Source organism: Balaenoptera borealis (assembly GCF_965194805.1).
Source record: "Balaenoptera borealis genome assembly, chromosome: 19".
NCBI classification, from domain to species: Eukaryota; Metazoa; Chordata; class Mammalia; order Artiodactyla; family Balaenopteridae; genus Balaenoptera; species Balaenoptera borealis.
In genome coordinates this window covers 21,306,553-21,378,641 of record NC_138878.1, presented here as the reverse complement: position 1 = coordinate 21,378,641, position 72,089 = coordinate 21,306,553, and the positions used below count along the sequence as shown (strand labels likewise).

The 72,089-nt window shown below is 36.3% G+C and overlaps 1 long non-coding RNA gene across 1 annotated transcript; it reads right to left on the bottom strand.

The window, feature by feature from the left end:
* Positions 1-37,774: 37,774 nt before the first annotated feature.
* LOC309617216 lies at positions 37,775-66,988 on the bottom strand. Its single transcript, XR_014237804.1, has 2 exons — positions 64,622-66,988; positions 37,775-64,476 (listed from the first exon to the last, which is right to left on the bottom strand). It is a non-coding gene; the product is annotated as an uncharacterized lncRNA (long non-coding RNA).
* Between the last annotated feature and the right edge of the window lie 5,101 nt (positions 66,989-72,089).

Here is a 72,089-nt window from a genome sequence, read left to right as displayed (position 1 = left end):
TGCAGATGTATAGGTTCTTATTTGGCGGTGTTTTCATTTTATTACTATGCTTATATAAATACATTACTAATATTATTTTATATAAAATATTATATAATGAATAAATACATGACTAAGTGATCTCCAAAATGAAGCCATTTGTGTACAATTTCCACAAAAATAAATTTACATTAGAAGCCTTTTTACTGTGTGCATATATGACAATTGTGCTCAAAGCTTCCTAGATCCACAGCTACACAAAATTTTCTTTAGTTAACCTAACAGGCAATTGCCCACTTAATTATCTTAATTTTCATTTGCTTTCTCCCCAGTCACTCTTACAGATCTCCATCTGTTATTTAGGCTCAGTAAGAGGGAGTACCAAAAATTGCTGTTAAATAACCAGCTCTAGATCCCTATTTTTACTTTGGTTTCAATTCTCAGTTATCTTAAGAGTAAAACAATTGCTCTATAAGTAAAAAGAACTTTATATTTTATTGGTTCTCCTTAAAAATCCAAATTCAATCTCTAACAAAAAAAGGTTCACTATATTTACTACAGAAATGACATATTAATCTAATCCATTTCCTCTACAAGTTGTCTTTGCCCAAGTTCAGGTCTTCTTCCTTTCACACTTGGGCAGCTGGCCATGAGAAAGTATCTACCATGGTTCACTCACTTATTTTTCGCTGCCAGAGTCATGAAAGGGGGCTCAAATCAACGGATAGAAAGGCACCCTATTACAAAGATAGAAGGCATTTTCAGTTTAACACATGAATTCAAAGAAATCCTAATAAAAATACCATAAAGATATTTCTCTAACAAATTTTAAAAGTCCATTTGGTAAAAATAAAATAGACAAATAGGCTATTGGGAGGCAGGACAAAAAGAAGGATAGTGTAGAAGGAAGAGCTTCACCGTATATAAGTAATAAAACTATAAAACATACACTTGAGAACACACATATTTACACACATATATAATTTGGTCTTGGTACAGAAACAGAATTAGCTGTTAATGTGACATACTGAATTCAGCATATGATAATGCCAACATTTTTAAGTCATCAAGAGAGGATGTGTTTTTTAATAAGTGCAACTGGAATAACTGGTTAGGATTTTAGGGAAATGGCGGCAGTAGAATACATTTCAGTAAACATAAGTTTGAAGGAAAATATTAAACCTTAAATGACTAAGAAAATGTGATATATTTATATCAAAGTCTTACTTTGAAGAAAGACTTTTTAATAATGACAGAAAACAACAATGATATATAATTTGATTTCATCAATATGTAACACTTTCATTTGTCAAAAATACTATTTATCAAGGTAAAAAAATGAAAAAAAGCTGAGTTTTAAAGAAATAGGTAATGAGTTAATTAATATCTATGCACCTCCACACGCACACATATACATAGCAATAAATTTTAAGTCGATGAAAGGTGTGTGTGTGTGTGTGTGTGTGTGTGTGTGTGTGTATGTGTGAGATATTCTCATTTGGATATTTAGGTTACCACTCACTACTCTGTCCAACTGATATTTCTTTCTCAAAACTATACCACTAATCTTGAGAATATCCCTATTAATTAATGGGAAGGAGAAGATACATTTTACATCTGTTGAGCCAACTTAAAAATGTCATAGAGAAATCCTCAGTAAATTTTTAAATTTAAAAACAAACCAGAAATGAGATTTAGGAAGTTTCTCTTGGAAAAATCTCTGACCTAATGTCTTAGTGTACTGATAATTCTAGAGTGAAGGACAATGAGGACGCATGAGAAAAATAGTAGCACCACACCTTAGACACAAACAAGAAAAATGTTAAAATGGCCCTCAGGGCTATTCAAAGAAGAATAAGAAGTCAAAATTTTAAGATAGGATGTATGCAAGAATACTAAAAGAACAAGAAGTTGGGGGTTAGGAAAAGGAGAGAAAAACCAATGACAGGCAGAGGAAAATGATGAATACATTTTTAATATTAAAGATTTTTAAATGACCAATGAAATTTTAATTTCAAAAATTAACCTGGACAGAAATTAAAATTTCAGAAAATACTTTTTGACACTTTTGAAAACTGTTGAGAATATGAAGTTTTTTATAATAGAACATAAAATGAGATGCAAAAATAGGCAACCATATAGCAACAGGAGAATAGTAAGGTAAGAGAACTAGAATAGAGAAGAGAAAAATTCAAAAAAGTAGACATTAAAATGACATTAGAAACTGCTAAAAACAGTGTAAACAGAGCTCAAAATGGAGAAAATACACAGAAAAAAGGCTAAGAACAAGAAGTACTAAGCCCTCCTGCTATTTCCAAATTCAAATACACCAGCTCCCTCTTTCTTTTTTTCCATTCAAGAAACACCATATCTAATAAATTCCATACAACTACTGAACAATGGTATTTCCAAATGCATTTTCTTTTCATAGGTCTTGCTTACCACTCTTCAATGAGCTAGCTTCTGTTCACCTCAGATCTCAGATTGAATATCAGATCATCAGAGGAGTATTCCCTTACTGCCCTGTCCGGGTTGCATTCACCTGTTTGGTACCTCACACTCTTCTAATACCATGCACTTACCAGTTAAAAAAAAAAAAAAAATATATATATATATATATATATATATATATACACACACGTGTGTGTGTGTGTGTGTGGTGCTTGTTGTCATTGAGATTTTACATGCATTTATTTTATTATTTGATTAATATCTGCTCCTCTCTACTACACTATGCATTGCTTGCCATATATCTGCAATGTGCCAGGACAAAAGTAGGAGCTCTTTAAATTCTATTAAAAACTTTCACCTGGTAATATATATATATATATATATATATATATATATATATATATATATTATGGATCTCCTAGAGCGGCCTAATGTATGTATTTTCTGAATCTACTTGATTCAGGAAATCTATTCTGTGTCCTTCTTTTTTGGTTACTTAGCCAAGTTCAGATATTTTCTATTATCCCTGATGCACACACGTGTGGGTTTGTGTTGTTTGTAAGTGCATCTGTGTATGCGTTTTTCAGTAATCTCACAAACAAATGATGATTTAAAGTAAAAATATCACTGGCCTTGGAGTCCAACAGTAAGAGTAAGGGCCATTATTTTAATTCACATCTCACATCATGTGCTTGGGCAGCAAACTCATCAGCTATCATTATGATTAACACCTTTATTATTACTACAAGAAAACAACAGTAATATAAAAATCCTCCACTTATTGAATGCCTGGCATGAGTTGAGCTCTGTACTGAGCACTATGAGCTCAGGATTTATAAGCCCAATAGCAGCCTCCTTATTGCCTCCATATTACAATTGGTTAAAACCCACCATCATAGATGTAAATAACAGCCTGGTCCACACATGAGTCAGGATTTGAACCAGGTTGGACAGAGTCAAAAGCCCTCTGCTTTTCACTGATCACTGCTGCCTCTCTGAACCTCTTTTCCCAGTGTAAAAAAGAGGTGAGAAAGCCTGCCAACAAGGATTCTCAACTGAGGGACATATCATTGAAGTGTTAACTATATGTATTTTCTGACCTTACCAGGTTGAAAACCCCTCAATGACAGGAATACTTAGAATTTCCAACAACATTCCAAATGGAATGGCAGAGAAGTCAATACTTGAAATCTAACTGAGGCAGCAGTTACACAGTCCAGTTGTTCAACAAATATTCACCAAGCACTATGTGCAAGGCAATCTTTTAGACCCTGGAGAAATCAAAAGTTATCTACAACTCATGAAGAGAAAGACTATTTCAAGGTTCAAAAACAATGTTGTAAGGACTAAAAAGGTGGGAGATAAATGACATATTGGCTACATCAACTTAGTTTTTTTTTTTAATAATAAAACTGCCAAGCTATAATTTAAAACATTATTTTAAAAAGTCTCTTATTGCATAATTGTTTTCCAAGAGAACAGTTATGTAAATAATATTTTTCAAATGGACTTCCACCTATTATGTAGATAGTCTGACTATTATACTTAGCTTTGTCAGGTAAACAGATGGTATTTGTTCTTGCCTCATTTGCTTTCCTCAATAGTTATTCAATGAAAATAAATAATTCACCTAAATTGTCACAGACTGAAATTCAGGATCTTTGCTCACTCCAGACATGAGTTTAAGTAGTAACAGTATAATTACTTGCTAATTGTTCTGTGATTACATTTACCTTTAGCTATCACAACTTTAAAAGGTACCCTAATTGTAACTCAAATAATAGCGTTCCTCCATCATGCTATCTTCAGCTTAACTGCAATGGAGAATAGAGGTATTTAATTGCTTTGAAACATGATCATCTCATTCTGGACATTAAAGAATTTTAAAGAGAATCAGTTATTAATGAGGAAAGCTTATGCTATTTGCTCTTGTCCAAAAGGGTTTTATCAGAAGACTCAAGTAATGTGTTAATGTAAAATGATGCTCTAAAATTACACATCTAATTGCAAGCTTGTTTTGATCTTTTCTTTGTGTAAAGCCCGACTGGTGACTGAAATCTTTTTAGAGTAATGGTAATTGGGACAACATGGATCACTGACAAGCACAACTAACATTGTTTTTAACTGTCAATACACCAATGCCTTCTTAATGAGACAATTTTTAGCCCGAGGGAGAAGGATTTAGTTAACCAAATGGAGGAACATAAACTGCCAAGTATTTTCTTAGCCTAGTTTATCTGACTCTCTCTCTTTTAATTTTAAGAAAAAGTTAGTAGATGGTTTATTCTGGTGGTCAGGCTGTTTATAAGCTATGTATATGCTTTAGTCCTATGCCCTGCTTAGCTGAGGTCATAGGTTCTGCTTGTCCCAGTCACAGAGATAACCCTGAACAGGAAAAAGGATACATTTGAAGTTATCCTCGTCCCCCTGGGTGGATATAAGACAACTTTGAGGCCTGAAATGAAATTTTACTTCTCACAAATCACCATGTCTCACTCCTTCCCTTAGCTCTAGTTTCTTGTAGGGGAACCTGAGTTAGCTAGTCTTTTTGAAAGATCTCAGCTTTTTTAAACAGAAGGTGGGTGGGAGATTGGTCTATTTTGACACCAGTGTGTTAAAGAAGTAATGGTAACACCTCAGGCAAAGCTTCTGTGGTGGTAGCTGATATTAGCAATGAATGCTTGAGAAATGTGAATACAGGATTAAAATTTGAGACTGTATGACTATTTTGTTGCCTCTCTTTTCCAGGAGGTCCAACTTCCTCTGATACCACCTAGTGGTGTGTGTGTGTGTGTATGCCATATTTAGTGGTATATATTATATATGCTGATTTACTACAGAAGGTGATAAGGCAATGAGTTGCATTGAGGTTATAGACAGGGACTTTGGAGTCAAACAGGTGTAGGTTCATATAATCGTAGACAATTACTTCTACCCTTTTGAAACTCAATTTCTGAAAATGTAACATTCAGAGAATAGAAGCACTAATGCATAGTGTTATTGTAAAGACTGATTGGGATAATGTACGTAAAGTACTTAAAATAGTGCCTGCCACACAGAATGCACATTATTATAATATTATAATTAAACTTGTGCCATGCTCTGAATGCCTAGTGTCAAGACTATTATTCTCTAAGTTCTGAATCCTATTTTTGGTACATCTGAATCTTTTGCTAAAATGTGAATAGATTTTACTACACTGTATACAATGTGTGTGTGTGTGTGTGTGTGTGTGTGATTTATTTAAAATGGTAAACTGCTCTGATTCCAGGTATTTCCCTTTTCCACAAGTATTCACAGCGCCTGTAGTCTTTAAATGATGATTTTTGTTTCTGTCTTCTTCACAGATGAACAATTTCTAAGCTTTATTTGCCAAAAAAAAATGTTAATACTGGTGAACCTGCAGCTTCGTAATCTGATTATTATATATAAGTGAGGCAATATATTCTAAAATTCTAGTTCTTATCTACCTTTTTAAATTAACTACTTGATTAAGATAAAATTTATATACCTAAAAGTAACCCATTGTATGTGTACATATACATAGTAAATTCATATTCAATAAATTTATACATAGCCAATATCCAGTTTTATAATAGTTCCATCACTCCAAAAAGTTACTTCACGTCTATTTGAAGGTCAATCCCCACTCTCACCCCAACCTCAAGCAACTGATATGCTTTCTATCTCTATAGTTTTGTCTCTTCTGAAATTGCATATAAATAGAACCAAATAGTAAGTAGTTTTTGTACCTTGATTTCTTTCATTTATCATGCTTTTGAGGTTTGTCCGTGTTGTTGTGTATATCTATAGTTTTTCTTCCCTTTGAATTCCCAAGTACATTACCTTGATGGATATACCTCATTTTGTTTATCCATTTAAGAATTGATGGATATTTGGATTATTTCCAATTTGAAATTATATAAATAATGTTGCTACAAACGTTTTTTCCTCTACCTTTTTTCTGTGAATAAATCTTTTGAAATCTAACAAATTTAGCTCCTGTTTTCAGAGAAACATAAATGCGTACCTTGCCAGAAATACATGGATTCAGTGTCAAGTTTCACAGGCTCCTAGAACCCCAGAAGTCATCTATGGTTCCCTGGATCCCAGACTAAAAGCTCATTCCTAAGAACATGCAGATCATCACTTTAAGATACAGAGAAAGTTTCTTGTTTCCTTGTATAAAATTATAATTATACTGTGTTTTAGAGAAAAAGGAGCAATTGGTTTCCAAAGAACTAAAGCCATTTATCAAACTAATCATGATAAACCACACATAAGCAGAGTGGCCGGGGGATAAGAAAGAGCTGTAAGCTGCTGTGACATCTGCTATGTTGGCAATGTACAAACAGACAAGGCACTAGAAATCTATACCCTAGAAAGCACATAATGTGGTAAAACAGCAAGACGTGTCAGCATAATGACTTGACCTCAAGTCCTGAATCCTAAAAAAAGAGGAAGAAGTGACACACATCATCAACAATCAATGATCACTGTTTGAGTGCATGTCCATGATGTATGTGAACAGCTGTGAAGGAGATAAAGAAGTGCCAAGTACGGTGCCTGCCCACAAGGAACTTGGAGTTCACTGTTGCTCAAAAAGTACACAGGAAAACTCTTCTTACTGAGCTTTCAAGAAATAGCGTCTAAGTGCCAATTTCAACATCACTGGAGTCATTTTAAATTTACTTCCTGTAAGATTTATGGAGCTGAGTTGCTTCTAAAAATATGACATAATTATGTGGATATGGTGCCTAACACAGATTAGGCATTTAATTCATTATGGCTGTTAGAACTTGTCCCATTCCATTATAATCCTGATGTAATAGCTGGGGAATCTAATGTATAAATAAATAACGGCAGATAATTGATTAATGTTATAGTGAAGGCATAAACAACACGCTTTCCCAGCAGAAAGGCGAAGCAGTTGTAATTCTGGCTGGGTAGGGTGGGACCAGATGAAGTACTGAAAGAGCAGCAAAGATGGACTGGGATTTGGAAGATAAGCAGAAGCTGACAGAGTGGATCAGCAGTAAAGGTTAAGCAAAGAATACGTAGGCAGAGGAAGAGCAAGTAAAAAGACATGGGCACCTGGAAGTGCATAAAATAGTCAAGGAGCAGAGAGTTTTCAAATGTGGCTAGAACGGATGCAGAAAAACAAATAGGGTGGAGTTTAGGTCTGCCTGAAAAAGCAGGCAGAGGGGACAGTCCAGTGAGGCTGATCCCTGGTCATGCCCTAGATTATTGTTTTTTAGGGAGATGTTATGGTAGCCTATATTTGCATGATATTTCATGCTGCAGAAAACTTCTCATTTAAAATTATCTCATTTGCTTCTCAACACTACCTGGAGATGAAGGTGACAAAGGAATCTTTGGCCTCATTTTTAATCAGGAAACCTTTCCGGAGAGGTTAATTGATTTTCCTAACTCATACAGGCAGGTAGTTGTCTGATTTAAAGTTAGTACTACTAACTGTAAATGTAATGGTGCTTTTCAATTGCCCTTGGTTTTTGAAGTCAGCCTGAGTATTACTATGGAAAAAAGGAAGATTTCAAACAATAGTGGTGATGATAACTATATTAATTCCCAAGATTATTATTGTGTTTATTCTCTGGGTTATTTATTCTCAAATATATTAGATTTTATACTGTATTAATCTCTATTCCAGGTTGAATAAATTACTTTTTGGTCTGAAATCAGAGTGGACCTCATGCCAGACACTTTACTAAACAATGAGAAAAAGAAGATGAGGCATCTTGAGCCTTTTTTCAGAAGCTTGCTGTCAGTTAGATGGTTCAGAATGACCATATTATTAAATAGGATTATTACGCAAATTGAATATACTTATTATACAACATTTCCCCAAACTTGAATTTGAATTGTTTCTCAACAATCAAGGGGTCATAGACAATCAAAACTATCAGTTAAAATCTTTCTCTCTCTCTCTCTCACATACACACACACACACACTATTCTAAAGATCACTAAAACAAATACATCATTTTTGCTCTGTAGCATCTCAAGGTATGTATCACATTGTAGTCGAGTAGCAATTACTATGGAAATGTTCAGTTCTAGTCTTCGTAGCACAGACGTCTTTTTACCAGAAATGGCTAATGCTGCCTGATGGGCTGCTTCCTGTGAAAGCTGCCCCCTGCCTCCCTTCAATCTTTCCATACAGATACACATGTTCTGGTGCATTTGTCAAACTGAAAGAAGACGGGGCATATCGACAAAAAGAACTTATGTTGCTTTTTTTTTTTCTTCCAAAGGATAGAAGTCATTGAAACATTTATGAGGAAGTAAGAAAATAAAATTATTTATAAACTAAAAAGTTTTTGCAAATTTAAGCAGCCACTTTTGTTACTACTCTCAGTAATATTAGAATTCAGAGAAGGAAGAATTCCAAATTTCTTGAGTGCTCTTACAGTAGTTTATGTCATTGTTTCATCCAATCATCATCTGAAGACAGGTTATATGAAAGGATGAAAGTAACTTTTAAGGCATTTGACAACAATTCCATCTTCTAACATTCATGTAGCTCTTCTTTTGGACCCAGGATAGTGCTAAGTGTTTAGAATATTGAATAATAAAGGACTCCCTATTCTCAAGGTTTTCATCCTGGAGGACAGTGTGGGGAGAGAAACAAATAAATGGGTAATTGCCTTAAAGTGTGTCAGATTATGGTAGAGTTATCGTTGGCTACTAAGACTACAGCCCTGCCGGATATTTAGGACAAATTCATGTAAACGGAGAAAGTCTGACCCTTTAAGAATCAGTTGGAATTAGAGACCTAGAAATTTTGAGCTGAAAAAAGAAATTTCCAGAGAGTGAATCAACTAGCAAAGAAATTGTTTTTTCCTCGGTTAAGTTAAATGGCTGAGCAAAAGGTCCTCAGAGATGGGACATAAGGAGTACTAAAGAGGAGGCAGCAAAAGGAGATTTTTTACAAGCTTATGCATTAGGAATTGTAATTCACCCAGTCATTCGATGCATTTTTCTTAAACTCCTTCTCCCCTAGTGGCTGGAAGTAGAGTGAGATTAAAATAGATACGGCCCACACCTCCTCAGAGGATATGGAACTGTCTAGTGGAGGAGGCATGTGATTCAAATAATCACACTAATAAATATGTAATTAATGCCATTTTATAAGGTGCATGAAAACAATTTTAGAGAGACATGTAAGACTTTTAGTCTTCAGGTCTTATGGAGTCATCAAAGCATGGGAGAATAATGGTCAAATGTTCTTCCAGACTATGTTTTTTAACACCACAGATGATAAAGTGGAGTCATCAGAATTGGACTTGGTTCAAGCCTCCTTCACCTTAGCTGATCTTTCAAAATCAGAGGGATGAAGAGACCCAAACCATTTTAGTAGAACTCTCAGAAGGAAATGCAGTTGATGGTACACAAGGGACAAGTGAGAAGGGATTTACTGAGCTTATACCAACACTGACAGAAGCAAAATTCATCCATGCCTACCTTGCAAAAAGCCCAAGAGAGGACAGTGGAATGTTGAAAGTAGAATTCAACTCAGCTTTCTCCCTCAGAGCGGAGAAATACAAAAGTACACCCTTGAATAACTAATATATTTTACAAGATTTAGTTCAGTTTTAAACATAGACTAGAAAGCTCTCAACAAAGTTAGCATTTTTCCAATTTAATATTTAATTTAATATTTTCTCACTTGGTTGATAAGTGAGTTGTTTACAATACTTCTGAAGACCTACTCTTCATTTGCTTATCAAAACATTCAATGAACAACTCCAATATATCAGGCACTGCAATAGGCATTTAGTAACAGTAGTGAAAAGAAGAGGAGTCCCTGTCCTTACCTGGTGGATATTGTCTAGTACAGAAGCCAGACATTGACTACATTGTGACAGTGGTGAGATAGGATTTCAGGTACTAAAGGATAAGGTAAGATAGAGGGAAAACACATAATCAATGAAAGTTTTCATCAGGAAAAAAAGCAAAGCTTGAAGCATCTGCAAAATTAAGCATAGGGTAGATATGCTGTCATGCAGAAGGGCAGGAATAGATTCAGACATTCTAATGTCTTCCGTATCCAGGAGAAAAAGATCTTCCCCGATGGCCATAGAAAGAACAATGATCATCATCAGAAAGTTATTATTAGATCATTAGATTATCTAAAGATCATTATTAGAAAGGTGGCAGATCCACATCAATATAAGGAATAATCTTCTAATAATTAAAACCACCTGATAATGAAGAAGTCTGAGTCTGGATGTAGAGAACTTGTTACTGGAAGCATTCACACTCAAGCTGGAAGAAGAATTCTTCAAAATGGGTTCTGAGTGTATAGATTCAAGCAGACAGGGGCCAGACAGTGCACATATATGAACTCAGATAGGTGAAAAAAATTAAGAAAGATGAACCAATTGGGGAAAACACACATTATATAAAGCATTCATTTTTATACTGTATTCGTTCTACATTTATAAAGTGTTTATGCAGAAAGCAGAACAACTTTAAGGTGTTAGAAGACTTTAGTCTGGTGTACTGTCCCAACAGCAGGAGGTTAGTAACCCTTACTAGGTTATATGAAATGTGAAAAGACAGCTAAAATAGAGCATCAGAAGTCATATCTCCTTCACACCCTGATATCAAACAGTTTTATAATTCTCTGATAAAATTCCAGGATTCTGAGAAGTACATTGCTAAGCACAAACAATTTCCTGAAGTCCTTCAAATTATACCTTGTGTGTAACCACTGATGTGGAAAAAAGGTCCCAGAATACTCACTAGTTGTGATGCCCCAAGTGTCCGAGCTCATTACTGAATCTTAGTTTCCCCACCTGCAATTCGGAAAACCGCTTTTTAGCAGAGAGAAATGGCCAAAGTCCTGAAAGTTAGCAGTCTTGCTGAAGGAGCCAGAGCTCTGTCTGGGCACAGAGCAGGTGTGGGGAAGATAAGGCATTTTGTGTTTTTGCCCCAGTGATCTGTGCACTGTCATTGCCATCGTGCTCCTATTGTCAGATACCACTCTTGTGACTTCTCACCACCTTGCCCATATAGTTTTCAGATAGGACTAGATAAGAACTTGCATGACCCCATCCCCTACTTGTTTAGATCATAAATGATCACCTGATACAAATTAGGTCAGTCATAATATCCAGACTCCCACTGACCACTTTGCTCTAGAACTGGACATGGGCTGGGTGGATAGCTCCTTTCCTTGGGCTGACTGGACACAGGAAAAAGAGACTAAAGTTATACTAATAAAGAATTGCCAGGGGCTGTGCTTTCCATCATATTAAAAAAGAAAAAAAAAATACCCTGCCATGTACAGAAAGATGTGTAAAACTGCCCTGCAGACAGAATCCAAGGCATAAAACTGAGAGCTCCCAAAATGCCAATGTCTCCACAACAGTTGCCCCAGTGGCCGAGCCCACCCACTCCGATATGGGTTGGTGGTTTTATGAGATTATTCAGTATCCTCTCCATGAAACTCCCTTTTTCATGTAAAGTCCCTAATTTTATTATCTATTTTACAAAGTCCTAATAAGCACATCAGTATTATCTTCTTCAGAATGTGCTTTTTGGTGAATAAAACAAAAAATGACCTGGTTTTCTTTTTTCTTCTTCCTTTTTTTAATGGAGACCTCAAACCAAAAAGAAAAATAGAATGTCCCCAATAACTACATGACATACTGCAATTAGCTCATTTTATTAGAAGCATTCTATTAACTGATATGTTTTGCCCATTCTCATTCCAGTCCCTGTGAAGCCACTGGCTGCACATGAGTCATCCACTCGGATGGCTCCTTAGGAGCTGAAGGACTAAAGTCTGTGTTTCTCTAAAGGTCATCACCTGGATGAGTCAAAGCCTTGGCAGGATACCTAAGAGATATGGAAAATGTAATTAACAAAGAAATCCAGGACCTCTTGCCCTTATATTCCTTGTACCATGTGGACAATTGACACTTAGTAATACCTGGGCAGATGTTATGGGAACAGATGGCAAACTCAGGGGAAGTGTGGCATACTGGAGAGAGCAAGCACTTCAAAGAAAGAGAGACCAAGGTTCAAATCTTGACTTGGCCATTCTCATTTGAGCCAATGATTTAGCTTCTTTGAACCTAAACTACTAACTATTAAGTATAGTCATTAATTGAATAATACATAAAGCACCTTGACATTTAAGTGAGATTATGTATGGGAAGTGCCTTGCACACGTAAAGATGTGATTAAAATGTTACTTACTTCCCCACTGGATCCCTCTAAGACCTCCTCTGCGACAGGCTAACCAGAAGATTAGACGAGATGGAAAGGAGGAAAGATATGAAGGAAAGGGTTATATAAACTCATGTTATCATTAGTCCCAAGTTATCTGGCTAAAAGCCTAGGCAAGGATAATTGCGTTTCAAATGCATACATGTTCTCAGCTGTAGCTATTATCTTTTACCTTTCTGTTTGCAAGATAACTTTCCATAGGGTGTTTTAAGAATATATGACAGCTTTCCTGCAATATTTTCCTCACTCAAACTAGAGACCTATCCTCAAGCCACTTTAGGGCTGAAGAATGGACAATCAAATAAGTACCTGGTACCAATTATCCATTTTAATAACATAAGAAAATGGTACACTAGAGGGAAAGGATTAAGGATAATACTTACAAATCATATTTATTGAGCACTTACCATATGCCCATCACTTTCCAAGCCATTTCTATCAATATTATATTTTTAAAACCTTTCTAAGAAAAATACCTGGGGATTTCATCTTACATTTGTTATAAATGGCACATATGAGACATAGAAAGATTTTTAAAGGTCATCAGGAATTGCGATAGGCATAGGAAATAGAGACTTGAATAAAGCAGTGTTCTTGATGTCAAGAGGCCCAAAATGAAGAGTAAAAACATAATCATAAAATAATAATAGTAGCTGCTGCTTATTATGCAAATGCATGTCATAACCTATTTGGAATGTTTTTCATATTTCCCTGTTTTACTGAAGAATAAACAGAGAAGTAGAGAGTAGATTATATGGACCAACTCACTGTTTTAGAATCCTGTATGCATAAGTAATACCACTAGATATAAATACCATTTAGATATAAATATAGATATATGGCTACAATGCTAGGCATAGGTATACAATTAAGGATTTAAATATCCTATTCTATGTTATCCCTGTCTACCGGGCAGTTAGTTCTTCAAGCCCTGATAATTCTTTGTTAGTTTCTTAATAAATATTTGCTGAATTCCCAATAGAATCTGAGAAAACTAAGACAAATAAAATCTTGACAAAGTTTCTGAAGAATTTACCCAAGAATGCTCATGGAGCAATCAAACTATTGGAATGAGGATACCTGGAAAAGTGCAAAGAATTACACTAAAGTCATAAAAAATGGCACAGGTCCATACTAATATCCTAAATTATACTAGGGCCTATATCTCTCAAAAATGTTACTTCTATCTTGTAGGTGAACTGTCCTTCTGGATTTGGTTTCTTTATGGGTTAAGCTAGATGATAGAGTTCTGTATTTGTTTCATATGTTGAAAAAATATTTTACAATGCATTATTTTATTTTGTGTTATTCCTCTATGATTGTTCTGTTAGCCAGTAATATTGGGTTTTGCTGGCATTGTTGGAACTGTGGGGAACGGGATATACTCTCATTTAGTTTGGAGCAGCAGCTCCACAGAGCCTGCAGAGCCCTGATCCAAGCGAGGTTTTGCTGGACACATTTGGAGTGGTGATGGTGGAAGATGACAAGGCACAAGATTTTAAAGCAATCACCAAATATAGGTCGAATAAGAATAGTTAAAACAAAAAAATAATAGTGCTGAGATAGCTCATTTACCAATGTGAGGCAACTTGAGAATTACCTATGTTGCCTACGAAATGGACATTTTTTTCTTCTCTCAAAGAGGGACTTGCTTATTGTCAATGTCAGAATTACCTGAGCTGTTGGTTAAAATACAGATTCAGAGGATTGGAGGCTATGAAGGTGTAACATACGATAGATATCCATGTTAGTGAAATGTTTAGGAGATAAGGCAATCCCAGTAGTTATTTCCTTTGTTTAATATTGTATTACAATTCCTAGCACAATACCTAGCACATTACAGATGAAGGAGGAAAGGAAGGAAGGAAAGAAGGAAGGGAGGCAGGGAGGGAGGAAGGAAGGAAGAGAGGCAGAGGAAGGCAGAGTGCAGAGGAGGGTTAGGGATGGGGAGAGGAGGGAAAGTGAGGGGAATGGGAGAATCTTCCACATACCAAGAAGCCATATTATTTTTGTCATTTTTTTCTTTTTATATTTCAAGTTTGCAGGTTCAGTTTTTCAACTGGACACGTGTGTATGCGGATGGGTGTGTGTATGAGGGTGTATTGGAGAGGATGTGGGAAGGGATTCCTCTGATTAGATATAAATAATATATAGTTATTAATAATTAATAATAAACGATAGGAGAAAATGATTCTCTATCCCACTCCAGCTTGCCTGTGTTTTAACATTTTTTTTTTTTTGATGTGGACAGTGGGAAATCATTTGGACCTTTACATTCAAGAGCCCAGGCCCAAGATGTTTGTGCCAAAAGTCAAGCTTCCATAGCACCCTCTACAACCTCTTTTGCAAAATCCATCATGCTATTGATTATTTGGGTCATTTTAATATTTATTGCTATACCATTACATGAATAAGGACCTAGTAGCTTACTTGGTGATAATATAGGCACTAGATAAATAAGTGTTATGTGTTTGTGTGAAAAACTAATGATTTAAGGATCACTACTGTAAGGCAGTGACTTCATATCTACTCTCTATTTTTGAATATTATTATCTTGTGCACCATTCATTCCTCCCTGAAGTTCAGAGTGAGCTAGAAGGACTATCATGACAGAATGTTTGTGGATTCAAATGTAGAAGGCATATGGTTCAACAAAGAAAGAAACAACTTCATGGGGGGAAAAATGATAGATGAGAGGAAAGAATTAAAATATGCTCCAGGGTATTAAAAATAAAATTGAAAAATGAGATAACAAAGAAACTGGGGGAAACCTTACTTCCCAGACACTACTTGAAAGTAGAAGGTTTTTCAGTGGTTATTTTGGGTCTGCCTCTCCGTTGGTGATACTTTTGCTATTGTTGCTTTTGTTACTGTTGGTATTTTTTGTTGTTGTTGTTAAGTTAATTGTGGTAAAATTATGTTGTGGTTTTCCCTCTACAGTCCTCTCCCTTATATGGTGCTTCTTTATGCCTTAATTTTTTTTTTTTTTTTTGGCTAAGCATGTCTTGAATTCATACTTAGAACTACTTTGTGCTTTATGCCATCTTGCAGACGCTTCTGTTATCACATGGATACTGTATAATCTTCCTTGTAATTAGGATACAGTTAAATTTGCAGCTTGGTTTTACAGCCAATTGTTATCTAGGTTCTGTGTAGTCTTGGCAACCTTATCATTGATGACTCAGGTTGTGCATTGGGAAGGACAGTGGTGCCAGAATTCCCCAAACATTCTCATACTAGTAAGAGGTTTCAAACTCATTACCAGTGTGCACACCAAAACACAATATTCACAGGAGAAAGGTTAAACCACAGCTGAGGTTGAGCCCCTTCCAGTTAGTACAATGGTGCTGCATTAGAGCACATGCCAGGATATCTTCTTGTGATTCTCCTGAAAACTGTGCCTTTTTAAAATTTTAGCCTGAAGCAGATTTAAATAAAGTGAAGGGAGAAGAGGAGAAAACCAAAAGCAACGCAATTATAAGATCAATTTATATGTTGTAATCGCAGGTTAAGAGAAGTGTGCTTTAATGGTGATGCGGAAAGGATTGGGATGTTCCAATACTGAGACAAAATCTAGCTGATTCACTTTGTTATAAAGTAGAAACTAACACACCATTGTAAAGCAATTATACTCCAATAAAGATGTTAAAAATAAAATAAAATAAAATAAAAACTGCAATAAGGTACTAAAAAAAAAAATTTAACAACATTTGCAGAATTCTATTCCTGTGAATTGACCTTCAGTATGATTTTATCTATTTAGTTTTTGGCCAAACTTTCAATAAATCATTTATTTGTTCAACACAGATTTATATGTCACATTTCTTACTTGGCATCTCTGAGTGTGTAGACAAAAAGAAGACTTAACATGGACAAATACTATTCCTGACCCTTAATCCCTCTAACCCATTCCGAACCTCTCTTTTCTCAATCTTTCCCATCAAACAAAAACTACTTGTTAGCTGTTTACCTGGATAATAAATGATTTTCCTTTGCATCTTTTCTTTTCTTCATACCTCACATCCAAGATATCCACAAGTCCTGCCCACATTTCTATTACTATCTCCTGATTCCAAGATACTATACTCTCTCTTTTGGACCTTGAAAGCCTCCTAAATACCCTCTTGCATCCATTCTCATTACTACTATATTCCATTCTTCATGTAGCAAAAATATGCTTCTTTTTAAAGAAATCATAATTCTCTTTTGCTTAAATTTTCAATGGTTTTCCAGCAAACTAGAATAAAATCCAGATTCCTTTTCTTGGTTTGTATATATGGCCTCTGTCTACTTTTTCTCCTTAATATCATACCCCCTGCTTTTGCCATTACTCTTAAGCTATACTCACATTATTCTCTTTATTAAACACGTCAAGCTTATTTTTAACCTAGGGCCTTTGCAACAGTCCTTCCCTTTGCTGGAATTCTCTTTATGTAAACTTGGCATGATTGAGCTCCCTTTAAAGATCCATGCTTAGATGTTACTTTTTAGAGAGATTCTCCTGGCTATTCAAATTAGAATAGCAACTTGGTAATCCTTGTTGCTTTACTTACTGCATAGCATATTTTTACACTAGTGAACAAAGAAGAAAATGACACATACTCATTTATTGCCAGTCTACCCTTTCTAGGTTGTAACCTCCCTGGGAGTAGAAACTGTGTTTATCTTATTCCTGCTAAATTTATAGGATCTAGAATATTTCCTGTCATCTAATAGGGGTCATGAAATATATGTTGAAAAATATGTATTCAAGAGATATTTAATTGAGGGAAGCAGGAAAAACTTTCTCAAGAAACCAGTAGTGGCACTGGGGTCCAATAGCTGAATATAAGTTAACTAGAAAAAAGTTTGGGCATGGGAGAAGGTTGGTCATTTTCCTAGGCATCCAGGGGGAGATAACAGCATGTATAAAAAACACGAAGCAAAGGAGATGATGGTCCAGTTGGGGAACTAAATGAAGGACTGTGGGGTGTGAACACAGAGGAGAATGAGAAGAGAGAAGTTCTAGGTGAGAGCAGAGACATGGCTAGGGTACTGGGAGCTGGAGAAGAACTTGATGCTTACCTTGAAAGCATTAGCAATATGGGGATTACTGGCATCTGTCTTTACTACCCATCTGGTTCTTGGGAAGCAAAGCACTTATATGAACATAAAATGTCAATAAAAAAGTGTGCAGAGTATAAGATGGTCATAATGTTTTCATAGAGATGGAAGCGAATTAATTATACTTGGAGTTTTCAGGCAAGATTTAAGAGGGAAGATGATTCTCAGCTAATGGAGAAGGATGGACACATAGGAATGTATTTGGAAGAACAGGATGAGAGGGAGACATTCTAAGTGAGTAAAACAGTTTTCATGAAAGCAAAGTACTTTACTACTAGTAGTTTGAAATTGGTGGAGAATAAATTGTGAACAAGAGGTACCAAAAGGTAACAGTGCAAGAACAACCAATGTTGGATAATGCAGGGTTTAGTGTTATTTGCTGAAGAATTTGGATCTTACCCTGGCCAATGTTTCTCAAATTCTTTCATTCAAATATTGCAAATAGAAGATGAGCTAGAATGCATATCCTCTGGGGTCTAGAGATACAGCCCAAAATGCCACCAATAAGGTCATTTGTTTTACACAATGTTCTACTTCAGCTTAAAAAGTGTGTGAATGTTATATTCCAAACATGATTAGTTGTTTTTATTATAAAAATAAACACTGTGTCCAAATATTTGAAAAAATAAATCCTGAATCAATTCCTTATCCTATACTATGGATATCCTTGGCAGACCACTTTGTACCCCTAGTGTTTGGGCCCTCAAGTTAAAGCGACAGCTAACAAACAGCCTGTCACTGGGGGTCTTTAAACTATAAGAGTGGTGTGATCAAATTTGTTATTTCAAAAGATCACTCTAGCTGAGAATGTGGAGGTTGGATTACAGGAAAAAGTAAATAAGTACTCAATAAATATTTGTTGAATTGCTCTAACTCTCACCAAATCAAAGTTTATACAATCATATGCAATCACATTTGTATGGCTTATCTAGGTTCAAGTACTTCCTCTTGAGAAATAAACATAGGGTTTTGACCTAAGTCATCTGGGATCACAGTCTGTGCTAATCAAATGCACCAAAGACTTGCTTATTTCCCCCTCTACAATCTCAGGATGAGTAAAAAATGATTATCCACCACATCTTTGACCTAGTAAACAACAGGAGCTTATCACAGAGTAAATGTTGTCTAATTAAGTCATTTCTTCAAGCATTCATTTGGGAATAGAGTCATGAAATTATTTTGAAAATGGGGACAATTTTTCCAATACACAAGAATTTTCCCAGTGTGTAAGATCTCACCTAAGCTAAAGACCAAGACTCTGATAACATTAGGAGTGACTACGGAAGGGAGATGTCAGCTCAAAGAAGAACTGAATTTTCTCTTCCCTGATCTTATTCTCACCAACCCAAAGGCCTCGTCACTTGTAGCTTGTTTTTTTGTTTGTTTATTTTTGTTCTTGTTTTTGTTTTTTAACCTCAGGACTCTTTTCTCCAAAGTGATTTCCTTGATGATCACTTAAAAAGAATTCTGCTGGATCTGAAGTGAGTTGCTATTTTAGAAAAAACTGCTTGATGCAAACCACCTGGAGTTGGAAGGGGATAATCTTTCCCAGGTGGGGAAGAAGCAATGGGAGGCTCAAGCCTTAGAGGGGAGTGGTCTGGGATTATTTGAGGTGATCCTGGAGAGATTTGGAAGCGTTTCTATTCTGCAGGAAGTATTGTGGATAGTGTGGTCTGGCTGACAGAGGACAGGCGGTATGAGGAGCTCTTTGTGGCTTCCCCAAGAATTTTATGAAATACTGAGAAATGAAGAGGTAACTTGGACAGTGACGGGTAAGGAGACCAGACTTTCTTAGAGCATCTTGATAGAATCCACCCCTCCCCTTTTTCTCTATTAGGCTGGCAACTTAACACGTTGAGTGTGTTTTCCATTATATATAATGTATATTATAGTCCCTACTGTTCAGGAATGTTATAAGGTTATTCAAAAAAAAGTGCCTACTGTACAAGAACTTTTATGTGACCTAGATATTCTTAATGTTCCCCTAAAATTAAGTGAACTTTAGACACGATTCTTCCCTGACTATAGGCCCCTACCTCCACTTTCTTAGAGCTGTACTTTAAAAAACTTGCAATTGTAAAGTCTTTCTCTTTCCCTGTGAGATGTAAATCTTCTCCCTGCCTCTTGCCTGTTTTAAAACCCAGGAATGTCATTCTGAAGGACCTGGGAGTCATTTCTTGAAATGCAATCATCAAGAAAACTAGTGTCCCTATCCCCCATCTCTCTATGGGAGGAAGGGGCCTAAATTTCACAAGTGACAATTAGCAAACACGATTGACCTGAGCACATTGGCCAACCTCCCTTCCAACATTCTCCAGTACTTTTCCATTAGATCACCCCAGCCCTTGAAAACCCTTCACCTTTCATTTCAGCAGCGTAGGGTTCAGTCTCCCTTCCCTACTGCAAAAGTCTTGAATGAAGTCTTCCTTACTTAACTGTATCTGGTGCAATTTTTCTTTGACAAATGCACATTCATTCCTTCTATTTCAAAAATGTTTACAGTTCTATGGAATGCTTCCTTTAATAGTGCTACTTGAAGGGTTCATGGATTTTTATTCATTCCTTAACTATGTACAAAGTTGCTGGCAATATTAAAGTAAAAGTATTAATCAGAATCAGACATAATGTCAGTAAAAGCAAAGTGGGTATTAGAGACATTTGGGCAGTTAGGCAGGTGGCAATTTCATGGGCAATATTTCCTATTGTTTATCTACTGTGAGTTTGTTCAGTGATAATGAATGTGAAATAACTGACTTAATATACACTAATAGAAAAGAAAGGGTAGAACAAGCATTTTCATAATATTTGTGTGTGTGGAAGTGTAATGAATATATCAGGGAGGACTAATATTTTCTCCTCTGAGTTCCAAAGGAAACAATTTGGATACCACACTACTTATCACCAGTTAATATAGGATGTTTTGTGCACTAATTAAGGGTGGTAGAATAGGTAGGGGGTAAGGATGCTTCTTAGCATAATAAGGGCAAGGTTAAAGATGAGTAGTTTCTATGAAATATAGCGCTATTAGAAGCTACATTGAATTACCATACAGACTCAGTAGAGGTTTGGGAAGAATATTATTTCACATTTTGGCAAGATATGACTTTAGATACTCTAGAGGATAAACTACTACAGCCTTGAATGGAAGCTCCCCCGCACAACATCCTTCCCTTGACACCTGGCATAGCCACTACCACTATCTATAGGAAAGCAATTTACCATTTAACCTTCCAATAGCAAGGCCCAACTCCACACTTTTATTCACAGAGTAGCAATAACTTGACAGCTCCAAATGACTCCATAAGCCCTTAATACTTCAGGCTTTGCAACTGTAAAGATATACGACAAGACTCAATCCTGATCACTTCTATAGGTTGGTTGAAATATTCTAGAAAGTGGATGGAAAAAGAATTTAGAAGAAGAGTTGTGTGGGAAGTGAAAAAGAATGGGTGAAATTAAGAAATAAGGGGATATCCTTGTCAGATATCATAAAAAGGTTCAGGATTGAATCAGGGGTATAACATAGGTTCCCTCTAAACAAAATCATAAAGGCAACCAGTTAAACACATTGCATATACCTGCCTAAATTTTACTGGGTGCAGAATATGTACATATATTAGATAATGATACTATTAATATGAACAAGGAAAAGAGAGAACAGCCTTCCTTAAGAATCAGTTAAGCTGATATTCTCAATTTTTCTACTACAAAAGGTAGTTGGATACCTTTTTATTTTATTTTAACATCTTTATTGGAGTATAATTGCTTTACAGTGGTGTGTTAGTTTCTGCTGTACAACAAAGTGAATCAGCTATACATATACATATATCCCCATATCTCTTCCCTCTTGTGTCTCCCTCCCACCCTCCCTATCCCACCCCTCTAGGTGTTCACAAAGCACTGAGCTGATCTCCCTGTGCTATGCGGCTGCTTCCCACTAGCTATCTATTTTACATTTGGTAGTGTATATATGTCCATGCCACTCTCTCATTTCGTCCCAGCTTACCCTTCGCCCTCCATGTGTCCTCAACTCCATTACCTATGTCTGTGTCTTTATTCCTATCCTGCCCCTAGGTTCTTCAGGACCATTTTTTTTTTTTATATTCCATATATATGTGCTAGCATACAGTATTTCTTTTTCTCTTCCTGACTTACTGCACTCTGCATGACAGACTCTAGGTCCATCCACCTCACTACAAATAACTCAATTTCATTTCTTTTTATGGCTGAGTAATATTCCATTGTATAGATGGCCACATCTTCTTTATCCATTCATCTGTCGATGGACACTTAGGTTGCTTCCATGTCCTGGCTATTGTAAATAGAGCTGCAGTGAACACTGTGGTACACGACTCTTTGAATAATGGTTTTCTCAGGGTATATGCCCAGTAGTGGGATTGCTGGGTCGTATGGTAGTTCTGTTCTTAGTTTTTTAATGAACCTCCATACTGTTCTCTATAGTGGCTGTATCAATTTACATTCCCACCAACAGTGCAAGAGGGTTCCCTTTTCTCCACACCCTCTCCAGCATTTATTGTTTGTAGATTTTTTGACGATGGCCATTCTGACCAGTGTGAGGTGATACCTCATTGTAGTTTTGATTTGCATTTCTCTAATGATTAATGATGTTGAGCATCCTTTCATGTGTTTGTTGGTGATCTCTATATCTTCTTTGGAGAAATGTCTATTTAGGTCTTCTGTCCATTTTGGGATTGGGCTGTTTGTTTTTTTGATATTGAGCTGCATGAGCTGCTTGTATATTTTGGAGATTAATCCTTTGTCAATTGCTTCATTTGCAAATATTTTCTCCCATTCTGAGGGTGGTCTTTTCATCTTGTTTATGGTTTCCTTTGCTGTGCAAAAGCTTTGAAGCTTCATTAGGTTCATTTGTTTATTTTTCTTTTTATTTCCATTTCTCTAGGAGGTGGGTCAAAAAGGATCTTGCTGTGATTTATGTCATAGAGTGTTCTGCCTATGTTTTCCTCTAAGAGTTTTATAGTGTCTGGCCTAAAATTTAGGTCTTTAATCATTTTGAGTTTATTTTTGTGTATGGTGTAAGGGAGTGTTCTAATTTCATTCTTTTACATGTAGCTGTCCAGTTTTCCCAGTACCACTTATTGAAGAGGCTCTTTTCTCCATTGTATATTCTTGCCTCCTTTATCAAAGATAAGGTGACCAAATGTGTGTGGGTTTACCTCTGGGCTTTCTATCCTGTTCCATTGATCTATATTTCCATTTTTGTGCCAGTACCATACTGCCTTGATTACTGTAGCTTGATTACTGTAGTTCTCGTTGTTTTTGGTGTCTACCCCCAGTGGGAAAGGTTCGTTCAATGGGTTGTGGAGGCTTCCTGGTGGAGGGGACTGGTGCCTGTGTTCTGGCAGATGAGGCTGGATCTAGTCTCTCTGGTGGCAGGATCACGTCCGGTGGTGTTTTGGGGTGTCTGTGAACTTATGATTTTCAGCAGCCTCTCTGCTAATGGGTGGGTTTGTGTTCCTGTCTTGCTAGTTGTTTGACATAGGGTGTTCAGCACTGTAGCTTGCTGGTTGTTGAGTGGAGCTGGGTCTTAGCACTGAGATGGAGATCTCTGGGAGAGCTTTCGCCATTTGATATTACGTGGGGCCGGGAGCCTTCTGGTGGACCAATGTCCTGAACTCTGCTCTCCCACCTCAGAGTCTCAGGCCTGACACCCAGCCGGAGCACCAAGACCCTGTCAGCCACACAACTCGGAAGAAAAGGGAGAAAATAAATAAAATAAGAAAAGAAAAAAGTTATTAAAATAAAAAATAAATATATTATTAAAAATTAAAAAATAAAAAAGTAATAAAAAAGAAAGAAAGAAAGAAAGAGCAACCAAACGAATAAACAAATCCACCAATGATAACAAGTGCTAAAAATTGTACTAAAAACAAAAAAAGAAAAATGGACAGACAGAACGCTAGGACAAATGATAAAAGCAAAGCTATACAGACAAGATCACACAAAGAAGCATACACTCATGAAAAGAGAAAAAGAAAAAAATATATATATATATTAAAAAAGGAAGAGAGCAACCAAATCAATAAACAAATCTACTAATGATAATAAGCTCTAAATACTAAACTAAGATAAACATAAAACCAGAAACAAATTAGATGCAGAAAGCACACCCTACGTCTACAGTTGCTCCCAAAGTCCACTGCCTCAATTTTGGGATGATTCGTTGTCTATTCAGGTATTCCACAGATGCAGGGTACATCAAGTTGATTGTGGAGATTTAATCCACTGCTCCTGAGGCTGCTGGGAGAGATTTCCCTTTCTCTTCTTTGTTCACACAGCGCCTAGGGTTCAGCTTTGGATTTGGCCCCGCCTCTGCATGTAGGTCGCCTGAGGGCGTCTGTTCCCCGCCCAGACAGGACAGGGTTAAAGTAGCAGCTGATTCGGGGGCTCTGGCTCACTCAGGCTGGGGCGGGGGAGGGAGGGGTACGGAATGCAGGGCAAGCCTGTGGCAGCAGAGGTCAACATAACACTGTAACAGCCTGAGGCGCACCATGTGTTCTCCCGGGGAAGTTGTCCCTGGATCACGGGACCCTGGCAGTGGCGGGCTGCACAGGCTCCAGGGAGGGGAGGTGTGGATAGTGACCTGTGCTCGCACACAAGCTTCTTGGTGGCTGCAGCAGCAGCCTTAGCGTCTCATGCCCGTCTCTGGGGCCCACGCCAACAGCCGCGGCTCAAGCCCGTCTCTGGAGCTCGTTTAGGCGGTGCTCTGAATCCTCTCTTCTCATGCACCCCAAAACAATGGTCTCTTGCCTCTTAGGCAGTTCCAGACTTTTTCCTGGACTCCCTCCTGGCTAACTGTGGCGCACTAGCCCCCTTCAGGCTATGTTCACGCAGCCAACCCCAGGCCTCTCCCTGGGACCGAAGCCCGAGCCTCAGCTCCCAGTCCCCACCCACTCCCGGCGGGTGAGCAGACAAGCCTCTCGGGCTGGTGAGTGCTGGCCAGCACTGATCCTCTGTGCGGGAATCTCTCTGCTTTGCCCTCTGCACCGCAGCTGCTGCGCTCTCCTCTGTGGTTCCTAAACTTCCCCCCTGCCCACCTCCTATCTCCATCAGTGAAGGGGCTTTCTAGTGTGTGGAAACTTTTCTTCCTTCACAGCTCCCTCCCAGAGGTGCAGGTCCCATTCCTATTCTTTTGTCTCTGTTTTTTCTTTTTTCTTTTGCCCTACCCAGGTACGTGGGGATTTTCTTGCCTTTTGGGAAGTCTGAGGTCTTCTGCCAGCATTCAGTAGGTGTTCTGTAGGAGATGTTCCACATGTAGATGTATTTTTGATGTATTTGTGGGGAGGAAGGTGATCTCCACCTCTTACTCCTCTGCCATCTTGAAGGTCCCCCCTGATACTTTTCATAGGAGGTAAAAATAAAAGGAGTCTACCACCAAAATTACATGAATATCACATATAATTTTGGAATTAATTAATTCACACTTTTGCCCATATTTGTTAAGCATCTATTGTGTAGTAGGCACTCTCCTTGGTTCCTGAGATACATCAGTGAAGACCCACAGTTTTTATCTTACTCTCATGGAGATTATAATCTAGTAACATGTATGGGAAGACAGATAATACATAAGTTAACAAATAAATATATAGAGTGTTCCCTGGGATTAGGTGCTAATGTTTTCGGGAAATGCAAGGTAGCCAGAGTGGCTAGAGTAAATGAGTAAAGGAGAGAGTTGTAGGAGATAGGGTCAAAGTGTAGAGGGAGACCAGACCCTTAAAGGAAAGTATAAGGGTTTTTACTTTACCCAAATCAGACAGGAAGTTACTGGAAGGTTGTGCAATGGAAATAACTGATGTGTTTTAAAAAGCTCATTCTTGCTTTGGGATTGAAAACAGGCCACTGGGTGTTGAGGGGAAAAAAAGACAATTGAACTCCATTTGGAGGACGGAGAATATTATGAGAAGTGGTCAGATACCAAATAAACTTGGAAGACAAAGACAGCTGATATGATTTGGTGATGGATTAAATGTGAGGGGAATAGAAAGAGAGAAGTCAGGTATGACTTCAAGGGTTATGGCTGAGAAACAGAAAATTAAGTTATTATTAACTGAGAAAGGAGACTGGGGGAAGAGTTGACGTGGAAAGATGAGAAAACAGGCATTCAGTTTTCAACAGGGGTAAGAAATCGGATACAATTGTTTTGAGGTCAGTGAAGAGATCCCAACAGGTAAACATACAGATATCCATACACAGATAGTATTTAAAGTCATCATGCTGGATGAGATGAGATCATCACCCGACAGTAGGATGAAGTAGAGGATGTTTAAGATTTGAGGAAAGAGGAGTATGATATAGGAGATGGAAGAGCACACAGACTAGGGAAATAGAGTAGGACTGCCTGGCAGCACTGAAGCCTGGCTTGAGTTAAGCATGGTGGATTTAAAGCGAGACCTTTCAGCATGGTTTTGTGAGCCTCCTCTCCCCCCCAACATTTACATGAAGCTGCAAGAATGCAGATGAACTGAACTAATGTTGGGACTTGGCAGAATAGTATTCAAAAGGGGGAGAGAACTAATGGAGTTGATGGTATAATGATAATGATTGACCATAGAATCTAAAGTTGGGAAGAAGTGAAGTGAGAATGTGAGGAGATGAGAAACAATTAAAGAGTAATAGTGTTAAAGTATTAAAAACCTAGGTGGGGGGAAGAATTATTGGAGTTGGTATATTTGAGGGACTGAATTGGAATGGTCAGAAGTTGAGATGCTTGAAATTTCTGTTAAGGAAGGAATGTGTACTTTGGTCATATCAAAGTCAGAGTTATGAGCATGTAAGTCTTCAACCTATGTAAGGCTGAAGACTAGATTATAGGATAAGTGGAAAAACTGAGAGGCCAGGGTCTTGAAAGGATTATCTACATGGATATTAAAATCATTAAGAATTTTGAGTGCAGTTGTGTTGGGGATAGAGACAGTGAGCCAGGGGTTAACATCTTCAAGCAATGAAGGGGAATGATGAGTAACCTGAAGATGACTAACACAAAGGATTAGAGTATAGCTTGATATGATGACATGATGTTTAAGTTTGGGGGCTTTGAGGGAGGGCATGGGATAACTGCTAGGAAGCAGCCATAAAGTTCACTGAGAACTACCTCATCTCTCTGTGCAATAGTATAAGAGATGTGAAAGGGGTCATCAGGGAAGATCCTAAAAGGAAACTGTAATGTTTGGAGGAGAAGTAGAAGATATAGAGAAGACTGCTGAAGAAACTCCGTGGGTTTCTGAGGGGAGAATAAAAAGGTTTCAGGTAAAAAAAAAAAAAAAAAAAAAAAGACTGAAAGACAAGTTTTATCTGTTCCTAATAGAGGTAGAAACTGAAACTCTTAAGAAATTACTTGATCAAAATCATAAAACTTACACAATTTGAGACAGAATTTAAATACCACTATTACTCTAAAGCTCAAAAAGTTCTAGAACCTTTTCCTATCATGATTCAGAAACTATCTAATGCAGTTAGGGAAAAAGTCATTTTGGTGTGGGAATTACCTCTAACCATGTAATACTCTCATTTCCCAAACTTATTCTGCATGACATGTCAGAAACTAGGACATGTCTTTACCATTTCTAAGATAATCCTGAAAATTATATTTTTTTGCCTAGCTTATATTGAATATTTGATTATCTTTAGGGATCTGCAACATGGTACGTAATGAAAATGGACAGAAGTGGAACTCCTAGATTCAAATCCCAACTCCAGCTTTTTATTAGATATGAGGTTTATATTAGTCAATTAAATCAATGATATTAATCAATTAACCTGAGTCTGTTCCCATGTTTGTGATATTGGAATAACAATACTACCCTGTGGTTATACTAAAATAGTGTTGAGGGGGGTTAGGAAAGGAAGTTCAATTCAATTTTTTTACAATTCTACATTATAATAAAGAAAATATAATTCATTATTAGTGGGGAAAATCTGTTTTTCCTTATTCTCCCAGAGACAGTAGAGGAGGGAGGAAAAAGAAGAATGACATTTTAAAGCTGTTTCCAGATTTTCTGTACCTAGATTTGTGTCCTACCTTGCTGGATCCAGAATAGATTTTCTGTCCTTTAAAGCACACAATAATAAATGTTCAGCTATCCAAGGTAAGCCTAGGGATGAATAGGAAGTGGAGAGGTAATTTATACTGCATAATAAAAGGCGGACTTGAGGTGTGGTGGAAAATGGGAAGTAGGAATCATTGAGAGAGAGATAGAGAGAGAGAGAAGAAGACAAGCAGTATGGTGGAGAAGACAATGGAGCTTTATGAATGGGAAGTTATGAATGGGATTTTAGTTGTTTGCATTTCTCTAATGTAAAATGGCTCACATATGTCAAGCTTTTTATTAAAGTCAGCTGCAAACTCATGCCTTATTAGCAGGCAAATTAAACCAGTTGTTGGGGGAAGGACTAAATCATCTTTTCAAAGACATAAATTTAAAGAAAGAGTGCTTGAATTCAACGCTACCCTACCCCTTTCCCTACTCTACGTTACCCGCTCCCTTCCACCACTGCTGTGGTCTGAGATCCTGATTCTGGCTTTCCTCATTATACATATAGCCCTACCCTTAGAGAATTAACAGCTTCTTTGCATTTCAGGAGTCAGCTTAAAAACACCAAAACAGCTTTATGATGCAAGGCTATGATGCAAAATAATTTAATCTGATGTTTTCCTATTGAAAAAAAAATGGATAAAAGCCTAAAGTTTTAATTGAAGTGAGAGTGGCTCAACTTGGATAAAGAAGTCATGCTCTGGAGAAATGGAAGGGGATGGGTTGTGACATTCCCATGAATGACAGGGGTCTTGGAACAAATAATAAGCACTGCCAAAGAAGAGAAGAGTGGATAATTTCATGGAAGGCTCTAAGGAGTTAGACATTAAAGATGGTGACCATGGAAGCAGTGGGTAATATTCTCTGAGGTTGTTAGCAGAGAAGACCTCTGTGAGGTATATATACATAACCCACCTGTAGAAGGAGTTGTGGACAGATAGTTGTATAAAAACTAGGACTAGGCAGATACATTCCATTCAAAAGGATGGAAAGTAATCATTGAAGCCACCAAGACTGAATGCCAGAATCAATTCCATGTACCCCTGAACAGGTGCACCTTAGGAACACTGAATAATATAGCCAAAGAGAGAGGGAGCCCTGATAGTGGGCACAATTAGAATCAGGAAAACACTGACAAGTGGGGTCTGATCCAGTTATATTTGATGTTGAAAAGTAAACCTATCTGATATTTATGGAACTCAAGTGTCAATAACACAATGAAACGAGGTCATACAATTCATTTGTATATGGAAAGTTAAGTATCTTATTGTGGTACAAGATGGGGAAATAATTAACAAAAGTAGGTGTACTTTTATAGCTTTATAGTAAAGACCACAGAATGTAGTGTGAGATTGCCTGAATTAGAGTCCAGATTTAGAGTTAGTACCTACCTCAAAGGGATATTGCAAGCATTGAATGAGATCATGTAAAATAGTTCATCCTAGTTCTAGGCACATAGGAGGAACTCATTAAGTATTACCTTTATCAATAATACCACTCTGAGTGATTTTGTTAAATTTGCCAATCACATACAATTTCTCACTATACAATAGAAATAAAACCATCCAAAGTTAGGAAAAGTATAACCTTATTATATTTGGGCCTATTAGTTGGAGATTGGTCTGAATTTATCTGGGGATAAACAAATCCCTCAGCTGGGCTTCTTCCGCCCTAATATGGGAGTTGCTTGGAAATATCTGGTGGTGTTGATCTTGATCACAGAATTGCCCTCACCAAACCATTTGTTGCTCTGATTAATAAATACACTATCTGTTTTTAAAAAATCCTCAACCTTTTGTATGAACAAAGTTTAGAGATCTGTAACATTTAAACTAATTAGATTTTAATAGGAGGTCTTGGCTTTGTAATATTTCGCAAGATAGACAGATGCTTCCTTACCGGTGACAGTTGTCTTCTGGGGCAATTAGTCAGCAACCAATTGAAGACTTTTAACACTAGCATTTTTCTTTCAGCTTTCAGTATCAGGCATTTAAACATGTTATGAGTGTTAATTAACTTGCACTTTCAGAAAAAAATGTAAAAGGGCTTCTGAGAAGTAGTAGAAGATGTGCATATTCAGCTGTTATATTGGTATTAGGCGTTTGCATAACCCCTTATTCTTAGACATATTAACCCATACTCCAAATTGGAATCATAGGGGTGAGATGCAAATTAAGAACTGTTAGTTTATTAATGTTATAAAGTTGGTGAAATCAAGGGTGTGTTTCATGTAATGACTACTAATATAACTAGTAAGACTAACACTACTGGGGATACCATTTTTCATGCCTCATATAGATTGTTTTTTACAAACAATATCTCTGGCTCATGCTTTCATTCTGCAATTGAGGCATTATTATCCCCATTTGGCACATGAGAGATTTAAAACTCATAGAGTCCAAATAACTTGCCTCAGGCACACATTTATGAAAAGTGTAGCCATGATTTGAATCCCAAACTTCTAATTCTGATGTACTTTCTACTACTCCCATTCTGAGTCACTTAATAGATTTGAATGAATGCTTTTACTGGTGATAGTTGGAACTGTCAGCGACTCAACAGGAAACAGATGCTATGCTCAAATGAGGACAATTTGAGGAAAGTTTATCTAAAAAGGGACTATATATTGAATCGCGGGTGGTAGGATAACCATTATGAATGTTGCAAAAACCCTGGGCTAGTAATAGAAGAGCTGTTCCTATCCCTGGACCTGAAGGGGCAAGGGCAGTAAGTAGTTACTGAAATATAGAATTGTGTGAAAAAGGCCACCTTGAGAAAACCAATGGCTCTGAGCAGAGGACACAGCAAGCCCAAGATGACCCTGCAAAAAGAAATCTGGGGACCTAAATACACTCACCTCAATTTCCTTTCTCTCTCTCATCTCCTGCCAGGCCCCCTAATGTCCTAATCCAGCTCCAGAACCATAGGCAGGGGAGTTCATTAATGTACTTCATAGAGGTCTTTGCAATAGGCAGCGGAGTAGAGAATGGAAAAATTATATGTGAAGATAACAGACGTAAGAGTGTTGTTTACATTGAGCTAAGTGTGACCAGAAGAGAGGCTGCCTGTTTCAAAAGTAGTTTTTTTTTTTTAAAGCATCTCTGATCTTCAGTCTCAAAACTCATTTTTGAAGATAATTCTTTTTTTTTTAAGATTTTTTGATGTGGACCATTTTTAAAGTCTTTATTGAATTTGTTACAATATTGCTTCTGTTTTATGTTTTGGTTTTTTGGCCGCAAGGCATGTGGGATCTTAGCTTGCCGACCAGGGACTGAACCCACACTCCCTGTATTAGAAGGCAAAGTCTTAACCACTGGACCACCAGGGAAGTCCCTGAAGATAATTAGTGATTAAATAATATGGTAGTTAAATAATAGACAATATATTTGTATGTGTGTGTGTATTAAGTATGTATATGTATATTTTTTTATTTTGTTTTTTGGAACTTCAGAACAACCATCTGTTATAACAAGAATATTGCTTTCTCTCCACTTATGATTCAGTGTGGTGCCCTCTCTCTGCCAACAGCTATTCCCAGTAGTGAAACAATGGTCTGTTGCCTACCAAAGGCCAAGAACAGCCCTTGAAGCCGTTAGATATCACTACCAGAGTTGAAGTTAGGATTGCATTTGTGAAGGAACCAGGCATGGATGGGAGGGTCAGAAGCATGCAACTGGGACTGTAGCTTTACCTCAATACAATCCTCATCTAAAATTAAGAAAGCAAAGTTTAGAAACCAACTAATCAACAGATGATAATAATAGATTCCTCTGACATCTTCTTTATATGTATTCTTATTTGTTGTATCTCTCAATCACTAAAGTATAAGCTTCAAGAGAGTAAGGACCTTGTTTGTCTCTTTAAAAGTAAACCCTCTTTTTGGACTCCTCTAGGAATCCTCTAGGTGAATCCACTTAGAAGTGTGGATTCAATATAAGTACTCAATAAATATTTGTCAAATTGACCAAAGAATGAAAATTAGTCATCACTTGAACATTAGGGGAAAAACAAAGTATAGTCTGTTTGCAGAACTTCTTATATGATTTTAGTTATGAATGATACCTGAAAAACATAAAGAGATTTCCAATATTGGATGATATTTTAATTAAGTTTACATTACAAGAACAGTTTTCATTTTTATTTTTTTTTGGCCACGCTGAGTGGCTTACGGGATCTCAGGTCCCCAACTAGGAATTGTACCTGGGCCACAGCAGTGAAAGCCTGGAATCCTAACCACTAGGCTACCAGGGAACTCCCATAAGAACAGTTTTTTAGTTCCCATTTCACAGACAAATCAACTGAATCTGAGAGAATTTAAGCAGTTCTCACAGGGTGGTGTTGCTTATAAGTGACCACAATCCAGTTGAAATCCAAACACAGCTCTACTGGCCAGAAAATAATATGTAATTTCTACTCTGACCGTGTGTAGCAGAGGTTTCCCAGGTGAGGTTGCTAATGAGCTTGTGTTTGAAAACTAAGAGCACACGCCACTATAAGCGATAGCACATTCAAAGGCAAGAGAAAAGTGCCCAGAGACAAAGGTCCGTAACTGCTCTTTAGTGATTCCAAGGTTGATCAATTTCACTCAATTTGAATTGACTTTTAACCAACTTCAATAACCTCATTATTTTCCTGTTTTTCTCCCCAAATGCTGTGTCCATACCCAAATCAGAGTGCCTACAACCTTTGCTCTGAGTCTTTTCTGTTGATTGGGAAGGAACAATACTGCAGGGCAATAAGAATTCCACAAAGCTCCTGATTGTAGAATGGGAGCCCAGCACGAAGACTGCACACCCAAGGTCTCTGCCATCTTTCATACATTCCAAGTGTGAACCAAAGATCAACTTCTTGAAGGTCTAATCAATGTTTCCTGCTGCCAGAGTCATGTTAGCATAAACAACCCTGTTTTAAATGTCCTGTTTTTGGGGGAAAGAACTTCTTTAAAATCTCATAATCTGACCACAGGCCACACTTCTTAGACTGAAGCTTAGAATAGTTCCAAACAAAGAAGAAAACATAGTGTAAGTTCTATTCAGAAACCATTGCCACCACTGCCGCCACTGCCACCACCGCCACTGCCACCGCCACCCTACATGGTGCCTCCACTCACTGTTGCTGGGTTCCAAATATGTTGCCCAGGATCTAAAAGGCTCATTCCAGTGAGTAACTAAGATTTAATATTAAAAGCATAAAGAGAATATCAAGGTTGTTGTTTCTTAAAAGTGAACCAACAGCTTATCTCAATCAAAAACATCTGAGAGCCCTATTAAATATGAATATCTCTGGGACCCACCCAGACTTACTAAATCTCTAGGATTGAATACTAGAATCTAAATTTTTAACAAGGTCCTCAGATGATTCTTACATACATTAATGTTTTAAATCTAACTGCTCCTTGTATCCCATCTGCACTCTCTTGTGCAGTCCTGTGCTCTCAGGGAGCTCACTACCTCTAGAACTACCAAACCCATCCTTGTACAGCTTTTTCTATTAGGACATTTTTTTGTACCAGCTGATAATGTGTTTTTCTGTAGCTGCCCACACATTAGGTCACAACAAAATCACTTCTGACAGTTTTATAATGAGCGTAGAACTCAGTGTTCTGGAATATTTCTTTAAATTGTACAAAGCTGGGGAAATCTAGAAGAAATGCTATAAATGAGAGATCTTAAAAACAACAGAGATTCCCACTGACAGGAAATAGGGCTGCATTATTCTACAGTAGAGCCAAATGGAAGTAGAAATCCTATCACTGGCTGGTTCCCCTTGCCAACAGATTCTCTTTCCTTTAGTCTGAACTTCAACATTATGAAAACCACAGAATTCTAAAAAATGTAAGTGGGTCCTATCATCTCCTCACTTCTCTTTTCCCACTTGTCATTTAAAAAGTTCGTTGGCCATTAGATTATTGATGGTAAAGCTCCAGTGGTTCTGATTGCTATACTTCATTGCCTAGTGTCGAATTCTCATACAACCTCCTCTTCCGCACACCACAACATGATCTAGAATATGCTAGAGAGAGTTTCTCAAATTTCTAGTCATATCAGTCTTTTCCTAACTCCGTACCAATGAAACAATTCCTCCCTTTAATTGAAAAAAAAAAAATGTTTCCTACTTCCCTTCCTCATCCAACAACCATACCTGTCTGCTACAGACTGTATGTTTGTGTTTCCCCCCAAAATATATATGTTGAAATTCTAACCCCCAGTGGGATAGTATTATGAGGTGGGATCTTTGGGAAATGATCAGGTCATAAGGGTGAAGCCCTCATGAACAGAATTAGTGCCCTTACAAAAGACACACCAGAGAGCTTTCTTATCCCTTCCACCATGTAAGGACACAGCAAGAAGGCTGTCTATGAACCAGGAAGCAGGTTTCTCCAGAGACTGAATCTGCTGGCACCTTGACCTTGGACTTCCCAGCCTCCACAATGATGCAAAGTAAATTTCTGTTATTTTCAAGCCACCCAATCAATGAAATTCTGTTATAGCAACCCAAATTGACTAAGACACTATCCCCTTCACCTTCAAAATTTGTGCACTTTCCAAGGGCCAGCTGAAAAGTCTCTTCTTAGTGAAATCTTCCCTAAACATGTGTAATGATTCTATGTTTGAGCAAAATCTGTATTTGTATGATAGGCTGGACTCCTGCCAACTTCAGTAACAATGTTCATCATTTTCCTAGGTAATAACAACTATAGTTACAATTGCAATTCCTTCTTCTGAATATATTCCCCGTAGGAAAGGGTGTTGATGGAATGGTTAAGATGGCAGGATTGGGTGTCTTACTTCCTGTGTTCACATACAGTGTTCATCATTGATGGCTGCATAAAATTGAGCAAGTTTCTTAATCTCACTGTGCTTTGTTGTCCCCTCTTCTACAGAGAAAGATAGTAATAGAATCTATCTTGAATACTGGGTGATTTATGTATAATAAGTTTATACTTAGTATACTGATGTTTAAATACACTTATATTCAAGTATAAGTAAATAAATAATGTGAGGTTTAACCGTTTGCCATCTGAGTAGTTCTTGGAACATTTAAGTTAAGCACTTGATTAATTCTAATCATTTGAAACATTAATAATGTTAATATTATTTCAACTTATTTTTTATTACTCCACTTCACAGACAAGAAACTGAGACTCAAAGAAAAAGGCTGTCTTGACCTATGTCTTATAAATAATAAAAGGTAGGTTCTATAACAGATACTTTAATACATGTGTAAATGTTCTTTACGTATGCACATTCGTCACCATGGATCCAGCACTGAGTTTATTTTCCACGTGAGAATCCTGGATATAACTTCCAAGCACCTGCAATTACCATCTCTGCCTAACCCTACAGAACTTCTCTGCCAAAAAGCTCAGATTTCATCATGCAAACTGTAAAATAGCTTAGGAATAAGTATAACATTCTGTCATCTGGCACCTGATTTAGGATATTAGTATATTAACAACACTAAATATTGTCTATTAGCCTGTTACTCTTTTAAATTTTATTGCACTGAATCATCAGGAATACTACACTGTTAAAAGATGCCCTATAAATTGAATATGCTTCTCTTAAACTTATGACAGACCATGTTTTGATTAAATCATGATATGCCAAAAATATAAGTAAGAAATGTATATATTTTTAGGTAATTAACAGTTGGAATTAGGGATGAATAGCACTTCCTCCCCCTTACCAGTTGGCTGGTGATTATAACTGGTATTTTTGTCCAGGCCAATTTTTGTCATCAGTCCTTCTTACAGAAACTAACAGCCACTTCATCTTTTCAGCTGCTGTAATTCATCCAATTTCATATAAGTACTATAGCAGATGAAATTGAAATCAGAGAAGAAAAACACCACTTCCCAGAGTTTTGGGTCCCACTCACATTGATCAAATGGGTTGTAGTCAGATTATTTTCACAATAATTAAGAGAGTTAAATAAATGTCTTTGCCTTCTCTTGCTATAGGAATTCTCCAAAATTTGTTTTTGCTGATTCTCACATGCCCCCCCTTCTTTTTCTTCTCAAATATGACAATGACAAAGCTACTCCTCACTTTTACATCCTTAAAAGCAAGGATCATATGATTGGTCTAGAAGCTGCAGTAGCCTGAAATTCTCTTTTCCCCAAGTCGGACAAGACAGACCTTTGGATTAGTACTGGGATGATTATGATAACAATATTCATCCTCAGTCAAGTGGCAACTCTCAAAAGGACAGAAGACTCCATTCATAAGAATATTTATTCTTTCAGAAGCATTTGCTTTACAAGGCACTGTGCTGAGCACTTAATGTATGGTCATCATGAATCCGGACAAAACCTTGCTAATTAGGTATTACTGTCCCCACTTCATAGAGGGGAAAACTGAGGATATGAGTGGGTAAGCTACTTCTCAATTTCATACAGCAGGGACAAAGCAGAGCTAGGGATCAATCCTGGCTGAGCTTACTTGACTCAAAAACTTACGTTCTTTTACACTTTCTACCTATATTGTGTGCTATGCCAAGGATAAAAAAACAAAACCTGCAGAATTAACAGTGAAGTTAGAATGAAGGCCGTGAGGGCCTGAACTAAGGGAGCAGCGACTGAAACACAAAACCTGAGATGGGTGAGACAGGAACTTAAGAGTTGTTCACATTTATTTAATGTTTCTTGTGGACTACAGGCTGTTTTACACACTATCCATCATTATTCCATGAGATATGGATTGAACCCACATTTGAATTCTAAGTTACCAGGAGCATGATGATTTATAAATAGCAAACAGCAAGTAGAAACAGGAAGAAAAGAAGAATAATTTTTGTTTAGCCTTTCCTCAGTTAACTAAGATATGTTTATAAACTATGTGTCCAATTATAGGGGCTAAGGTCAGTGTAAAATTTTCAGGATGTTCCAATAAGTCATACAACAATAATTTAAAAGACACATAAAATTAATATTAATTAAAAATCAAAGGAATAGGGACTTCCCTGGCAGTCCAGTGGTTAAGACTCTGTGCTCCCAATGCAGGGGGCCCAGGTTCAATCCCTGGTCAGGCAACAAGGTCTCGCATCCTGCAACTAAGAGCCCACATGCCTCAACTAAAGATCCCACATGCCACAACTAAAGATCCTGCACGTGGCAGTGAAGAACAAAGATCCTGCGTGCCGCAACTCAGACCCGGCACAGCCAAATAAATAAATAAATAAATACTTTTTAAAACTCAAAGGAATAAAAAACTCATATAATATAAACTGTTTTTTTTTTCTGGTTGATCTAATATAAACTGTTTTGATTTAAATTTTAAATTGACCCACAAATAAAACTAAAGGCTGGTGCTAGTCTTTTATTTCATTTTACTTTAAAGTAAATAAATAAATGTTATTTTATTTTGTATGAAGGAGTAATGGGATCATGTGTTATACTTTCTCTATAATTTTTCAGCATAGTTATAATACTTTTAACATGCAAGAGTAATTACTTTAAAGTAACTTAAAAATATTTACGTGTATTACTATGGTTTGTAATTACTGTAACTGAATTTATTCCTTAAATTTTAGGCCTGTAGCTGCTCTTGGTTCAAATCAAACTTCTGGAGAAAAGAGTTCACTGTGTATTATAGTTGGGCAGTTACAAACTCCCTGGGTTTCCTATGATAACTTGCCCCACAAGGTAACTCAGTCTGTCCACAAGGCCCAGCTCATCAAGAAGCCTGTACAACAAGGCCTCAAAGATGGAAGTCAGGGCTGCTCTGGATACTCCAGACTGTCACACAGACCTTCCCCTTCTCTTATTTCAAGAGGCAGCAATGTGGAACCCGTATGTGAATGTTGTCACATTCAATTGTTTTTATTTTTTATTTTTATTTTTAATTATCCAGGTGGCTCTACCTAATGAAATGAGCCCTTTTATTTATTTATTTAATTTTCTTTATTTAAAAAAAAAATTTTTTTTTAAGTTTTTTTTCTTTTTAAACATCTTTATTGGAGTATAATTGCTTTACAATGGTGTGTTAGTTTCTGCTTTACAACAAAGTGAATCAGTTATACATATACATATGTTCCCATACCTCTTCCCTCTTGCGTCTCCCTCCCTCTCACCCTCCCCATCCCACCCCTCTAGGTGATCACAAGCCACCGAGCTGATCTCCCTGTGCTATGTGGTTGCTTCCCACTAGCTATCTATTTTACATTTGGTAGTGTATATATGTCCATGCCATTCTCTCACTTTGTCACAGCTTACCCTTCCCCCTCCCCATATCTTCAAGTCCATTCTCTAGCAGGTCTGCGTCCTTATTCCCGTCTTACCCTAGGTTCTTCATGACCTTTTTTTTTTTTCCTTAGATTCCATATATATGTGTTAGCATACGGTATTTGTTTTTCTCTTTCTGACTTACTTCACTCTGTATGACAGACTCTAGGTCCATCCATCTCACTACAAATAACTCAATTTCGTTTCTTTTTATGGCTGAGTAATATTCCATTGTATATATGTGCCACATCTTCTTTATACATTCATCTGTTGATGCAGAGAAAGCTTTCGACAAAATTCAACAACCATTTATGATAAAAACCCTGCAGAAAGTAGGCATAGAGGGAACGTTCCTCAACATAATAAAGGCCATATATGACAAACCCATAGCCAACATCGTCCTCAATTGTGAAAAACTGAAACCATTTCCTCTAAGATCACAAACAAGACAAGGTTGCCCACTCTCACCACTATTATTCAAGATAGTTTTGGAAGTTTTAGCCAAGGGAATCAGAGAATAAAAAGAAATAAAAGGAATCCAAATCGAAAAAGAAGAAGTAAAGCTGTCACTGTTTGCAGATGACATGATACTATACATAGAGAATCCTAAAGATGCTACCAGAAAACTACTAGAGCTAATCAATTAACTTGGTAAAGTAGCAGGATACAAAATTAATGCACAGAAATCTCTCGCATTTCTATACACTAAAAAAAATTATTTTAAATTTCTTGGCCGTGTTGGGTCTTAGTTGCGACATGCGGGCTCTTTGTTGAGGCACAAGGGCTTCTCTATAGTTGTGGCGTGCAGGTTTTCTCTCTCTAGTTGTGGCACGTGGGCTCCAGAGCGCACAAGCTCAGTAGTTGTGGAGTGCAGGCTTAGCTTCCCCGTGGCACGTGGGATCTTAGTTCCCCGACCAGGGATCAAACCTGCGTCCCCTGCATTGGAAGGTGGATTCTTTACCACTGGACCACCAGGGAAGTCCAATATTCAATTGTTTTTAATAAGCCCATGTGTGCTTTCATCTTAACACTGTAAAAACGTGTTACTTTGTGAAATCAAATTTAAAATTGAATCCACAATTGGGAAAAATCCCACCTGCCTAAAAAATACATAAACACTATAAAAGATTATATTCTCCATTTATAGACAACAGCATTGCACAGCTAACAAACCATGGGCTTTATAGTTAGAGGAAGCTAGATAGGAAACCCAAGTGCATGAATTAGCAACTGGGTGTCTTAAATTTAGAGTGCTTCAGAAACAGGACTCTGGGATAAGTATTAAAGTACAAGTTGGTAATTTGGGAAATGATCACAGGGAACATCATAGGGTGAGGAAATGACATAGAAGAAGGAAGGAAATTGATTAAGGGAGCCTAAAGAAACAGGTTACTACTATAGGCAACTGGGGCTCAATCCCATTGGAAAAACCTGGGAAATAGTAGAGAAGGTGCCTTGGAGTTATCCCACCCAAAGAGCAAGAAAGCTGAACTGTTATACACCTATTCCCCTTAGTCATTGGTGACGAGCTGTTGAGAGGATATGTTAAGTTGTGCATGTGAATGCTACCTGGCACAAAGTCTGTGCTCTGCAGATATTTTCTTTCTTCACTCAAGGTACAAGGTGTTGACTCTGTACATTTTTTGTAGGATGGAATCAGGGACATCCCTCCTTTCTCTTCTTTATTTTGCTCATCCTGGCCTAGTAAATTCCTAAAATGCTCTGAATGATGATATCAAAGACATCATTTCAAGATTTTCCTAAGTGGTACATAAACAATGAGTCTATTTGTGTTACTGTCAATAGGATTGCTTGTTTAAGATTATCTAGGGAAGTGAAATTGTTATAGTATCACAATTCTCCAAATTATTCCTAATATTATCTAATCACTGTGATATTGGACAAATTGATTCCTTGCTTAGAGATACACATTTCTCATCTAAAACAAACAAGCAAACAAAAATGAGACTGTTAACCTAGTATTAGTGTCAACAACTATAAGTCCCCCTTCTTTCTAGGTTTGATGGCTGACATCACACTAAAAATTTAGTATCTTCAACACAGCACTCCAAGTTGGTAGCAAAATGAAAGCTTTGAACCTACAGTGACCATAATTTCCATTCAATATTTAAATTACAACTGAGATTATCATGGGATCTTATAGTCTAAAAATCTGAGATTTTCTGTCTTATTTTAAGTCTGAGAATATCAAAATTGACCAATTTTTTGTTCAAATAAAATTCTACCTGAATTACAACAGTATAAGGTCAGAAAAATAAAGCTGGTCCAGTCTAGTCAGGGATGTAGATCTGTAACTCTATGTTTAAGCATCTGAGGCACCCTATGTAGTGACCCTAAGGCACATTTGAAGAATCTGAAGCCCTAGAAATTTATTAAATTAGCCCTAATGAGTGCAGGTGGCTGGACCTGCTCATAGCTAAGGTCACAAATAAGGCCAGGAGTGAGAGTGGGCATTGTGACTCCTGAATGACATTATTCCCAGGACTCAGGGTCCAGTGCATATAATTAGCCTGGACACAGCTCTCTGGTGAAGGAAGTCCCATAAATCTCCTTAGTGGGCTTTCACAACACAAACCACTCTTGGTTAGAATTGCTCCAGCAGGATTTAGAGGCAGGGAATAGTACATTCCCTAACATTACTGTGAAGGTGGATTATTCCAGAAAGGTATGTGCTGTCTTAGATATGTAATTTCATAGTATACACCCTCCAAACACAGTATACTATAAAGGCAGATCACCAAAGAGAACCCAGAAAAGCGGAAGGGAGGGCATTTCTGCCCTCTACATCCCTGGGTTCCACATCTGCAGATGCAACCAACCACAGGTGGAAAATATTTTTTTAAAAATTCCAGAAAGTTCCAAAAAGCAAAACTTGAATTTGCCATCCACTGGCAAATATTTACATAGCATTTATATTGTACTAGGTATTATAAGTAATCTAGAGATGATTTAAAGTATATGGAACAATGAACATAGGTTATACGCAAATACTACATTTTATATAAGAAACTTGAGCATCTGTGTATTTTGGTATCCGCAGGGGTCTTAGATACCAAAGGACAACTGTATATTGAAAACAGAGAAAGTGAGGCTAAATAAATAAATAAATGATGTGAAATACAGTAAAAGGAGAAAAGGTCATTATTGTATTACAGCAACTATTACCAATGTCAAAGCTGTAATCAGAAAAATCCAATGTTAGATAACTATGCTATTAATTCTGATTTCAACAACATTTATCAATTTTGGTGATTACACTCCTTAACCCTGAAAAAGCAGTATAAAATTTTTTTGTGTATCCTAAAATTATTGGAAGGGGATTGATTTACAAAGATAAAATGATTTACATATAGACAGTGTAAAACTGTTTGCATTATTTTCCCTTCTCCTGAATGGCAGCTTCACCTATATTTCAGTAAAGTCCTGATTAAAATACAGTGTTTTGTCAATAGAAGGCCAAGAACCTTTGTATTAGTGAGAGTTCATCAAAGTTAAAGCTCTTTTTTTGTTGGTGGGTTGATCTCTTTTGATTTCCCACCAGTTTTATACAATTTAATTCCCTGTAATTATATAGAAAACATAAAACTTTGATTTTCCATATTTTTAAACATAAAGATTTCCATCGATTACCAATATTCAATACACTTTAGCACTACCAACTATTTTGAAATCTGCTGATTGTTTTAATTTAGCTCATTTGATAGGGTTTGACAATATTTTTTTATAGACTTGCCTGAAGTTGAGAAACATTAATATTCTGATTATTATGTATCTTTCAATTTTCTCATTAAATAAATTACATCCAACTCCTTACTTATTCATTTAATTAATTATTTGATTATTTTAATATTTGTTTTCCTAATAAATATTTATTGAGCCTTGACTATGTGTCAGGCACTGAAAATATAATGTAACTAAGGTAAGCCAGGTAACTGCATTTATGGACCTTACATTTAATTGAACCGACTTATTTTGTTTTCTTTTGTTGGAAATATTACTCTTTTCATTTTATAGAGAGACTATTTTTGTGTGAACTGCTTGCCAACTCCAATTATCCAGGCATCCTTACAAAGCTGGCATTATTATACCTATTTTCCTGGTATGGAAACTGTAGGCTCAGATAGGTGAAAGGATGTGTATACAATAAAACTGCCAAATTAATGACTAAGCTGTATATGGAACCAAAGTCTTTCTGGCTGGCTGTAAAATACTGTACCTATCATATCACACTACTCTTAGAGGTTTCCAAGGGAGGGAAATGATGGCAAGATAACTCAGCGGCTGAAATAGGTAACTGCAGCTTAGCTTAGGAACAGAAATGCTTACAGATCACTATTGCAGTTCAAAGTTATGACATGGCATTAATGAGAGCATTCCTCCACTTTTTATTTAACATACTATAGTTCTGAAAAGTGAAACTGACTCTTTTGTGGTCACCTCCAGGATTGTGTGTTCTTCCCCTCAACCACATGTGAGTGCAGCATAACCTCCTCACCACCTCCACAGCACATCTGACTTGATTCATCCAGAGCTGGGCCCCTAGCCAAATTTTTTTTTTTTTAAACACAAGACCAGAGAAAGTGTTGGGTCAGTCATACAATACAAAATTAGAATTTGTCAGTGGTCATATTTCCCAGTATGTGAAACTTCAGAGAAAAAAACATATGCAGAGGAAAAAAAAAAGTGTACCTGTAGAGAAAAAAAATGTGGCATAGAGAGAGAAGAGACAGAGACAGGGATTGAGCTAGTGGCATTCAATCATTCCAACCATTCTGGATGTCCAACATTTTGGCTTGACTTTGTCTTAGACTGTATGAACCTCTATTTAATTTTTTGGTTTTGATACATCTCATTTGACTTTTTAACTTTCATTTGCATCTAGGAAATTAGATAATCCTCACTACTACTTAAACAGTGTATTAACATACCCAAATTATTCTCAGATCTGTCACTAATCTGAGTGAGATTACTCAAGTAATTTCATTCTCTGGATATCTCTTTCCTAACCTGCAAAATTCTTAGCCATGGCTACTTCATAGTGATATAATAATTAAATTGGATATTGCATGTAAAAGCACTTGATAACTATATATTACTTGCCTATACACATGTAGAGAATAACAAAAAATTAAGCAGGCAAATGTGTTGGACATCTTGAATGGTTCTCCATGGCATCACCTGTAAAGCAATTGGAGAGTATATGTTTGCTTGCCTCTTCAGGCAATTCTGCACTCAACCTGTACTTCAGTCATACTGAATTACTTACAGTTCTATAAACACATCATTTTGCTTTGGCATACACTATTCCCTCTTTCTGGAATGTCATTTTCCCTTAATCCTATGCAGATGTATTGAATTTTTTCTCATTCTTCGAGATCAAATTGTTGCCCCCTTTGTAAAGCCTTCTTTCTGTGACTTCCTTCCTTATAGGAAGAATGGGCAGTGCCCTCCCTACACCATTTGGAAATGACTCTTCTGTAGAATTCATGGAATTAATGATTTATTTCTAATTGTGTCATCTTAGTTAGAATCTTTGGAGTCAGAGGCCATGTCTTCTTCATCTTTAATGAACCATTCAACACTTAAAATTCCTCATCTTTAACTGCCTACAAAAATAGGCATTAAATTAAATATAGATTCTAAGATGAAAATTTCTCTCTTGAGCCTCCCTTTTCATTTTTTCCCTCAGAACGCTCCCTATAAAGTGGTGATACCACCGTATTTGTTTTAATTTCCTCAAACATTTTCTTCTGCAAGAGCATTAATATCTTTTGAGGATCTACATCTTTTGTTTAACTTTAAAAGAACTATGTCCCCACTCAGGGATGAATGATAAAGGGTCAACAAAGAGCAAATATCCTTCATATTTATATTTGAGACTGCTGCTTTCTTTAACTTGATCATATTTTAGCAATTCTATGTCAGTTTGATTTATGTACCCCGAAAGATCAAGAGTGATCTGATCCACATTTTCTCAAAAAATTATTATCACTTATCAGAGAACTTAAATGAGTTTGTCATCATCTGAAATAATTGTGACCACACCCTAATGCTGTCCACTTTTTCAATGGAATTGCTTTTCTATACCCAAACTCTATGTTAGATAATTTGGGAAATTCTAAGCTAGTTAATTTGACATACTGGTATGTAACTATTTATATAAATTGTATTATTTCATCCTCCAATAGTACTGTGAGGATTTTCAGATCAAGAATCAGAGAATTTACATGTCATGCTTGAGGTCACATAGCTTTGTTCCTTCTAGAAAGGATAGATACAAGGTAGTATCACTGGTACACATTCCCAATAACCCCAAGGAAGAGCAATCCTTTTGCTGTTTCTCATTCTTACTAAAGTCTTAAATTTCTTATGTGCCCCTTTTCAACTTGTTAGCTTCTACCTGCCTCATGAGTCTTAGGTCAGGAATCATGTCCTTGACTGTTAGGCTAGGTGTGACACTCTTCTACTCAGCTTCCGTGTCTACTTGTGCTCCCTGGGCTACAATCTTCTTAAAACATTAAAAAAACATTCCATGGATTTGTTTATATTATGGTCTTACCCCCAACTGTTGAGCTACTAGAGGCTATGAACCAACCCTTAATTATATTCTTTTCTTCTCAGTACTTGGTACAATGTGTAGCATATTGATTGCATTGAACAAATATTTTCAAACAAATGAAATGATATATCTTTAATTCCCAAATAGTTGCATTCTCAAGTTTGCAATACTCAGTCATATTTTCTGATATGATTCTATTATGAGATGTGACCTTGTGACCAGAAACCCCTCAAGACAAAAATGTTTGATTGCCTATCTGCTTACCTGGTATCTAGCACCTAAGAGTTCAGAATGTCTTCTACTCTTCTGTACTAATGCCTGTGACAGAATTAGGCCTGCTTAACCTTTTCAACTGAATCTATCCTCATGTACCACTTAGCCTTCCTGAGCAGAGGTTCTCCAAAGAAGATGGAAAAGTCCTACCTAAATATATGTCCAGCCACAGGAGAAGGAGAAGATGTATTACTCCCTTTTCCCTGCCATTTAAAATTCCAATGAAGTGGTCCCATCATATGACTTTGACAAAGAGCAAAATGAAGTAGCATCAAAGAGCTCCTACTTGAGGTTAGCGCTGGGGTGGGCTGTAGGGCTAATATAAACTTTGCTACAATATTTTGAACCTCTACTATGTGACAGGTGCTCTATGCATTATCACAGAGTTCTTATAAAACACGGGGGAAGGAGATAGTATGTCTTATCTGCAGCACTAAAGGTAAAAACTTAACTGGGCTTCACTGAGGATAAGCAGAAGTTCCAAACAGACTGGAAATGGCTATGCTGGAGAATTCCATGTTCTGTGTCCTCAAAGCACATAGTATATATCACTTTGTCCAAAAGCCATCCACATGGCTACAGCCAGGAAAGCTGAATAAAAATATGCAGGATTGTTCAAATTATAGATTCCTGGCTTCCTTCTTACCGAATCAGCTCCTGGGATGTCCGAGGAATCTATATTTCTAACAATTTACTAGATGACCCTAATATATACCCAGGCTTGGTGAAACAAAATTGTATTAATGATATTCTCTAAAATAAACTTACCTTCAGGCAGGACAATTTGGTATAATTAATTTAAATTGGTTCCACAAGCATTAGTGGAGGCCCAATATGTGCCAGGAATTCTGGTGGGTTGTGGCAACAAAGACACTAAAAGAGACACTGAAACTGAACCCAAGGTGCAACCCAGGAAAAATAGGGAGCTGGCACAGAAACAAATAAATTGAAATGTGCAATGATAACTCAACAGTAAAAAGACCAGAGGGTGAAAGTGTGAGAAAAGAGAGAATAATTATCTCTACTTGATGAGGAAGGCTAGGAAAGTATCCACATAGGAGAGGGTGTATTTATTAAAAGAACTTCCTTCATATACTTGCAAGGAAGACAGTAACTGTATGGTGCATTTCCAGCCCAAACCTTCATAGTTCAGAGAAACAGGTTGAATTTTTGAATTTCTCTCTCTCTCTCTCTATATATATATATGTTATTATCTGTTTGTTTGCTTGTTTTAAGACCCAGCATATTCAGGGGATACTGTGGTAACTCATAAGAAAGCACAGTGATGTCCATGAAGGTGAATTTATCCTTGTTATTTCTTCTATTTGGGCTTTTATTTTTATTAGATAGCTTTTATTTCAGCACATGGATATTACAATACTGTAGGATGAAATTTATATTTTATTCTATGTGTTTTTTTGGTTTATTTCTTTTCTTCCAAAATCTCAATATAACTCGTGAGAAAACATGATGAAACCGTGGAAACCTCCCTACTCCTGATATTGTCTACTGAAACTACCTTTATTGTTTCCTCTGGAGCATCATGGGAGTTGAAGTTTAATGATTCCAATTTAAAACTGGTCTAGAACAAACTGCAAATGCAATCCGTGAGAACATTTATCTGAATTAAGTTTCTTCTATTTCCCTCTGACTGTATCTTTATGGAGGTTTTTATAAATGACAGGAAAGTAGATTTCCAAATATGGGGATTTTTGAGAGCATTTACTGAATCGTCTCCATTTACTGACAATACCAATGAGGCTCAGAGAGGGCAAGAGATGTTCCCAAGGGTACACAGTACCCCTAGCTCTCAAATTTGTCTTTCCAGTCTCAACCTATAATCTTTCCATTTCATCTCACTACCTCTTTAAAACAATATATTGGAGGTAGTAGAAATTATTGCAAATAATTTTTTTAGGCCTTCCCAAAGGATGTATACAGGAACAAGGGCATTTAGACATAGTGGGCTGACTGCTTGACAACAAAAACACTGTGGCATTTATTAATTATTAGTAGATTTTTAAAAAGTGCCATGGTACACCTCCCTGAACCTAAAACATACATCCAGGGAGAGGTTGGCTTTTTTTTTTTTTTAATTAATTAATTTATTTTTTTAACATCTTTATTGGAGTATAATTGCTTTACAACGGTGTGTTAGTTTCTGCTTTGTAACAAAGTGAATCAGCTATACATATACATATATCCGATATCTCTTCCCTCTTGTGTCTTCCTCCCTCCCACCCTCCCTATCCCACCCCTCTAGGTGGTCACAAGAGAGGTTGGCTTTTGATTGTTTTTCTCTTTGATTATGTATGATGAGAAAATTAGTACTATCATTCTCACTCTCTCCACACCCCCCAAATATATATTATTTACTTATATATATATTTTATATGTTTTACATATATATATAAAACATATTTCTTTATGTTATGGTCCTGATATTTCCCTTACATTGTTCCTTGGGGCAAGTTATTTCTCTGTGTTTGGCATTTATTCTTTACCTTGAAGAGTAAGGTACCTCTTTAAGTCAAACCAGCCACATCATTGCAGCTCCAAATCATAAATAGAAGACAAACCATCACCATGAAAAACTAGGGGGGAAAGCAAAAAAACTGTATCACATCAGCTGTGGAAGAAATCTCTTTTAGCCTCTTATTTTTCATGGAAGCAAATGGCAGTGGTGATAGATAAGGGACTGCTATCATATACCTATTTGAACAGGAGTAGAAAGACGTGGTGGTTATACCTGAGGCCTAGCCTTTCATCCTAACATGTCAATAGGACACATATGTGGCCCTATGGGTTTCACTGTAGCTCAAATCAGAGAGAAGCAGTGGGAAGCCCCACAGAATTTCACAGATGTTCTCAGGCTCTACACGTAAGACTGGTAAAGTGAAGAATAGTACCTGGGCACAGCTCAAGAGGTAAGCCCAGGTAAGCTCACCTTAATTAAGTCAGGCAATTACTAAGTTCTCCTTTATGGACTATTATTGTTGTTTTTCATTTTTAAAATCTAAATTAATATGTCATACTCCCCTGTACTATATACTTCACTAGCTTATGAACAATGCCAAATGCCTTCATACTTATAGGGAAAGCTTGGGAATATTGTCACATGTATGTGACACTACCTTTAATCTTAGAAATCCCAAGATTGTCTGGTTTCAAAAGAAACAAACAAAAACAAATGGTAGCCATGGGCAGGAAGATGGAAAAATGTTGCAATTGAGACTAAATCACATTTTCAGATATCTCAGAGAAGGGAATGAGTTAAGCCATTAACAAAAATCACTTCACATATGGAAAAATTTACCAGTGAGGTATTGTTATCCTTCCACTTAACAAATGGAATAAGTAGGGCTTTGCAAGCTAAGTGTCTTCCAAGCTCCCAAAAGCCAGTACGAGTGGGAAGCGTGATTCCTGCCCAGTGTTCTTTCCACTGCATTGTGCTAATGGCCAGACTGGAATGAAATTTAAATGTCACATCTCCTCCATGACTCATAAGATGCCCAGTGCCATGATAGGTTGATTTATTGTATGCGGCCAGAAAAGAATCTATAGCATGATAAACTATAAAAGGCAACTATTAAAAATGACCATATGTTCTCATTTTATAGATGAGGAAATGGAAACAGAGAAGGGGAAATGACTGCCAGTGGATCATTAATAGAATTTATTAAACTCAGTTCTGATTATACAGGTCTCCTTTTTAATATTATTCAATGACTTCCCATTGAATTTCAAGTAAAGTCCAAATTCCTCACCATTACTTAGGAGGCCCTTTGAGATTCTTTTCTGCCTCTTTTTCTGTGCAACAGTTATTAAGTCCTCATTTAGATACCTTGCTATATCAATTATTATTTTTCTAGGACTAAGGTTTTTAAACATATAGTACATTCTGACTGAACTTATTTCCCTCCATCCTTCCTTACTCACACAGTTCCTGAGCAACACCTTTTATATTTCCAAGTTCACCTGAAATGTCCTTCCTAGGTTGAACAGGATTTCCTGCCTAGGTTAGTTTCTAATATCACCTATACTACTTTTTTGCATTCATCAAAATCAAAATTAGATGATTATATTTTTAAAATTTATGTGTAAAGTCTATATTGCCTTCTTGACTATAAACTCCATTAGGAAATAGATTATAACAACATATTTCGAATGTTAAATTGAGACTATTAGGAGTGACAAAGATTTGAAAGGCAACTTCATTTCCTCATGGAATGCTTAAATTCTATCTGCATATGACTTCCCCAAATAGTTAACTCTTTTTTTTTTAACTCAGTATCATCTTTTACAATGCAGACTTTTTTTTTACAGCTACTTATCACAACTTTTCTACCTATGTTTCATTAATGTTGAAAAATTTAAACACTTTTATAATATATCTGAGCCTAGAAATACTACAAGGGAAATTTTTTAATATGAAAATAAACATTTACACAAAAATATTTAGTGGTGGTTAAATGAAATTTATTATTTATTATATATCATTAAAATATCAAGACTCAACTTACAATACTGCATTAGATTTGTAATGGTACATGAAATACAATTAAAATAAATACAGAGATCTACAAAAATGGCCAGTGTAACAGAAAATTTCATAGATGAGGAAGGCCCAAACTTTAAAGTGATTTGTATCTTTGGAATGTGATCTCAAGTGAGCCCAACGGTCAATCAGACTAAATGTTGTCCTTCTTCTATGTCTTTATCTCCCTTCCTTTGGTTCAATGAGAACAATGAAAACCTCTAAGTCAAACCTAGCTTTTCCTTCTAATGAAAATATTTTTGTTTTTCTCATTTCAGTGGATCTCTGTCCTCCACTGACTATCAAATAGGAGTCTCAATATATTCTTCTCCACCCAACCTTTCATTCACAGCATTCGTAAGACAGCAGCCTTATGTCTAGCAGAACAGTGTCATAGGATTTTATCGGTTGACCTTCACTTTCAGAATTTTACATCCAGAGAACAATGTCAGTTGCTATCAAACATCTATCCAAAAGAATTTCATCTGCTTAAGAATTTTGCTTTACATGACTCTGCCATCTCAGGTGTCAGACCAGAGGATTTTTAATTAAAAAATATTAAAGATAAAAATGTTTAAATTCCAACATTTAAAAATTATAATACGCCTTAAATAATTCTATATTTATAATAGCAGTCTTTCCCTAAAGGAAATAACTTCTTCTTAACTTTGGAACCTTCCACTTGAAAACCACATTAAGTTATCCCTGTCTCAGTTCTCTGCAGAAGAATGCTGACCACTTCTCTTTCAAAAACAGAAGCACCTGACCCCTGAATGTTACATGATAAGGCCAGGTAATCATGAAAAAGAGGAAGACTGATAAAAGCATGATTAATAAAATTAAGTACCAATTGGATAATTAAAATTCTTATTGTTAATCAAATTACATTTGTTGTGTGTGTACACTTATGTAAATGTGTGGGTGTGGGTGTGTTTTTATGTGTATGTGTTTCTTTTAATGACAGCCAAACCATCCACATTACCCTTTCTGTAAAGGAAAAATAAATGTTTTTAGCCCATGTAATGATTATCTCATTTCATCCTCCCAATAATCCTGTGACGTATTTTCATAAGCATGAGATGAAGAAACTATGGTTCAGAGATATTAAAAAGTGACCCAAGGTCACATGTCAAATGGGTGATTAAATTCAAATTTGAAAGCAGGATTATAGAAATGGGGAGTCTGTACTGTCTCCAGTCACCTCTGTGTCCTTTAAGCAGTAAAGAGCCATACGTGTAGACATTCATATTCTCTTTCCTTGACACTTAATCCAATCAATTAAAAAACACCCCAGAGTTCTATGCAGAATTTTCCAAAGGGTAATGTATTGATTTTCTAAACGTGGAAAAAGTTGTTATCAGACAATATGAAGAAAACAAATGGAGAGGTATATCTCATTATTGAAAGCTGAAAGTTTCCACGACAGTTATTTCCCAGAAATAAAGTGAATGAGCAAGCCATAATACCATTAATTAGTTTTATGTACTGTGTTCTGCACTGCATTACATTCCAAAGCTTAAAATATCCCAAAGCTCAAGCCAAGCTTTAGCAAATGAAGAGTTACAGAAATCTTGATGCTGTTGCACCAAATAAAAACAATTTCAGGAACAATGTAGAAAAAAACCCAAAAAACAATGAAAGAGAAAAAAAAGAAAAAGAAAACAAAGGAAGGAAGGAAAGGAAAAGGAAATAAACTGGAAAAACAAAGTCTTGTGTTCAAGAGTCTGATCTTACTGCTTGATTCTCAGGAAATGAAAGAGAAAAATACAGCTAGATTTCCTTTTATCATTTATCATTTCTAGCTAGTATAGATCGTTGGAACCAATGGAGGGAGTGATGACAAATAGCTGTCAGAAGGGATAACAACTGATAATGACTTCCAGACTCACATTTAGTAGAACTGAGAAAGTGTTATCATGTTGAACAATGGACAAATTTTAATATATCTGAAATATCTAGTAGGCACCTATTTGGAGGAACATTCTTGAAATACAGTCATCCTGGGTATTTTTTATCTTGTTTTCCTATTCAAAAATTAAGAAACTGGACAATGGGGGATTTGAAAATTACTATGCAATGCTTTCTTATCTTATGAAAACCCTCAGAACTTCCTCAATGAAGCATACATTCAGCTTCGCAGAATAGATACAGTGGTCATTCTTCTTACTTATTCTTTTTCTGAACACACTGAGTTTTCTTTTTTCCATATAACACCTTAACATTCATTATTTCATTCATCTGCACATTTATTGTGTGCTTACTGTATAGCAGATTCTGTTTTTATTCTAGGATTTTACTTGCAAATAAATAAAAAAAATTACTCTGGCTCAATCAATATTTTAGTGAGGAGACAAACAATAAACAAATAAATAAGGAAGATTATTTCAGATATTCAAAAGTGCTATGAGAAAGATAACACAGCGTCAGTTAATACCAGGTAACTGGGAAAGAGGTGTCATTTGATAAAGTAGAGAAGATTCCAGTGACACAGTGACATTTGTGTGGGGGCCAGAATGACTCGAAGGAGGCCTCTGATGAATTGGGTCCAGAGTTTTTCAGAAAGAGAGCAATGGACCCTCAAAAATATTGAGTTGAAAAAGAGCATGGTTCATGTTCTCAGAACAGAAGGGAAGCTATTGTGGCTGAAATTTTCTGAGCATGAAGGGTTAGGTTTTAGAGTAACCCATAGGTTAGATACAGTAGGGATACGACACACTTATTTACTTCTGTGTAATCCACTCTGAATTCTCTGGATTCTTATCACCTAACTTTTATTCTGTGGATCTCAAAAGTAATGTATTTTATATTAATCTGAGCCATCAATATTCACTTGGAATAAGTCCTAGCATTAAATTGCCTAGTATTGTCAGGGGCATATCTATATGCATCCTTTTTCACATGAGCATCTGTCAAGTGAAAATGTGCCAGGCACCATGCAGTTTCAAAAGTAGTATGGAGAAACTGAAATAGACTGAGACAGAAGTTAGAGACCTACTTTCTAACCCCTTTCTTCCACTATCTCTGTGATTTTGGTCAAACTATCTACCTTCTCTTCACCCAAGTTTTCTCAACTGTAAAATGGGGATAACACAGGTGAATCTGGCTGAACAGATCATTGTGTGAATATATGAAGGACCTTGAACAATAATAGGCTAGGCCCTGAGAAGGCAGACTTGGATAAAGGAGAATGCAGGAAAGGAAAGAGCCAGCAAGGAAATAATATATAGGACTGGGTTGGAAGAGGAGGAGTAAGCTCAAAATTTGTAGTCATGTCAAAAGAACACTGAGGGGGAACACTGCTATACACTTGATAGGAGAATCTAAGAATGACCGGCGAGTAGCTATGATTTAGTTTGCTTCGTTGTTTTTGTTTTCTGTTTGTTTGCTTATTAATGAGACAAGGTTATCCTATATTCTATCCTAGCATAGTACTTGATACATAATAAGCTTTAATAAATAAGTGTTTGTTAGATGAATGAACAAACACAAATGAACAGGTAGATGGGTACACCCACATAGACAGTTAGCAAAGCCTTAGTGCTTGACGTAGTCATCCTCTCAAACCTTTCTGTGCTTAGGTATGCAGTAGAAATTGAGTGAGCCAGATTCATCCTATTGTCTAGGACCTAGAAGGTTCTTCCACAATATCAATTTGGCAGGGTCTTTGATGAAAACTAAACATGTGGACGCAGAGGGGGAAGGGGAGGGTGGGACGAATTGGAAGATTAGGTTTGACATAAATACACCACCATGTGTAAAATAGATAGCTAGTAGGAACCTGGTGTATAGCACAAGGAGCTCAGCTCGGTGCTCTGTGACGACTTAGATGGGTGGGATGAGGGGGGGCAGTGAGCAGGAGGTCCAAGGGGGGGGATATATGTATACATACAGCTGATTCACTTCCTTGTACAGCAGACACTAACACAACATTGTAAAGCAATTATACTCCAATAGGGACTTCCCTGGCGGTCCAGTGGTTAAGACTTCGTCTTCCAATGCAGGGGGTGCAGGTTCGATCCCTGGTTGGGGAGCTAAGATCCCACATGCCTCACGGCCAAAAAAGACCAAAACATAAAAAGCAGAAGTAACATTGTAACAAATTTAATAAAGACTTTAAAAGTGGTCCACATCAAAAAACAAAATCTTTAAAAAATATTATACTCCAGTAAAAAAAAATAAAGAACTATATAAGTAATTAATGTAATTACTGACTGAGCACAGCTCAGAAAATGGAAGTTCTCTTAGGTTAGAGTTTTTCATAGTGGGTTCCTGGATCACCTGCTTCAAACAACCTTGGGAGTGTCTTCAAAACCAAGTCACAGGGCTCCACATCTACCAGACTTATAAGAACTTCTTGGATTGGAGCTTAAAAATCTGTATTTTTTAAAAGTCCCTTAGTTGATTCACATGTTCCCCAAAGTTTGATAAGCTCTGTTTTAATGTCGTAACGGCATTTTCTTTTCCATTTAAGTTATATTTGTGGGGGATATAAAGTAAGGTATATTATTGACTTCATTGGGAAACAGAATTAGATATATATATGGTTCTCAAATTATATCCAAGAGAATTATTTTGATAAAATAAAATGTGAGAGGTGGAAAAAAGCAGAGAAGCAATGCATGTATAAAGATGTAAGGCTTTTAAGATGACAGAAAATCTACTGCTAGTCAACCATGTGATGCAGCTAGTTCAAAAGCTAATTAATCTTCAGCTACAGTAATAGAAATTGCATACTCATCAGAACTAGGACAGTGATAGTCCCATATTTGTCAGACTACCACAGGAATGCTATGTTCATTTTTAGGTGTTAACTTTTAAAAGAATATTAAACAAAATTAAATTGCCCAGGCTAAAAGACCATGTCCTAGGAGGAATAACCAAAGAAACTCAGAGTATTTGACTTAGATGAAAAAACATAGACCATTATGAAGTTCACCTTCAAATTACTGGAAGGCTGCCCAGAGAGAATAACTAGATTCTCTCTGGGGGAGGGAGTGAAGACAGGGGGTGAAAGCTGCAGGGTGATTATTTTGCTTCAGTATAAAGATCTGTCTATTCTCTTGTCTGTTTAAAATGCTATACTTAAAGTACAGAAATATTATTTAAAATGTGGGAAAATGGTATACATAATTCTTTCCTCTAATATACATGTTCATAATGGCATAATCTCTTCTGATTTTGTCCATAAGCAGGCCTATGTAAAAATAGCTGTATCATGGTACGTGCTCTTGCATGTCATTTAACATTACATTCTGAGATTTTTATGTGGATTTGTATTTATCATTTTGATGGCTGCACAATAGTCTACCAAGTGATATATACTAAAATAAGCCATTTTCCTGCTAGTAACTATGTATGTATGAAGAGCTCTAGACAACAAAAGGTAACAGAATGAAATGGAGCACCTCAAAATAACAGAATCTCAAGGCTCAAGAAATAGTTTGAGGTCATTTCTACAGAAATCATGTTTCATAAAGAAGAGATTCTGAGTAGTAGGGAGAGCTACTTTGGGACCCTGGTAAGTAGAAAAACCACTTCTGCCTCTTGGATCAGTGCTCTTTTTCCATCACCAGACTGGAAAGGACTGGTCTTTCTTCTTTAAAAGTACTCAAGTAGGTCACAGTGACAACTTTCAGGGACATCATAAAGGAGATTCAAAGTATCAAAGGGAAGACATGCAGTGCAACCATTAAGAGCCTTTCCAACAGAAAGATTATATGGCGTTGCATCATAAGGCCTAGTCCCAAGAAAGGAGAGATTACTATATCATAGAGTGATCTATGTGATCTCATAATATTCCTTGGAACAGATGACTGAACTGAACCAATAAAACTATAGAAAGTCCTCAGCTACAATGTGTGCTGAGCTGTATACATTGCTGTGGTATTCAAAATTGTGCATGCTTATGAATCTGGCACAAAGGCATTACAATTGGGGTATTCTAAATGTCTAAATCTTCATTTTCTCGTTGAAGCCTTAAAATAAAGCTGTAGCTATTCCTGTTATTGTTCCCATTTTGCAAAGGTAAAAAAAAAAAAAAAAAGATAGGTAATCAGGATAGGCCACCAAAATACAACCTGAGACAAATAAAAGTTCTCTGTATCTTCTGAATTTTCATCCTTCTGTCCAATCATCTCAAGCAAACACATTTAGTATGAAAATAATCTTTCTAGAAAGACTTCAGAATGTAACAAATGAGAGTTTGAGGTATTTCCGTGGGGCTAACACCAGGTGTCTTGGTAGGCGTGGCATTATGCATGTCAGATGGATGTTTTTATACTGTCTTTTTTTTTTTAATCCTATTTTTGTATAAGTCCCAAAAAAGGAAACTAATTAAATACAGTATTTCTACCTTATTTGCTGAAGATATCTATTGCCAGATTTGGTCAGCTATGTATGGCTGTCTATAATTTCTCACTTAAGAAGGTAATTTATTCATGACACTAGTTGATGATGAAGTGATTATTAAAGCTACATGGTGTGTCATTCCTTTCAGTTTCTGTATTATTTTACACTGAGTTTGCATCTGTATTTTCTGGATCTCTGTGGCAGGATAATTGTATGGCCACATGTAAATCACCCCATCCCACCTCTCTGATTTTTGAATGAAAACCAGGGATGGAATTACTGTAGATCCATAACCATTTTCTACTCTTCATAAAAGGATTTTCAGAGCTTAATATGAACTATAAGGTGAAGATTAATTTGAAAGAGTAGTTTTAGGACATGTTATCAGAAATTAACTTTAATGATAAGTTTGGAGGGTTTTAAACTTAAGCCAAATGAAATCTGCACTATTATGCATTTATTCTCTTTACTAACTTCTTGTTAGACACTCTGTGACTTCTCCTTTATTTTATGACAGGATACTTGAAAGGTTGATTTGTATGAGTCATAGACAATTATTATTAGGCACTATAAAAAGATAATAGATTTCGGAACTTCTTTTTTATTTTTTAAGTCTTAAAATGCTACCATGAACTCTTGCACTATAGAATATAAAATAGGGTTTCTTAAGTGTCTGACTTTCAGCATCAACCTAAACTTCAAAAGTTATCAAAAATGAAACCCCATATTGACAAATTTAAGTCACTTTTTATAATGTATAGATTATTGCCCTTGTGTGTGATGAAGGAACTCAGGAATACAAATTGCCCGTTCATAGTCACAGCATGATTTTGATCTTCAGGAAGGATTATCACCCAGTGTGGTGCAGAAAGAAAAATGTGGCTTTCAGGGGAGTAGCTAAATAATGGCATTGCCTTTCTTTCTATTGTTCAGGCCAAAAACCTAAGTATGATTCCTCTCTTTTCCTCATACCAACATCTAATCAGTTAGAAACTCTTGGGGATTCATGTTTCAAACCATATACAGAAGAGGATATCTTCCCATAACTTTCACAGCTACATCATGATCTAAGCCACCATAGTCTTTTGCCTGGAATCCTAAATTGGTTTTCCTGGTTTCACCCTTGCCACTCTACAATATATCTTCCATTCAGTAGATGGGGTGAATGTGAATAAAATAATGTCCCTTACCTGCTCAGAAACCTCCAGTGGGTTCTTATCACACTCAAAATAAAATTAAAATTCCCTGCATAGCCTACCAAGTCAAGTATAATATCATTCCTAACTACCATTCTGACCATATCCCCCAAAACTCTCCTGCTCTTCTATTCAGCTCTAGCCATACTCATTTTATTTGCAGTTCTGGAAATACAAAGCTCATGTCTACATCAGGGCCTTTACACTTGCTATTTCCTGTCTGGAACACTTCCTTGCCAGATATCTTTGCAAGTTAAACTCTCTTCTTTCAATCAGATATCCAGTGAAATGCTACCTTCTCCAAGCAGCTATCCCTTGGCAGCAAATCGAAAATAGCTCCCTTCAATTATCTTTATTATCCTGTCTAGACCCTTTTCTCACTTTATCTTCATAGCATTTACCACTACATTAGATGTGTTTAGCATTATTCTCCCTCAATATAAGCTCAATAAAGTATCTTTCCCCCTAAGACCAAGAGGAGTGCTTGTCTGTCCATAGTGCATACCAATTTAGTGAATGGTTGAATAGTTAATGAATAAATTGACAGTTTATATAAATGTATGAAGTAGCAACATGGATCATTTTTTTCAAACCAACCAGATTTCCACATAACCGTGACTTCATTCCACTTGATCACTTTCTCTGGCTTAATTGGTTGAAGGCTCCTTTTACTCAAAATTGCCATGTACATTCTCTAACATCTGAAAGTTCTTGAACTAGTCAACCCTCCCCCTAGTCTGAACACCATTTTCCGAAGTGAAACAGACTGGTAAGGTCTAGAACACAGCTCTAATTCTCATGGGCTTATATGGTATGACAGAAGTCTCACATGAGTAAAACATACCCAGACAGAAACTTTTAAAGGAAAATACATAAAATGGGAAAAATCATATTCATTTGTGATGAATCCCAATTTACAGCTTGTGCTGTTTAAAACAGGGTACCATATTTCCTTCAATTACCACAGTGACAAGTTACAATATGAACAAAAAGATCAAATCAGTAATGGGCTCTAAGGATGAACCAACAGTACTACACTTGCCTTCTCATATAAATCATCATCATCATTGTCATTATCATCATCCTCATCATCATTATCATCATCATTATTCTCACTAATTACATAGCAAAATTCAGACATTAAGTTTATTTCTTTAGAGAAAATAAGCCTCATTGATTCCTATGTAATCTCATATAGCCTCTAACTAAATTGCCTCCTATAGGTCATTTATAATCTTTTCTTCAGTGCATCTAGTGGTCATTTTCTTGGTCCCCACCTTTGGAACCTTAGATAGTTAACCTTACTTCTTATCATAACTATTACTCCTTTTGTTCTTTGACACTCGAGTGTCTTGAGGTCTCTGTCTCTCAATTCCTTGACCATTTTTCATGCTCTGTCCTTGTTATATTTATATGAGATTCCACCTGAATGGGAATCCAACAGGATTTTTTTTTTTCTTTGCAGAGTTAAATCCAGGCCTTGAACTCCATGATGACTGAGTTACCACTCTCTGAGTCTCTGAACAGTCAATCTATCTTCTCTTCAGAATTTCCCCTGTTACTTGTATTGGCATCAGTTCTCTGAACAGGATGCCTGTCAGTATGTAGAGCCATGAATGCTTTAAGGCAGGGCCTAAAAGTGACTACGCAGAAACAAATACAGAGGTTGCATTTGATAAATGGTTTAATATTCATTGCTCTAATTATGAGCAAGCAAGAGACAAGCAAAAGGAAAAGGTCCAAGGAAACAGGCTAGAGGAGAAGAAAAATAATTGACTATTTGCATTGTTCCAAGTGATACTTTAAGTGTTTTAATTTTGTTTTCTTATTTCTGTTATAATACTAGAGATAATTATTACTATTTCCTATTTTCAGACCAAAAAATTGAGCCTCACTACCTGCAACTAAAAGCTATATGTTGTTAGGAGCATATCCAAGACTTCTGGATAATGATTTCAAGAAGAATAACTCTGAGCAGATCTGTCCCCATGAAGAAAGTGTCAAGATTTCCCAAAGTCTATATATGTCGCACAGTCCCTGTTTGTCCCTCCAGACCCACTCTTTAACCCTCTCCAAGGGGCTCACTTGCCTTATTTACTGTTCCCTGTACTGCCAGTGGTGTCAGTGGAGGGGATGGTGGGTTGCCTTGTTAGTGCTGGGCAGCAGTGAATGTTCTAGAGAACCTAGGCTTCCACACTGGCCAGGCTCTGATGAGGCACCCTAACCTTACTGCTGGGAGTGGTTTCTGAGAAGCCATGTAGGCAGTAAGGACCTCATCCCCACCTGGTTTAAGGAGTGCACCCACTCACCATGGGGGAATGTCAGAGGAAGCCTAGTGGTGAATGGGTGTGTGCTTCCTTAAATCCAGGTGGAGATAAAAGTCTCGACTGCCCACATGTCTTTTCCAACACTACTCTGGCAGTGGGGTTTCGGTGTCTTGTTACAGTCTGGTAAGGGTGGAAGTCTAAGTTCCCCATTGGAAACCTTCTGGTGTGGACTGGGGTGGGCCACAGTTTTTCCTTGGTGTTTGGCTGAAGCAGAACATTATTGCCTAAACATTTTCTATTTTGCTAAGCTACCCTTTTCCTGGTCCTTTGGCTAGAAGAAGAGGCTGTTATGGTGGCTTTTTAAAAATCTGTGCCCATTGGGATTTCTGGCTTGCTGGCTTCTTCTACTCCATGTTTAGGATATATGAGACAAAATGAAAACCAAGGAAACTCATCACTGCACTGTTCCTTGAGTCCCAAGGTCTGTAGCTAGTGTGTCTTCTTTCATCTTTTGGAGGTTCCTTATGCTTATTTTATATAAAATGTCCAGAATTATTAGTTACACTTAGCAAGAGGAAAAGGGAAATATGTATCTACTCCATCTTCCTGGAAGCAGATGTCCCTGCCACATCAATTTAAATGAACTTTTAGGGATTTCCCTGGTGGTCTGGTGGCTAAGACGCCGCGCCCCCAATGCAGGAGCCCCAGGTTCGATCCCTGGTCAGGGAACTAGATCCCACACACCGCAACTAAGGGTTTGCATGCCTCAACTAAAGATCCTGCACGCCACAACTAAAAAGATCCTGCATACTGCAACGAAGATCCCGTGTGCCTCAACTGAGACCTGGTGCAGCCAAATAAATAAATAAATATTTAAAAAATAAATAAATGATCTTTTATAAACCCTTCTTCAATTATCTGGTCTGTGTGAACCATCTGTTTTCTGCTAGAACCCTAACCGATATACCGTATTTATTTATACTGATATTTTCTCTTTTCTAAAGAATGACTTTCAGTGCAAAAAAAAAAAAAAAGTGTCAGATTAACATTCCTATTTCTGATAAAAACCTAAGACAATAAATAATTTAAAAGTGACAAAACATTAACAATTTCCCCATATTTGCTATCTTATTTATTTCTGGTCTTTATAGCAATTTATAATAAAATCTTTAAAACAAACTAAGCAAAATTACCTGTGCTTTTAACTGGATCCAGCTAGGAAAGTTCTAGCCTTAAAAACTATCCACCTCAGAATATGAGTGGGAAAGAACAAGGGTGCACAGCAGTGTTAGGATGACTGGGAACAAGAGGAGATGGAAACACATTGAGCTTGAGAATTATCCTCCATTGCAAACAATGATTACCATTGTCTCACCATTCAAAGCACACTATGACAATTTATTTCTCATCCTGAATTTTGTATTTTTGAGTGTACAAACCTGGTCTCTGTTTTTACATTGCCTAGACTAGTCCCTCACAAAGAGAAGGTGACTGGGTAAAAGGTTTAGGCTGTATTCCCTACACACCCACATAGCGACTTGTACATAAGAAATTTCAAAAATGCTGGATGAAGGAAGATTGCATGGTATATTGTTTCTTGAAAGAAATATCTTTAGAGGAAAAAAATGTATTTCCTTGCAAAAGCCTTAATAGAGTCAATAAAAAAAAATATTATATCACATTTTCAAGCATTGTCCAAGGATAATAAAGTAGATACAATACACATAAAGCCACATAATTACAGTAACAGAATTAATGTCATCTTCTGGAAGAGTACACATTGTTTCTCTATCATTCTCATATTTTGAAGCTTAATTTTGACTGGATTCCAGAGAATCTTTTTCTTCCGTGGCCAATGAAAAGCAGTCTTACTTATGTCATTTTTTTTTTTTTTTTGGTGCATTATAAGATAGAGCCTTACGAAATCATGTTTCTGAATTACCAGTTAATAAAGGTCAATCATCCAGGAATTTGGCTGAACCTGATTTCATTAGGTATGATATGGTAATATAGGAGATGAAGGAAGCCCATCTTATTAAGATCAGCAATTTGAAAGCAAAAAATCATTTTGGGATAGTAGCATGCAGAATTCTTCAAGCTACTGAAGTATACAGAAGATGTCAAAATAAACCATGGTGCTCTTAATGGAGAATTCATCCTATGCAAGAAAGATGAATTTATGCTAATTGTTCATTTGGAGTGGATAAAATTGCCTTCTACTTTAGAAAGCACTGACCTCATCAGAGATTTGTGAAGTTCGAAGCTGAAGAAAGTGACTCTTATTTTTAAAGAGCAGAAAATAATAAGGAAAATAAATCAGGGCCCCAATATGCAAGAATCAGATGCTCCCATAAATATATTCTAATAAATATCAGGAACATATATAAAAGAATTCTGACTAAATACCAGTGGTCACACTCATAAATTGTTTTTATACATCATGTTAGGTATTTTAGTTCCAATATGTGTGTATTTTTTTTAATTGTAGATCTTCCATAAAAAACATAGAAAGCATAATCAAATTAAAAGCAGTATAGCCATGGATGAACTGAACTGAGGAGAACCAAGAATACAGGTTCCTTGCCAAAGGTTGAGAACATATTACGTCAGAATTCTAAATTGCATTCTCCATTATTTCAAACACTTTTCCATGATTGTGCAGGAGTAATAATACTGTTTACCCAAATGTTTAGGGGAAAATATATATATGTAAGTCACTTTTGAAAAAGAAAAATTACACAATTTTATTTGTTAGACAGCCATCATGAAGGCAAGGTGCTGCCAAACAAGCACACATGTGAAGAAATATGTGCAGATATGTTCAGTGGGATCCTCAACATGTTTACTAAATGGGCTCCCATCATGCCTAAAGGATGAAAGTATTAAAACATCTTTTATGCAAGAAACTGGTAGGTTACTTAATCCATTCCCCGTCCATTTTACAGGTGACAAAATTGGCAGACTCACAGAAAAGTGTTGTATTTGCAAAAACAACATCAATACTTGTTTTTTGTTATTGCTTATCCTTCTTTTCTTTTCACTCCAGGACTTCTCCCAAAAAAAAAAGAAAGACGTAAACTACAAATTATTTCTTGCGAACTTTCACAAGAAGGTGACAATCAAAAATTAAACTGCTTACCAAACTTCACCAGCCCGTCCTCTCACAGCTCCAAAGGAAGTTCACTTAAATTATAGACTCACAGTGTAGAGTCAGGGGGTCGGGAGGGATATATCTCTACATTTCTCGCCTCCTCATATGTGTGCGCTGTCCTACCATCAAATCATAAGCAGAGTGAAATGGCAAGAAACGCATTATGTAAGATTACACTTTTAAAAAATCTACTTCAAAACAGAATTTATGATGTTTGCACCATCGCTGGGCAAACAGAAATGTGGCATGTTTCTATAGGCATGGAAATGATTTAGTTGCTTAATTCTTTTCCTATTGGCATGTATTAAGGTGTTAAATTCCACAGGTGAGGGCATGAATGTGCATCATAATAATACCCACCTCGTAGCCTCCCAGAGTTATACTCCTGCACTATGCTCCTGCAAATGGGATTCAGCTTTGTCTGGACATGAAAACATATATTAAAATTTTTCTGTGGAAAGGAAGGAATAAAGGAAGGAAGAAAGAAAGGGAAGAAGGTAGAAAAAGGGAGGGACGAAGGGAGGGAGGAAAGAAGGAAGGAAGAAAAGGAAAGAAAAAATACCTTACAGATTGTTAAAAATCATGTGTTTTAAAAATTAGAAACACATTACCAGTGGAAATTATTAGACCACATTACTCCAAAGTATGTTTGGATTCAAATATCAAATAAAATCTTTATAAATGTACTACATGTTTCATTCATGTACTGTATACATTATGCTATAATGGTTATGCTAGTGTAACAGCATAGAGAAGAGTGTTCCATGATCTCCAACTTCACTAATTTTTTGAATTCTCTTTAAGAGAAAAGAATGATTTGATGTGACTTACAGAGCAATTAGGGTAGAGTAATCATTCTCAAAGTGTAGTCCCTAGACCACATTAGCTTTCCCTGGGAATCTGCTAGAAATGCCATCTTAGGCTTCCACCCTAGACCCTAGACATATGAATCAGAGTTCTGGGAGTGCAGCACAGCAATCTGTCTTTTAACAAACCTCCAGTGTTTTGGATGCATACTGGAACTTGAGGACACTTGTTTACAACCATATAGAACATTCTACTTTATAAAGTTACTCTCTTAGATAGTTTCTTAAAATATGTGATGAGTATATGATATGGCAAGGACCTGTGTTTTTCTAAGCACAAAAAAAGAAAAAGAAAATCAATTTGAAACTGATCACAATGATTTGCTTCCATGCATTGTTAATTTCTTTCAAGTTTCAAAGGTGAAACTCAAATAATCATAGTAAAAGAGCAGAAGGACCAAAGTTTTGCTTCATCATATACACTTGCCAACAGGTTTCCCTACTCCAGAAGGACAAAGTCAGACAACCTGGTCACACAGGTAGAAATGGGCTTTTATTTATATAGTGTGTTTTCACTCTTATATTCCTATGTCTCCATTTGACAGCTGAAACTGCAAGTGTTTGTGCCTACTAAATGCCAGTAATGGTTAAAATGCAAATAGTTGAAAAAAAGCCAGCACTTTTACATGCTAGCAGTCACTGATAGTTTGAGAAAACAAGAAACAAGTGTGCCCCTTATCTTACACCATGGACAAAAATTAACTTAAAATGGATTAAAGACTTAAACATAAGACTTGAAACCATGAAAGTACTAGAAGATAACATACGTTGTGACCACCTAGAGGGGTGGGAGGGAGATGCAAGAGGGAGGGGATATGGGGATATATGTATACGTATAGCTGATTCACTTTGTTACACAGCAGCAACTAACACAACAATGTAAAGCAATTATACTCCAATAAAGATGTTAAAAAAAAAAAAGAAAGAAAGGTATCCATCTACCTTTTGTAGTAGAAAAATTGAGAATATCAGCTTAACTGATTCTTAAAAAACAAGAAAGAAAACATACAAAAAAAGCTCCTTGATGTTGGCTTTGTCAGCGATTTTTTTTGGATATAACACCAAAAGCTCAGGAAAGAAAGCAAAAATAAACAAGTGGGACTACACTGAAGTAAAAAGCTTCTGCACAGCAAAGGAAACCATCAACAAAATGAAAAAGTAACCTATGAACTGGAAGAAAATATTTTTTTTTTTTTTTTTTTCACACACACACACTGTATTTTATTTTTACAAGAGATAAATAGACTGACACCAAGCATTGTACATGGATGACCACAACAAAAGCAACAATGATTGCAATTACCAAACATGAAACATGGAAGAAAATATTTGCAAACCACATATTTGATTAGAGTTAATATCCAAACTATATAAGGAACTCTTAAAACTCAGCAGCAAAAAAACCCCCAAACTACCTCATTTAAAAATAGGCAGGGACTTCCCTGGTGGCACAGTGGTTAAGACTCTGTGCTCCCGATACAGGGGGCCCAGGTTCTATCCCTGGTCAGGGAAGTAGATCCCCCATGCATGCTGCAACTAGGGAGCCGGCAAGCTGCAACGAAGGAGCCCTCAAGCCGCAACTAAGCGGCCCACCTGCCTCAACTAAGGAGCCTATAAGCCGCAACTAAGACCTGGTGCAACAAAATAAAAATAAATTAATTAAAATAAAATAAAATAATTTAAAAAAATAGGCAAAGGACCTGAATAGACACTTTTCCAAAGAAGACATACAAATGGCCAACAGGTGTCTGAAAAAATACTCACATCACTAATCCTCATGGGAATGAAAATCAAAACCACAATGAGATATCACCTCACAGCTGTTAGGATGGCTATTATAAGAAAAAAAAAGAAAGAAAAGAAAAGAAAAAGAAAAAGAAAAAAGATGTTTTAGCAAAGATGTGGAGAAAAAAAGAACACTTATACACTGTTGGTATGAGTGTAAATTGGTACAGCCATTATAGAAAATGGTGGAGATTCCTCAAAAAACTAAAAATAGAACTAACATGATCCAGGAATCAATCTTCTGGTTATACACTCAAAGGGAATGAAACCAGCACCTCAAAGAGGTATCTACATTCCCACGTTCTACATACTAATTGTAGCATTAGTCACAATAGTCAAGATATAGAAACAACCTAAGTGTCTATCAACAAATGAATAGATAAAGAAATTGTGGAATACTACTCAGCCTTAAAAAAAGAAGAGTGAGATCCTGCCATTTTCGAGAACAGGATGGATGAACCTACAGGACATTATGCTATGTGAAATAAGTGAGACACAGAAAGAAAAAAAACTGCATCATCTCACTTACATGTGGAATGTAAAAAAGTCAAATACATAGAAGCAGAGAGTAGGAGGGTAGTTACTAGGGGCAAGGAAGTAGGAGGAATGGGAAGATGTTGGTCAAAGGGAAAATGTTGCAGTTATGTAGGATGAATAAGTCTAGATATCTAATGCACAGCATGATGATTATAGTTAATAATACTGTATCGAATACTAGAAATTTGCTAAGAGTAGACATCATGTGCTTTCATTCATTACACACAAAAACATGGAAATGGTGTGAGGAGATGCTATGTTAATTAGCTTGACTATAATCATTTCACTATGTATATGAGTATCAAATCATCATGGTATACACCTTAAATATACACAATTTTTATTTAAAATAGAGTTGAGTGTGTCTTTGATAGGTGTATTTGAGATCCTTCCCTTTTAACAGTAATAACCCTTGAGTGAATATTACATATGAAGACTGAAAACTTAGGCATTAAGAAATAATGTTTTTGAAAATATTATTATTAAAAATCACACTGGTAAATTGGCACACTATCTAAGCAAATTCATCAGAAACTGTTCCACAGGTCCAACACTGGAAAGGAGGTATTTTCATTTTCGTTTGGTTTAATATCGTCTACATTAATTTATTCCAAATTGATGAGTTATTTGGGAAATAAAAAGAAAAGCTAATGTACATTTTCTAGTCTATCAATAATTGCAAGAAAGAAGTGGAAAATTTAATCACATAAGCAACTATTTTATGTTACCATATTAGCCTGAATTATTATTTTAATTGAAAGTACAATTGGCCATTAGAGAACTATATTTTGTGAACTTGGTGAGTCACATTAGTTCTCTGAGCCTTGGCATTCTGTCTAAAATACAAGGAGATAAAACTAGATACTTAATTTCTATAAGTGATGAATTTCTACATTGAGGGATGCCCTCAATAATTATGGTGAAAAATTTAGAAGCCCACAGTGGGGAAAGAAGATGGGGACTGGACTGAGGGGGTCTCTACCCAAACCTTAACTCAAGTTAACAAGTTAATATGAATTTCATGGTTACCAATAGCCATTTCTATTTCTCCTGTCATTTTAATTTCTAAAGTTCTGTACTTTCTTGATACCATTTTGGTTGTTAGGGATGTTTCTTCCAAATGGCATTATGCAAAGCCTGATCATACTTTATACTTGATAGATTTTGTACATGGCTTGGAAACCAGAGTAGGTTGTTTTTTGTTGTTGTTGGGTTTTTTTTCCCCCCAAATTGAAGGCAAATAATAGTGTTCTGGGTTTATGTGTAGACTCTAATCAATTTGGTTTCCCATAAGAATAGACAGTGGAAATTAGCACAAGACAGATAAATTTCCCCTAAGAAAGATACATTAAAAAAAAAATTTCAGGGCTTCCCTGGTGGCGCAGTGGTTGAGAATCTGCCTGCCAATGCAGGGGACACAGGTTCGAGCCCTGGTCTGGGAAGATCCCACATGCCGCAGAGCAACTAGGCCCGTGAGCCACAACTACTGAGCCTGCGCGTCTGGGGCCTGTGCTCCGCAAAGAGAGGCTGCAATAGTGAGAGGCCCGCGCACCGCGATGAAGAGTGGCCCCCGCTTGCCGCAACTAGAGAAAGCCCTCGCACAGAAACGAAGACCCAACACAGCCAAAAATAAATAAATAAATAAATAAATAAATTGAAAACAAACAAACAAAACATTTAAAAAAAAAAATTTCAGTATAAATGAATGATGTCTCACAACGTATCCCTCCTGAGATGTTTTTAAGAGTGAGGTGTAGCATCAAAACACACAAGATAATTTCATTGTGAATATACATACACTCATCACCTAGATTCTATAATTGTCATTTTACTATATTCCTTTTAACACTATTAATATTTCTATCTGTTTATAGATTGCTTTATTTATCCATCAAATAAATGCATTTTGGTGTAAATTTTTACAATAGGACACATAAATACTTCAGCATTCATGTTATTGACTAGTGTGTGACATTTATCTACTGTATTTTTTCCTTTTGAGGCAAACTTTATAAAACTGAGAACTTAAATGAACATTTGCTGACATTTGACAAATGCATACACCTATATCAAATTATAGAACATTATCATCACTCAAGAAAATTCTCTCAATCTCTTCTATAATCCTCCAGGAACAGCCAGCATTCTGATTTTTTTCCACCATAGATTTATTTCTCCTTGCCCTAGAACTTCATATAAATAGAATCATACTTTATATGCTCTGCATAAGCCTGCTTTCAGTCAGCATAATATTTTGAGATTCAACCATGTCGTTGTGTGCATCAGTAATGCATTCCCTTTGATCACTGATGGTATTTCACTATATCAATATAACATTTAAAAAAAAATCTATTCTTTGCTGATGGATACTTAGGTAGTATTTCATTTAGGGCTAATATGGATAAAGTTGTTACATACATTGTTTTATAGCCCTTTTTGTAACCAGTACTTTTATTTCTCTTGGGTGAATACCTTGAATTGCCTTTACATAATGAGGTGTATGCTTAATATTGATAAGAAATTGCCAGACAATCTTCAAAAGTGGCTGCACCACCGTACATTTCCATCAATGATGTATAAGAGTTCTAGGAATACCACACTTCCGCCAACTTTTAGTAGCAGTCAGTCTTTTTAATTTTAGCCATTTGAGTGGATGCATAGTGCTAACTCATTATGATGTTAATTTTCACTTTCCTGATAAATATGCTACTGTCTTTTTAAATGTGCTTATTATTGGCTATCTGCATATCTTCCTTTTTGATGCATCTGTTCAAATATTTCCTCATTTTTTATTTAATTGTCTTTTCATTATTGAATTACAGTTCTTCATATAGTTTGGATACAAGTCTTTTGTCCTTTTCCAAAAATATAAATTGTGAATATTTATCACCTGTGAATTATCTTTTTTCTTAACGTTATATTTCAATGGGTTTCTTTTATGATGAAATTAGACTTATTATTTTTTCCTTTTATGGTAATTACTTTCTGTCCTTTAAAAGAAGTTTGACTACAAAATCCATGGACATATTCATATTCTCCTGTATTTTTTCAAAAGCTTTATGGGTTTAGTCTTTATGTTGAGGTCTATGATCCAGTTCAATTTAAGCTTGTGTATAATATGAGGTTGGAGGTCGAGTTTCCTTTTTTTCCCATATGAATATTCACTTGATCCAGCACCATTTGTTGAAAGGATCTATCTTTACCCATTGGATTACTTTATGCACTTGGTGAAAATTTAAATAACGGTATAAGGTTGGGACTATCTCTGGGATTTTGTTTTTCATTATGTTTGAACTATGTATTGATCCTTATGCTAACATTATAGTTCTAAGATTACATTTGCTTTATCATAAATCTTGAAGTCAAGTAATATAATTTCTCTAGCTCTGTTCCTCCTCTTCAAGTTTGCTTAGAATATACCATGCCCCTTATACTTGCAAATAAATTTAAAAATAAGCTTGTAAATTTTTACAAAAAATTTTTTTTAAAAGTCTGTTGGGATTATGATCAGAATGCCACTGAATCTATAGATCATTTGGAAAAGATTGGCACATCAACAATATTATGTTTTTCAATCCATGACCACGGTATATCTCCCCATTTACTTTGCTTTTCTTTATTTTCACTCAGCACTTCTTTTTTTCAGTCTAGAAAGCTTCATATGCTCATTAAATTTATCCCAAATTTTTATAATACTTTAAGTAGAGATATTTATTCTTAATCATATTTTCCTATTGCTGCTACAATATAAAAATACATTAATTTTATATATTAACTTGTAATTCAGGACTTTGCTAAATTTAATTATGAATTCTAATTTTTTGAATTTCTTAACATAGTCTACATAAGCCATCATGTCAAAAGCAAAGAGAGACAATTTTACTTTTTCTTTACACATTTTTATATCATTAGATTTATTCTCCTGCTTTATTTCAATCACTAAGGCCATCTTATACAATGCTGAATAGAAATGGCTATAAAATATGTAGGCTTTTGTGTCAAGCTTCTTTCACTTAGCATACTGTTTTCAAGGTTTACACATATTGTAGCATGTATTCATATTTTATTACTTTTTATAGCTGAATAATATTCCATTATCGCATAAAGTACATTTTGTTTAACCATTCATCAATTTGGTTTGCTTCTACTTTTTAAAGTGTTATGAATAATGCTGCTATGAACATCTACATACAAGTTTTGCATGGACCTATTTTTTTTCTTTCAATTTTCTTGGAGATACATATATCTATATCTATATCTATATCTGAAAATGCTGGGTCAGATCGTTAACTCTATGTTTAACTTTTGAAAATTTCCATACTATTTTCCAAAGTGGCTCTATCATTTTACATCCCCACCAGAAATGTCCGAAGGTTTCCATTTCTTCACATCCTCAGCAAAACTTATTATTATCCGTCTTTATTATTATTGCCATCTGAATGAATCAGTGAATGCAAAGTGTTGTCTCGTGGTTTTGATTTACATTTCCCTAATGTCTAATGGTGTTGAACATCTTTTCATGTGTTTATTGGTTATTTGTATATCTGCTTTGGATAAATGTCTACTCAAATCCTTTCACCTGTTTTTAATTGAGTTATTTATCCTTTTAGTGTTAAGTGGTAAGCAGTCTTTATAAATTCTGGATAAAATTTCCTTATCTTCTATATGATTTGAAAATATTCTCTCTCTTTCTGTGGGTTGTAATTGTATTTTTATTTTTACTTCTGGTGTTAGATGATACATATTTCTCTATTACTTTACTTAAAAAGATAATAGATTTTAATTTTTAGAGCAGGTTTAAGTTGACAGTAAAAATGAGCAGGAATTATATAGAGAGTTCTCATATACCGCTTCCCCCACTGAACACAGTTTCCCATATTATTAACAATTATATTTGTTACATTTGATGAACCAATATTGAAACATTATTTTTACCTAAAGTACATAGTTCACATTAGGGTTCACTTTGCATTGTGCAATTCTATGAATTTTAACAAATCCATAATGTCATGGTATCCATCATTACAGTATCACAGTATCAGCCAAAGTAGTTTAACTGCCATAGATATCCTCTCTGCTCCACATATTTATCCCTCTCCCTTTCCTCCACCTCTGAACCACTGACAACCACTATCTTTTTTACTGTCTCTATAGCTTTGCTTTTTTCAGAATGTCATATAGTTCGAATCATACAGCATGCATCCTTTTCAGACTGGCTTCTTTCTCTAAGCAATATCTGTATATCTGTATATCTGTTAAGGTTCCTCCATGTCTTTTCAGGTCTTGATGGTTCTTTATTTTTATCTCTGAATAACTTGATTACTTCCAAATTTTGGCAATTATAATAAAGCTGCTATAAATATGCAAATGCAAGTTTTTGAATGTACGTAAGTTTTCAACTTATTTGGGTAAATACCTAGGAGGAGGCCCATATGCTAAGATTATTTAGGTTTGTAAATGTGGGTGGTCTTTTTACCTTTTTAATAGTGTTCTTTGATGCACAAAAATTTTCAATTTTTATGAAATTCAAGGTTTTTTTTTTCTTTTCTTGCTTGTACTTTTGGTGTCATATTGAAGAAATCATTATGTACTCCCATGTCATGAAGATTTATACCTCCTATATTTTCTTATAAGAGACTTAAAATCTTAGCTCTTACATTTAGGTCTTTGATTAAGCTGGGCGTAATTTTTGCGTCAATAATCAGTTGCTCTAAAATTTGTCAGTGTAGGCTTTGTATTTGTGAATGTTATGTTGTGGAGACTATAGATCCTATTGTATTCCTCCAAAGAGGATTGTGTGTTTTGTTTTGCTTGTTTAACAGGTAATTAGGGACTTCCCTGGTGGTGCAGTGGTTAAGAATCCGCCTGCCAATCAAGGGGACACGGGTTCAATCCCTGGTTCAGGAAGATCCCACATACCGCAGAGCAACTAAGCCCATGCGCCACAACTACTGAGCCTGCGCTCTAGAGCCCGCAACGCAAGCCACAACTACTGAGCCCATATGCCACAACTGCTGAAGCCTGCGTGCCCTAGAGCCCATGCTCCACCACAAGAGAAGTCACCGCAATGAGAAGCCCGTGCACCTCAATGAGAAGCCCATGCACTGCAACAAAGAGTAGCCCCCACTCGCCGCAACTAGAGAACGCCCATGTGCAGCAACAAAGACCCAACTCAGCCATAAATAAATAAATAAATAAATTTATTAAAAAAAAAGAAAGGTAATTAATTTGGTTATATTAGAACCGCAAACACTCTTGGGGGTCATTTTAAATATTACGTCACTTCCTTCATCTTTAGCTGTGCTGCTTGGCATCTACCTCTCATATGCAGGCTTCCAAGATCAGCCAGATATTTGATTGGAATAGACACAAAATTTGTTCCCCCACCTGTGACTTGCTCCTTCCATGGATTCCCTTCCTCCAATTTCAGCTGTTATGGTTACTCAGGACTCTTTTCTCTA